Source organism: Rhamphochromis longiceps, linkage group LG11, assembly GCF_057381845.1.
Source record: "Rhamphochromis longiceps isolate RC_006_pf linkage group LG11, R_longiceps_female_GT1.1, whole genome shotgun sequence".
Classification (NCBI taxonomy): domain Eukaryota; kingdom Metazoa; phylum Chordata; class Actinopteri; order Cichliformes; family Cichlidae; genus Rhamphochromis; species Rhamphochromis longiceps.
This window is the reverse complement of record NC_140567.1, coordinates 21649204-21721292: the sequence shown is the minus strand read 5'-3', so window position 1 is coordinate 21721292 and position 72089 is coordinate 21649204. Positions and strand designations below refer to the sequence as shown.

The 72089-nt window shown below is 42.0% G+C and overlaps 1 protein-coding gene across 1 annotated transcript; it reads left to right on the top strand.

Moving 5' to 3' along the window:
* Positions 1-30992: 30992 nt before the first annotated feature.
* On the top strand, positions 30993-40047 carry LOC146659033 (transcriptional repressor scratch 1-like). The gene is made up of 2 exons (XM_085421818.1): positions 30993-31957; positions 35899-40047. The coding sequence occupies exons 1-2, from the start codon at positions 31843-31845 to the stop codon at positions 36624-36626; spliced, it is 843 nt and encodes a 280-aa protein (XP_085277944.1). The 5' UTR covers positions 30993-31842; the 3' UTR covers positions 36627-40047.
* Positions 40048-72089: the final 32042 nt, after the last annotated feature.

The window sequence follows — 72089 nt, the reverse complement described above, 5'->3', positions numbered from 1 at the left end:
CCAGGGAAGTAGATTTTCGGATTTATGAACTTGGCGATTAAGCTGCATTTTGCTATGGAGGCGTTGAGCTGCTGTTGAAGAGGTGGGCTTGATGCTAAACTCTTAAACGATTAAAGGAGAAACAAGCAGAGAAGAAGAGAGACACAGAAAGAGGCTGATTTGTGATTGGTTAATTTTTGGTATCAGATGTTCATGGATAGCATATGTTAATTACTGCTGTTAATGATGCCATAGATTATCACGCTAGATGACACAGGATGGCTTACAGCTGTGTGTGCGTGTCTCACGGTCACCTCCAAAGGTGCCTGGAATCACCAGGCTATTAAAAGTGCGCACAAGTATGTGTGTGTGTGTGTGTATGTGAGTGAATGAAAAATCCAGCGTAATTGCCCTGTCTATCCATATCCGCCCACAGCGCCATGTGGGACCCCGGCTAAAGTGGCTGCAACGGCTTCAGAAATAGCTGTCTAAATGGCTGGAGGGAGTTGTAAAATACCCCATTGTCTCAATGGTCACATAGCTTGGTCTTAAGGGACCCATTTACTCACTCACTCCAACAAATAGAGGGCACAGAATTCTTTATTTGTGCACATTTGCTGGATTTCAAGAGAAATGCATTGTAGAGAGTTGTAGTTTGAGTTTTTGGAGAGATGTGATTTGAGTTCCTGCTTTGCACAGTAGACCTTTTATATAATCCTCAAAAATCCCAAATGTCTGAAATGTACAATTTGGTTGCGTCTACCTTGTTAAAATGGATACTGTGACATTTTCAATCCATCAGTCACAGGGTGCACTGTGGAACTTGTTTCCACATTTACAGCTCACCAGATAACTTGATCTGATTATTAATTAAAAAAGAAAAGAAAGGAAAACTGATTGTTCATTCGAGTATGACACAAACGCCTTACTCAGCTGAAACTTTTAGAAACCTATAACCATGGTCAAACAAGTGAAAGCTGATAAAAGTAACATGTTGAAGTCTCTTTTCTTAAAGGAAATAATTCTCTGTGCTCTTTCACTCAGTCATTTATGAATTCATTTTTGGAAATCATAGCTACTAGATTCATTTTTTAAAGATGTGTTCAGTCTTTAGGAATTCTAGACCAGTTTATCCCAGATTTTCCACTTTTTACAATTTGAGGGGAAATCTGATTTGTGACCTCTTTGGACTACCGAAGGTTAAAACGAATCATTTGAGATGAGATGCAATCTCCCATCTCGTCCTGATAAAACGTGTTTGACTTTTAAAGAAAAATTACAATTTTGATTGCACCTGGACTTTAGCAATATCCAAGAAGTGAGATAGATTTATGAGAGGCTGTATTAAATGTATGTGTGCGTGGAGAGCTTATAGTTCGAGATGGTGGGCCTGACCAAATTTACTACAACTGTGTGCAATGCACTTGTAATCTTGTTGCCTTTGAAATGGTTGCCTCAAAGATGGGAGACCAGATTTGTGACTGCTTGTGGTCAGTTGCAAAGATCAAGATCAAGAAGTCGATTGTTACAGTCAAGGCAAAATACAGTGATTACACTGAGCAATTAAATAATTAGATTTAATAACTAAACCAAAAAGACTCAAATAAAGCACTATGTAGCTGAAAAGCTTTACAGCAGATAATCACAGTTAGTAATCAGTCAGTGATTCAGCAGCCTGATGGCCTGTGGATAAAAACTGCATTTTCATTCTGGTTGTCCAAAAATAACTTTTGATGTATAATAAAACAGCAATAAGCAGAATCACTCTTCTAGCAATCTGATGTTGAATGGAGTCAAGTTGGAAACTGCATGCAATCTGTGATAATACAGGAATAAATATAAATACTGATAAATCATCAGAAATGGTAAATCTGTTGCCATTTTCATAAACATTTCCTATTTACATTCAGGGTCCAACCAGAACATCATAGATTTGAAACAGAAATTCAGAAATTCCTTTACAAATAATGATGTAGGACAGAGAATATACAGGAATATAACTAGAACACAACCAGTTTGCAATCAGTTTAATCAGTTTCCCTATTTCAGACACACATTACAGACAAGTTAGACTCATCAGCGCAGACTAACAGACTGAATGAAACGAGATGGCATCTGTGTGCATTTAAAAAGAAGCAAGAGCCTGACTGATTTTAGTTCAGGAGGAGCTATAATCACGGTGCCAGTCTTGTTGGCGTTTAAACTTAGGTAATTGCTAGAGAGCCAATTTGTAACCTGAGTTTAAAAAATGGATTGACAGACTCCCCAGCTGATGAGACTTGAAACACATATACAGCTGAATGTCATCTGCATAGAAATGATAAGAATGGTCATTAATAGATAATAATGCCAGCTAATGGAAGCATGTAGAAAGAAAATAATAATGGACCCAAAACTGAACCTTGTGGAACCCCACAAGTTTAAAGGGGAATGTTAGAAGTGAACTTGTTTGTCAAAGAAGGGCCAATCAGATTAGTACGAAAACCAGTCTAACACAGAGTCAGCCAAAACCGGAAGTCTGTTAAGTAGGATTTTATGGCCAATGGTAGAGATCAAGTAAAATGATTACACAAGAATTCCCTGCATCAGAAGTCATTAATGGATCATTATAGACCATGAAAAGAGCAGTCTAAATGGAGCCCTGCTTTTGAAAGCCACACTGAAAAGGGTCAAAAATCTGTAGCCTGCATAGTAAAGAACTGATTTTCTAAAATTGTTTTCTAATTTTTCCAAGAAATGGCAATTAGTAAGCTTGTAATGACCAAGAGAGATATCTCGTTACCTCGCTAACTTTGGAAGAAACCCCGCTTGTTGGTTCCTGCTGCTTCCAGGTTTTATGATAATTGCTTGACTATTTTAATTCCTCACAATATTTCCCTATTTAACCCACAGATATGAGGGAAGGATCAAATCTCTCATGTAACCCTTGAGCATGTTTCAGATTTATTTTTGCCTAGTTGTTTAAAATGCTCTCTTAAGTTAGCCTTTCTTACCAAGAAATTCAGAGGTAAGACTTACCAGGTTTAGATTTACTATTCTATTTTTTTTCTGGAGAAATAATGAACTGGCATTATTGAGCACACACACACACACACACACACACACACACACACACACACACACACACACACACACACACACACACACACACACACACACACACACACACACACACACACACAGCACAGAAACACCGTTATTACACCTCTATGAGAAGGTTTGTGTGCTTAATATTTGCATAAGCACGCAACTATGTGGGTCTTTTCCTATACTGTGGATCATTATGCATTTTGCAGAACATCAGCACACACTCACCCTGTATCAGGAGTAATTAATAAAATCCTGTCACCAATCTGTAATCAGTTACATCTCTGCTACTTACTATATGTCTGTCTGGCAGTTTGAAGCTGTATAAAAAAGTGTGTCGGTGTGTGTGTGAGTCAATTGCACCATCTGGAGTGTATAAGTGTGTGCAGGAGCATGTTGCAACACAGAAGGGGCCCTTTGAAAACACAGAGACACTTTCTAACATCCGCCTCAAGCTGCAACTCACACATGCATGCGTGTGTGCTGGCACACACACATACACATAAACAGGTGTGTGTGTGTGTCTCTGTGTGTGTGTTCATTAATAATTGTAATCACAGCCTACATCTCACACTGGTGTTTTTATGTGCGTACATGCATTTGTGTCGCTCTGTCTGTATATTGTGCAGCTTAGGAATGAACCACAAATGTCATCAGAAATGCTCAAAACAATCCTCAACATTTGCTTTGTTTTATAACAGGTGAGGGACAGACAGGAAATGTGGGTAGTGAGTTATAGCTATGACCTAAGATCTGAAACTGTGAGTGATTACATCATGGGCGTACAGTCATCACAAGCAATGCCACCAGCGCTAAACCAGTGAAATAAAAATTAGACATCAATAAAAAATGTCTTAAAGTGAAATAGTGCTCTGTTCCTAAAGGATCTGATATCTCCTGCTGCATCAAAGCTGTAAATTATTGCAATCCTCAGGCCACAGTTGTCTTTGGATGCTAGCTTGACCACCAGCTGTTGACTCGCTCGTTTCTGTGTCCCACTAACAAGGGCCAGAGCTTTGGAAGTTGAGAAATGTGTTTTAGCTGGATAATCCTGTGCTCTTTGGCAAGCAGCTGACAGGAGACCAGTATCAAGATATCCCTAGCTTAGCTTTTTATCGCTCTGAGATCAGTTACGATCTCTGCATTAATGCAAAGAAGCACATACGTGTGTGAAAACAGAGCTTGAAGTAGCAAGTAAGCTGGCAAATTACACTGCCTATCATGTCAGCAGATAATTTGTCTTTGTGTAATCACCTTGGTCAAGCAGCTTGTATTAACTCCTTTGGCACTTTAGCAAGCAAAGAGCCTTCACAGAGACAGTTAAGATAATGAGGATGAGAAACTTCTGCTATACCTGGTTTGAAAAATCATACAAGTTCATAATGTGCAGGTTCCATTTTTAATCCAGATCTGATTTTGTTAATTATATTTCATTTTAATAAACTTTAATATACTTTAAGTTAATCAAGTTGCACACCTGATTTTCGAACCTCATAAAAAGTAGGACAGGCATGCCACAAATAAACAAACAAAAATAAACAATACTGATCCAGTTTTTCATGCACAAAGGAATGCAAAAAGATAAAGATGCCCAAGCTACAGCAGAAGCATATATTAATAGATGGACGTACAGTCCATCTTTTAATATATGGTTTAGGAAGCTAAAATGACATAAATAGTTAAGAAAAGATACGTTCCCGTGTTTACGGATCTAACATAATTCAGTCAGCATTAAAAAAGCATGCCACACCTTGGTCAGGTCGACTTTATCGTTGTGTCAAGAATTTACAACCACTCAACGCTGATCTGTGTTCGTGTAAAAAATTCACATTCGCAGGAGTTGCACAGACACACCCGTGCACACACAGATCTAAAGTCTTGAAAGTGATGCCAGCATGCCTTTAATTTACTGAAGTCCCAAGGCAACAGAGAGCTTAACATATAGAACGATGCAGTCTGAGGCAGCACACACACTCCAGGACAATAACCTTGATCACTCTTCAGAATTCATCACTGCTTGGAAGTGTGATTTATGTTTGAAAGAACATCTTTCAGAAGATACAGAGAAACACCAGGAGATGCTGCAGTCACAGCCTGGAGGCAGGGGTTCCCTTCCCTTTGAGAGCACACTCAGTAATTTCGATAATCCAGGGACTTCTTCAGGAGCAGTTTTCAAAGAATGAGTTGCAGGTGGGATGTATCAAACAGATGCCTGTACGCTATGTGTCTGAAGACGCTTCAAAATGATGACAAGTGAGAGGACTGATGGGAATGTGAGACACACAGAAGGACAGTCCAGTACAAATCCATGTTTTTAGTATATGAATACTCACAGTACTTGTGTTTGCTTATGAAGGGGGCTCTTTCATCACCTACATGAAAATTAGATGCACACACACTCACACACTCACAGAGCAGAGTGGTTTTGCGTTGTGTGCATTTGCATGTATATGCTAATGTGTCACTGTGTGTGCGATTTTCACACTATTGTTTACTTGTTAATCCATTCACCAACCCTTCTTATAGCTCCACATGGGGTAAGTGTGTGGGTGCGTGTCCACAATGTGCACATGTAGTCAAGAGCAGACGGTCTATGCATGTCTCACCATTGTGTCTGACCCCCTGTGGTCCCTCAGCTATATCAAAGGCTTTGCACAAGCAACATATTCATTTTAAAATAAATGAAAATCACACTAGACAAATAATAAACCACCCATTCATTTTATTATTCTACAAATCTTTGACTTGTACTTTTTGTTATTGTTGTATTTGTGTTTTTTAATAAATAAACATACCTATACATATAATAATGAGTAATTAAAGAAATTCAAAAGTCCTTTTGCAAATTAGAAAATTGAACCACTGACCTTCCAAAGGGCTTTTCTGTGCCTTAAGTATGTGCAGTGGTCATGCTTCCAAGTTTGAAGTCATGGCACTTCAAGGAAAATCTACTAGTTTTCTGACGTTTTCCTTCCACAATGAATGAGCAGCTCGGTAAAGTTTAAACAGCAACACCTCAGTCTTTGTTTTTCAGAAACTTAATCATTTACTAGATCCCAGATAATAATTAGACTCTCAGTTACTATAACAATGCGTTCCCTCTAGGGCTGCCATTTATTGTTCATGGCTTGTCATTGTTAGTGTTTTATTCTTTTTTCTTTTATTATTTAAATGTTCTAATAATTTGGAGAAGGTTTCAAAGAACGTGTTCTTTGCTTGAAAAAATGTCTGTAACGTAGTAAAATTAGCTGAAAAACATCCAAAACTCTAAAATGTTTGTCAAGTACTTGCTTTTTATTTATTGTCTACAATGTTTGATACAAAAATTAGTTTATGACCAAAGTGACAATGTAATGATGTTAGATTTAGTTTCAGTTTTACCTCCAAATTAAAAAAAGAGCCTTACACACACACACACACACACACACACACACACACACACACACACACACACACACACACACACACACACACACACACACACACAAATAGTTTAAACATAATTATTTACCCACTTTTTCTGGCAGTACGGTTCCACGTTTACACTTTGTACACTGTGTACTGACCTGTGTAGTCATGAATTTGACCATTTCTTATGGCCAGACCATTACACAAGGGTGATCCATCCTCGTCAGACCCCAAGCAGCCACATCACACGATTGGTAAAGTGTGACAATAATTTATTTACAATATGGTATTTGACAATATAAAAAGGAGCTGGTTATATCTTCAGGGTGGACCTAATGCCAAAACGACAAACAAAAGGAGCCTATCTTGAGGATTTACCAAACTTAGTTAATCAAAAGAATTCAACCAAATGACAACAACTTGCCTCCCTAACAATATAAAAACAGGAGAAAACTATAATCAAACAAAAAGGCAGTCCACCCCTACATGCTCACGTATAAGGCGAACAGCATTGGGCATGATGCAAAAGGTCTGCTGGTTGGGATGAGCCGGGGATGAATGAATAGCAGTCATCATATAGGTGTCATCTCCAGTTAGTTGCTGGTGGTGCCTCTTCTTTCGCTACATAACCGAGTTTACAACCAAAGAGGATGAGAGCAGAATTTTAGACTCCACCTTTTTACCTGCTACTCGCAGCACATGGCATACAGCTGTTAGCTGCTTGTCAGTGTAAAAGCACTTAGACACTTTAGGCCTGAGTCATTCTTACAGACCATTTGGAAATCACTAGTTATAGGAGAAAAATGTGTATTGGTTTCTGGCAGTCACTGTGAAATGATTGTTAAAGACCCAGTCACACAAACCTAGAGACTGGTACTCACCGGTTGCTAGAAAAAAAGAGTATTTTCTGCGACTGGAAAGATTGAAGATTGCTGGAGTTTGCTGGTAATCACTGGTGTGAAACTGGCCATAAAGAGAAATATGATACTGCACTGAAAGCTTCCTTGAGATTGCTTTGGCCGCTAGCTGGTTGCCGTGGCCGACAGTAGATTGCACAGAATTCAATTAAATTGAATTCAGTTGTATTTATTTAGCACAAAATTACAACAACAGTTGCCTCAAGGCACAGAAGACTCAATCTTATGTGAAAAGATGCCATCTCATCACCAAGAAGTAGGGAAACTGTCAAAAATGTGTATATACATTTGAGCCTGTATCAATCAGAGAAAACCTAAAAGAAATTAAAACTTGTGCACTAAACTTCACGTCAGCCCTTCGGTTCTGTCTTTTCCTCCCACGCATCTCTGACCACTTCAAAAATTTTCAGTCCAATTGGAAGACAATGGATCAACTCGAAGAGAGAAAACCCACCGCCAACTAGTGTTTTGGCAGCACACAACTATAAATGCCGCCAACTGCATCAGTCACTTACATAGGCTGCGTCGTAGGCTCTACCTAGAAAGAAAGCATAAGTATATAAGTACGTTTAAGAAGCACTTTTAGGATTAAACGGATGGGCTGGATTTATATAACACTTTTATAGCTTGACAAAAAACTCAAAGCGCTTTGCACTACAAACCACATTCACTCATTCATAGAAGGCTTTCTCTATCAGACACACAGATGTGATCCATTGGGGAAGTTTGGGGAGCTTGCCCAACCACTGACCTTCCAACTGTATATTGCTTTGATGAGTTACGGTGTTCATGTTTCTAGAGTTAAAGTAATGACACTTTAAATCAGTGTTGGATTTTTTTCAAAGAAAACCTACCAATTCTTTATACTAAGCTGACATTTGGCTCCCATAATGAGTGAGCATCTCAATAAAATACAAATGGGAACACCTCAATCTTTGTATTTCAAAGATCTACTAATTGGCAGCCTCGCATTTATTAATTACACTCTTAATTAGTGTTTTAATGAAGACAGGTGAAGTGGAAAGGTCAACCAATTACTGTATATTAGACAGGGCTAATATCAGCTAAAAGAGCCCAATTAGAGTGATAAAGATGTAGGCCAGTCAGGCAAGATTTTAACTTGAGATACTTCTAATGTCTTCTTTTAGTATTGTTTCCACTTGGAAAAACAAAAAACACACTCAAGTGACTTACACGCAGTGACACATGAAATTGTCCCTGTTAGTCTAGTCTGTGTGTAGAGTTAGCCCAATAAGAGAATAAAAATGCGTGTTTTTACATGTGAGATAAATTTCGTATTATGTTACTGTTCCATGATATCAAGCACACAGAGTATAAAAAAGCGATACAGATAAAAAAGAAGAATAGATTTCACAAGTGCTGAGACAGGAGAGGGGAGACAAAAATCAAAGAGCATTAGCATAGCTGCTCTTTGTCTCCAGTCTGTCCCTCTACCCCCTGTATCTAATGAGTAACCAATGGTCTGCCAGACAGAGATAAGGTGTGTGTGTGTGTGTGTGTGTGTGTGTGTGTGTGTGTGTGTATGTGTGTGTGTGTTTAGTCCTAATGTTGCTCCCTATGGAGTACAGTGTGACAGTTAGATGGATGTTCCCCTCAAACACCAGCTGATCACTACATATGGAGTCAGAACACACGATGACCGACTGGAGCAGAATGACCATTGTGACATGTGTCCAAACATGTGGTGCAGATTCATTGTTGTGTTTTCTCAAATGCAAAAAAAAGGAAGGAAAAAAAAAAAACACACACTACAGTTCACTACTGTATAGAATTGTCTGCTTTGCACCTGGTCTCCTCTGACATTTGTCAAGGTCTACAAATCATTACAATCTAGATGACAGAAGCATTTTTTAATAGGAGACAGTGGATGTGCAACTGGGGAAGCATATTTTGTGGACCATATCAGCACACTGTTCCCTTTTTCAGACGATGAGCTTAAAGGCTTTGAGAAATCCTGACTCAATCCAATAACTGAAGAGTTTGACCTTTTCTGGACTGTTTTAGCGAAAGCATGGACCTTTCTCATTTTAAAGCGTAGCTTAAAAGGCAGAAATGTCAAATGTGATAAAACAACAAAATCCTGAAACCAACAGACATAAAACTTATGGTCTAAATTACTAACTTTCATCAAAGTTCAAAAGTTTCAAAGCAGATATCTGTATATGAATGTGGAGTTACAGTGCTGTGCAAAACATTTTTAGTCATCACTAATTTCTTTATATTTTTCCAGGAAAATGTGATGTTGGCTGTCTTTTGCTCTGTTCACTGTCTCTGCTTCTATAATGTTGAGGTCCAGGCTCTGGGGAGGCCAAGCCATGACCAATAAGTGTTCCATGGCTTTGAAGGGTGGATCAAAATTAAAACATCACTGACTGAAATGCAGAGCCAAACCATGACAGAGTCTCCAACTTGTCTCCAAATGGCTGAAGGCACTCGCTGTTTTCTCTCTTGACCTCATCTGTGTTTTTAACAAACAGACAAACATAAATGAAAAATCAGCATATGTCCAAAACCCCCCCAAAACAAAAAAAAACCTTTCAGAAAGTCAGGAAAACTGCTGCTCAAGAGCAATTCCTAGAAATCTGGCTCCTTGGAAACCAAATCTGAAGAAATGGAGGGTGGCTCAAGACTTTTGGACAGTATACCTTACCAGCAAGAGATGCATTTTCTGGTTTCTGTCTGTAGTCAGCTCATAATTCCAGCTCTGTTTATGAGCAACATTGCAGCAGATTTTTTGTTGCATTTAGGTAAAATCTGTCTGATTTATTCTCTTTTAGTTTTTTAAAAAAATATCTGCATTCAGAAACAACAGCCATACCAAACTGAGGTCGTTAAACTCAGGTCTACTATCTGGAAGCCCCAGAAAGTTTTTCCCACCGACTTAGTCTGCAAACTAGGCAGTGGGTTCCCAGTAACAAAGTTACTGCACATTATAGGACACTTATCTTTTTATGCATCCACCCCACAAAAAGTGTGCAAATATTTCTTCTGGCTAAAGACATGAGTGATATCTTTGGACTCTGAAATTATTTGAGAGAACTATTTGTCGATTGATTGATGGGAACAGTTGGCCAATTAGCTGTAAAATTCTATGATTCAGTTTATGGTGTAAATTAAGCACTGTATCTCAAGCTGATAATGAATAAACGAACTGAATGAATCAACTGAATTCACATACAGAAAAACATGATGACTGTACAGCAGATTAGAATTACCAAAAGACCATCTCCACACACTCCTAAAGGACTTCCTCTACATATGGTGTCTCCATCTGGAGGAAGTGATATGGGAGACAGCGAGATATGCTGCTATCCAAATAACTCCATAGCTGCTAATTGCATCTGCAGCTAGTATATATTCTTTTTTTTTCTATTATGTGTGGCACTTCATTACATGTGTACCCTGATGTTGACCTGTTCATGTCAGTTTGCTTATTCACAATATAAATATTAGGTCATTCTGTTTGTGGTAGATCACGTCATTTTCTCTCATATTCATATCAACATTCTGTACTTTGTTCCCCCTCAGTTTGAATTTCAATTTACTTTTACTTGTAAAGCCTGTTTTTTCATAGTGTGACTCAGGAAGTGTACAATAAAGACTATGATCACAATCATAGACTGTATATAAAAGATGGACTTACCATCAAATTCTGAAAAGCCAATGTGGAAATGCTATAAACTGTTTCCCCCCTCTGTGTTTCAAGTCATACTGAATTCAGCATGATGCTGTATTTTCCCACATTAACCCTTTAAAACCGGTCGGAGCGGGCACGCTCCGTTTGGCGCAACTATTTTTAAATCCCGGTAGCACTGCACCACGTAAGCTAGTGCAATAATTTTTTTTGCATATGAAACCGGAGGAGTTGTACTTACATCTTATGCTATCCGCTTGTCTTCGGTCATGGTTTCCTTCCACATATAGCTTTGCAAAAACTGCATAAAAAGTGCTTGCAGCAACAAAAACATAATATTCCAGAAACACGCTTTGCCGATCCGATCAGTTGTTCATAACACGTCCTATGTTAGAATAGACGTCAGCGTGAACTATCACATGTCCTGGTTTCAAAATAGTAGCATGGCAATGATCAAAACACTCTGCTTAAACTTCACAACAAGACTTTACTTCTTTGCCACTGTGCCCATGTCCATCTGTTATGTACAGTGGGGCAAAAAAGTATTTAGTCAGCCACCGATTGTGCAAGTTCCCCCACCTAAAATGATGACAGAGGTCAGTAATTTGCACCAGAGGTACACTTCAACTGTGAGAGACAGAATGTGAAAAAAAAATCCATGAATCCACATGGTACACAGCAAAATCTCCAGTGTTAAATTAACACTAGAGAGTGTCTATATGGGTCCACACCTCTGAGTGTTAAATACAACACTGTTGACAAAGGAGCTTGCAAAGAAAAGTTCTGAAGTGAACTGAAGAAGCTTCTCGGATGAGAGGTGAAACGTCTTCAAGCAACTTAAAGAAGTCCAGACGCTTTTCTTTGCAAGCTCCTTTGACTACGATGACCTGGATGACTGAGAACCTTCACAGACATACAACACTGTTGAGTGTTAAATTAACACTTTTGACAGTGTTATATGTTTAAAAGTAACCTAGTGTCACGATCCTGGGTCTTAGGACCCAGTGTTTTGAGTTTTAGTTCATCTTAATGTGTATAGTATGTTAATCTCATTAGGCCTCCTATGTTCATTTGCTTATTAGTTCCCCCTTGTGTTTCCAACCCATGTTAAGTCTCCCCTGCTCTTCATGTGTTTCATGTCTGTGTCTTACGTTGTCAAGTTCCGGTTATCATGTCTGCGTCTCATTATGTTTCCTATTTTATTTGGAAGAGATCCTGTGCTTTTATATCATGGTTTATGTTTTGAGTCCTTTGATGTACTGTTTAATAATAATAATAATAATGGATACTTTATTGATCCCCATGGGGAAATTACTTGTTTTTCTCTGCATTTGACCCATTCACTCAGTGAAGCAGTGGGCAGCCCACTAAGCAGGCGCCCAGGGAGCAGTGTGTAGGGACGGTACCTTGCTCAGGGGTACCTCAGGGTAGCCGTTAAGTGGATTCGAACCGCCGACCTTCCGATCATGGGGCGACCACTTTACCTACTGAGCTATCCCTGCCCCATGTTTCTTGTTTCCCTGGATCTCAGTTATGGTTATCTTAGGTTTAGCTCTTTGGCTTTGTTATATGTTTTGTACCACGTTTCAGGTTCCTATGTTCTGTCTCCCCAGTTGCTGTTAAGTTTGCGTGTTTTAGAATTCAGTCAGTGTGTTTCCTGTTTTACTTTGAAGGTCCATGCCTCATGTGAGTGTTTCTAGCTTTGCTTGTCTCGTCAGTCCTGATTTCTCCCAGCTGTGCCCTCCTTCTGTGTCTCATTCCCTCGTTATCCCTCTGTGTATTTAAGCCCTGTGTTTCTCTTTGTCAGTGTCGTAGTCTCCATCATAGCTGTGTGATTTTTTCCCCTGTGGCTCCTTGTGCTTTAGTTTTCCCAGTTTAGTTTATTTTGTATTGTTTTTCGTGTCCCACTCCACGCCAGCAATAAAGCTGTGTTTTTTGAGTTTACCTTTTGTCTCTGTGAGTTTGCGTTTGGGTCCTCTCCTGCCTGCCACACAGCCGAAACATGACACCTAGTCAGTTTTGAAGATTAACAAAGACTAACACTGAGCAGTGCTGATTTTCTAACACTGGAAAATAACTCAAAATGTTAGAAATATTCCAGTGTTAGAAAATCAGCACTGCTCAGTGTTAGTCTTTGTTAATCTTCAAAACTGACTAGGTTACTTTTAAACATATAACACTGTCAAAAGTGTTAATTTAACACTCAACAGTGTTGTATTTAACACTCAGAGGTGTGGACCCATATAGACACTCTCTAGTGTTAATTTAACACTGGAGATTTTGCTGTGTAGGATTTGTAAAGAATTTATTCGTAAATCAGGGTGGAAAATAAGTATTTGGTCAATAACAAAAATACAACTCAATACTTTGTAACATAACCTTTGTTGGCAATAACAGAGGTCAAACGTTTACTATAGGTCTTTACCAGGTTTGCACACACAGTAGCTGGTATTTTGGCCCATTCCTCCATGCAGATCTTCTCGAGAGCAGTGATGTTTTGGGGCTGTCGCCGAGCAACACAGACTTTCAACTCCCGCCACAGATCTTCTATGGGGTTGAGGTCTGGAGACTGGCTAGGCCACTCCAGGACTTTCAAATGCTTCTTACGGAGCCACTCCTTTGTTGCCTGGGCGGTGTGTCTTTTGGATCATTGTCATGTTGGAAGACCCAGCCTCGTTTCATCTTCAAAGTTCTCACTGATGGAAGGAGGTTTTGGCTCAAAATCTCACGATACATGGCCCCATTCATTCTGTCCTTAACACGGATCAGTCGTCCTGTCCCATTGGCAGAAAAACAGCCCCATAGCATGATGTTTCCACCCCCATGCTTCACAGTAGGTATGGTGTTCTTGGGATGCAACTCAGTATTCTTCTTCCTCCAAACACGACGAGTTGAGTTTATACCAAAAAGTTCTACTTTGGTTTCATCTGACCACATGACATTCTCCCAATCCTCTGCTGTATCATCCATGTGCTCTCTGGCAAACTTCAGACGGGCCTGGACATGCACTGGCTTCAGCAGCGGAACACGTCTGGCACTGCGGGATTTGATTCCCTGCCGTTGTAGTGTGTTACTGATGGTGACCTTTGTTACTTTGGTCCCAGCTCTCTGCAGGTCATTCACCAGGTCCCCCCGTGTGGTTCTGGGATCTTTGCTCACCGTTCTCATGATCATTTTGACCCCACGGGATGAGATCTTGCGTGGAGCCCCAGATCGAGGGAGATTATCAGTGGTCTTGTATGGCTTCCATTTTCTGATGATTGCTCCCACAGTTGATTTTTTCACACCAAGCTGCTTGCCTATTGTAGATTCACTCTTCCCAGTCTGGTGCAGGTCTACAATACTTTTCCTGGTGTCCTTCGAAAGCTCTTTGGTCTTGGCCATGGCGGAGTTTGGAGTCTGACTGTTTGAGGCTGTGGACAGGTGTCTTTTATACAGATGATGAGTTCAAACAGGTGCCATTCATACAGGTAACGAGTGGGGGACAGAAAAGCTTCTTACAGAAGACATTACAGGTCTGTGAGAGCCAGAGATTTTCCTTGTTTGAGGTGACCAAATACTTATTTTCCACCCTAATTTACGAATAAATTCTTTACAAATCCTACCATGTGAATTCATGGATTTTTTTTTCACATTCTGTCTCTCACAGTTGAAGTGTACCTCTGGTGCAAATTACTGACCTCTGTCATCATTTTAAGTGGGGGAACTTGCACAATCGGTGGCTGACTAAATACTTTTTTGCCCCACTGTACTGTGCACACAGCAAATGTCACTAGATTTAAGCTGTAAACTTTCTAACATGTGAGTAACGGGGTCAGTTTTAACCCCAAACATGACTTTTCCTTGACTAACCAAATAGTTGTAAATATTTAACCCAAACAAGCAGTGACTGAAAAAAAAGTTAAAGTACCACTTAACAGGCAAAACCCCAGCCTCCTTTTCTTATATGATACCAAGTAGTGTTTTGGTGCCTAATGACTTATCAGTGTGTAGAAACAATGTTAAACAAACCTAAAAACGCACCACTACTGTCTAAGTGTTAAGATATTTTCACTCCTTAAAACATACTGTGTATCATACCATCAAAGCCACATATCTCTGACAAAAATTATTATTATTATGTTTGATGCCCTGCAGTGGGAAAGTTTTGGTTAACCAGTTAGCTGAATTGGACAAAATACAAAAAATACCTCCCTTCTGAGTAGAATTTGGCTTAATTTAACAAGACCCAATTCATTAAAACATTAAACATGACTGAAAGATGTTTATCTCTCTATCTTTCCTATCTTCTCTAGATAAAGGCTCTTTCTTTTTAGAGACACAGGCTGGAAGCCAGATGCTGCACAGATGACCTTTATAAGTTAATCTCCAATGCAACTCCAAGCTTTTGGCAGTACCGGTACTTAAAGTTTTGGACACAGAGTACAGTACCTTACTTTTTTATTTCTAAAAAAACAACATACATCATTAGTCTTGGTCTCAGCACCTGCGTTTGCTTTGGGTTTATGAGGAATGTTATCTGATATGTATTTCACAAAAATTGCAGAAATATTGCCCATTTCTTTTAAAAAATTTGACTTTTTAGATTAGTGTGAAGATAAAATTCAGGAAAATTCCACTGAAGTTCAGATTAATAGCCATGTGCAGCAGAGCAGGCGGCACAGCTTTGAGCCAGCGGCTCCTTCTACTCATGCGGACCGGGCCAGCAGCCAATTAATGCCCTTGTTCAGGTCTTGGGCCAATTAGAGCTATTGGTCAGACTACTGGACATGCACGGCATATCGGTCAGAGGACTTAATGCTACCTGTCTTGATGTTGATATCGACAGAATATCTTTAATGTTTTTTTTTCGCTTGATATGAACAATAATAACATTATTTAGTTAATTATTATAGCGTTTGTATTGTACTGTGGAATAAGACCATACATGGTGACTACCTGAACATGAAGACATGAGAAAAGCAAACAGGCTCCATCACAGGCCCCACATGATCCAGTTGCCCAGTATTTTGGACATGATGGTCATGTTGAGCTGCCCCGGTTGGCTCACCCTGCTCAGTCCTGTTGCGGACAGGCACAGGTCGAGGCTTTTAGCCAAAAGAAGAGAGGAGAACCATCAGTCAGCAGCTTGAGCCATCAAGACCCTCTGCTCTGCAGTCTGAGCCAGACAGCGAGGTCAAGCAAGGGTCAGGTGGTCAAGACTGGGGTCAAATGTCAGCAGACTCCCTCAGTGACCAGCACACACATACAAACACGCATACTGTAATGACCGCCAACCTTGTGACCAGTGACTGTGACTGATTCTTTCTGCTGTCCAGACCTTCATTTATCACATGACTTGCACTGATTTGAATTAGCAGCCATAAAAGCCAGTTGGAAAGAGCTCCAGATATCTTAATACTGCCCTCAGCAGTGTCCCTACTATATATAGTTCTGTATATGCAATTACTTATATGAACTAAGTACATGCTTAGAGAAATCTGAACAAGATAAAAAAAAAAAGATAAATAGTGATGTACCCCTACAGACAGCAGAGAGAGTCTTGTTTGATGCTAATCTCTTTCTCCCTCCTTCAGGTGGCCTTTCTCATATAACACATCACAGATTCCCGCTGCATAAAAGAGAAATCACAGAACAGTTTAACCTCTCCTGCTTCTGTGCTCACACTTTTCAGTGCGTGTGATGCCACAGTAGAATTGGCAGTAACTGCCAATTCACAAAGCTCCCACTCGATGAATTCCTCACAAATGATAACTTTCGGGCCCCCCTAGCGATAAAGTAATTTCTCCATCTCTCCTGTTGGGGGCTTGTGGGACGGCAGAGGGTTGTGATAATCTCATAAACAGTAGCTGTGTAGATATGGGCCATCTATTATGACTGGGAACAGCAGCGTAGATAGCAGCATTTATTATCTGAGACAGCAGACAATACATTCTCATTCTGTGATACTACTGCTGACAGACACAGAGTGATTCATCTTCACCGACTGAGTGGAGAGCGAGAGAGGGAGGGAAGAAAGAGGGAGTGACAAATGGGGACTGAAAGAGGTACCGAGAGAGTTAGAGGAGAATGACAGCGTGGAGACTGAGACAGTGAGGGACAAAGTCAGTGTGTATGGAAAGAGGCTGGAAGGGAGGATGAGAGTATGCAGAGCAGAAATATTATCGCTTTAGTCTCCATTACCTCCTCTTGTGTCCTCTTCACACAGGTGCTTTCAACTGGTTGACATCGCTGATGGGACACCACTTTGCTGTTGCCTGAACAAGCAGGTAGCTACAGTGGTTTTATCACCAGGTCTTTGTTTCGCTATTAGTACAAAGATTGTAGTATAAACAAATTGCCCACCCGACCAGACAGACTGCCATTAATTCCCCGTGTTTTGCTCGACTGCAGCAGCAGCAGCAGCTGCACTTCGTGGAGTGCTCATTAAGCGCTATAGAAAATATGCACATTATTAGCACTTCATTTCTGTGATTAGAATAATGTAATTAGAGTGTGCTAAAAGAAAAAGGAACATGCAAGGCTTTTAAAAAAATAAATTTTTAAGATGAAACAGAGTTGGTGGAACCTGTGGTACAACAGCGAATATTAAAGAAAGAAAAAAAAGAAAAAAGTTCACTCTCTGTCACATCTAAGGTTTTGCTAAGGTTTTGTATATCAGGAAAATAAAGTGATCAAATTTTTACCAGGTCTTAAAATGAGGTAAAGACAACCTGAGATGGAATGACGACATGTGACATGACACAGTTTTATTATTTATTTAACAGAAACTCAGCTAAAAGGCAGAAGCAGTATGCGAGAAACTAAGTACAGCCCATCATTCAGTAGCTTATAAAACCACTTTTAGCAGCAGTAACCTGAAGTATTTCTGTATGATGTCATCAGCTCTCACTGTTGTGGAGGAATGTTGGCCCGCTCTTCTTTCCAGTGTTGCTTTGGTTCACTGAGTTTATGCACAGCAGTTTCCAACGCAGCATGTCAGTCAGGTTGAGGTCTGGTCTCTGACTGGACCACTGCAACGCCTTCATTCTTTTCTTTTCAGCCATTCTTTTGTTCATTTGATGCTGTGCAGGAACATTTTCCTGTTGCGTGATTCAATTCCTATAGAACTTTAGCTGTCGGACAGATGGCCTCACATGTGACTTTTTGGTACACACAGGGGTCCAAGGTTGACTCAGTGAGTGCAAGGTGCCCAGGTCTTGTGGCTGCAAAACAAACCCCATTCTTCACCCCTCCACCACTGTGCTGGCAGCTGGTATGAGATGTTTGTGCTGATATACTATGTTTGCTGTGTATTGTAACCAATCAGCTCTAAAGGACATTGTTCCAAAAGCCTTGTGGCTTGTTCAGATGCAACTTTGCAAACCTAAGCTGTGCTGCCATGATACTTTTAGAGAGAAGAGACTGTCCTGGTAACCCTTTAGACATTTTCTAACTGCACTCTCATGAACTTTTAACATTTGTCATAAGGCCTTTATAATCTGAGATGTAATGCTTGGGTTTTCTGCAGTTTCTCTGAGCATTGCACTATCTGACCTTGCAGCGAATTTGCTGTGATGTCCACTCCTGAGATAACTTGGCATCTTCTTTGAGTGTTTTCCTTTCTTCATGAATAATGACAAACTTGAAGTTGTTTGGAAATGGATTTAAACCCCTTCCCAGATTGATGGATAAAAACAATTGCTTCTTTAATATTATTGTTGATGTTTTTTCTTCATGGCAGTCTATTAACACACACCAGAATGATCCAGAGCTGACATGTAAAAAATAGAATTTGGGCATTTTTGGGTGGTTTGTACACATCTGGCAAAAGATGCTGGGAAGTCACTGCTCCAAGCTGTTGTATGAAGAAATAGAGAGACTGATTTAAAATTAATTCACCAATGTTTTGCTCTGTACTTTTTTTTTTTTTGTAATATATCTCAAACAATTGAAATAGAAAGTGTTAATTAGTGAGATTTAAAAACTGGTGGGTGTATGGAAGACAGAGCCAGGATAGCTGATTCCCATTGGTCACAGTCCTAATGTAAGGCTAAGGTAATGCTTTCTATCATTGGCACTGATCTCCTCATCTTAGTCCCAGGAAGAATGTGAATAAGCCTCATAAAATGTCAAAGTCCTTTAAAACACTTCAAGAAAATTGGTTTGCATTGAGCTAGTCTTGACACAAATGACCACTGGCCACTTAATTTGTCTCTGCAGGTTCCTGGCATTTGTGCATGAAATGTTACGGAGGATAGGGATGTCTTGGCAGGAGACAGTGCATCTTCAAAGAGATGCAACAGAAAAAGAAAGAAATGTGTAAACACAAACCAAATATGACAAGAAGGTAATAAATAGAGAAGTTGGCAAACAGTTGTGTGAGACAAAGAGAAGATGATGGAACAAATCCAGGTGATATTTTTATTTGTGTCTCTGAGTCTTCGGTTAACGCAGATACGTGAGCAGAGGCACAAAAAGCTGACTGAAAAAGAACAGGTATAAACACAGAGAAAGCTGTAGCTGATTATCAGTGTGTAATGACAGATGAGAAGAGATGCAATTAGAATGAGCCATATGGAAGATCATATGGTCATTTTATAATTAGCAGTATTTTAAAATAGCGCAGTGACTTGCATACAACAAGACAAGAGAAAGTGCTGGTTGATTCACAAATAACTTTTTAAAATGAGTGTTTTGAATCACTTGATACATATAGCAGGAAGTGGATTTAAATAGGAAATCTCTTTCAGTCCACGATCTGGTTATAGTGATAATCATGGTTATTATTTAGTGAGTTCTTAAATAGATTCAGTGTCAAATACAGTAGTCCAACCCACCAGGAGACATCTGAGTTTTCATTTCTGTGTGCCTAACCTTGCAGGTTCAGCTCTGACATCTACTTAATCAACGTCAGTATATAAGTTTTTCCATGCTGGCCTTCTTAATTTATTGCACATATTCCATTGCCAGCTATAGCTGAGGGCATGTTTAAACTAAAAAAACATAAGAACCTAATCTAGAGAGCTCCAGTGTTAATTATGAGTGTCCTGGGCCAAATAAATGCAGCATTAATCCAACATGTTTTTTGATAGTAGCAGGAGCTCTTAGAGAAAACCCCATAGGCGCCCAGGACCCTCTTGCTGTGAAGCAACATTTAATTTACTAAGTACTTATTTTACTTACTTTCCTAGTTATTATAAGTCTCTAAAGTGCAAAGTGAGGAAAACACCAGTGAAAAGAAAAATAATCCATTATTTATCCTATCATTTCTATGATATTTAACTGTATATGACATATTTATGGTTATTATTAGGATCACAGTCAAAACAATGGCAGAGACAAAAAGGAAATAACATAATTAATTTTAATACTTTATGGCCGTAATATTTTCCTTTTAGTCATAAACGTGATTGATTAAATTAGCCTTAAAAAGAAGCTGTTAGTAGAGCAAAATTTAACAAATGAATCACCTTTGTTTATACTAATACGTTCATCTTTTCTTAAAGGTACAGTCAATAATTTTGAAAAATCTATTTAGTAGGAAAAAAGAATAATTTATACATACATATACATTGATTTGTGTGTAATTACATCTTCCAGCAATCTGATGCATTCTCACAAACTTAGAAGTAATCCATTAACAATACGTAGGAGCTGGTGCCGGTTTGTGGTTTGGGCCATGTTGCCCCTCTATCTTAAATACAGTGGCTGAATACAATGGATCTTTTTAATCATGTTTTACACATGTGGCACACATAGTTTGAGACGAGAACCTGAAGGCATTTGCATGCTGTGGAGGTAAATTTTAATTTGAGTCAGCAGCTTCAGATTATATATAAAGGAACACACCTGTGTTTTGTTATCTGAGGAGTCCCTTCACCAAAGAAGGGAAAATGCAAAGAAAAAAAAACAAGTAATGTAAATTACCTGTGTGGCAGGATGCACAAGAATCGTTGCGCTCAAGGATCGTCCAAGAATAAAAACAGCGGAAGTGAAAGGAACAGACTGATAACTTTATCGCGTGTATAAAATAGATATTGACAAATTTACCTGTGGGGGACATCAGAAACAGGTGATCAGTCACATTATATATTATTGCAAAACTCAGTATATTGAAAAATGTTTTAAATGTTTTGAGGTTGCAATAATATTGAATAATGATAATATGAAACTTGACTCATATTATCAAGTTCTTCCTTCCCACTGTCGCCAGTGCTTGCTCAAAGCAGATCGTGTGATTGTTGGAGTTTTCGGTCTATTATTGCAGAGTCTTAACCTTCCAATATAAAGCGCCTTGAGGTGACTGTTGTTATGATGCCATATAAATAACACTGAAAAGAAAAAAATGTAAATAATTCAAGTCACTGAGGCATGAAAGCTGCGATGGCATTGTGACTCCTTTCAGTGAACACTTCCCCCCCGGATAGTTTGTATTATTCAGTCCTTCTCCTTAAACCTAAACATAATCTACTTCCAACAGTCTGGCTTCTTTGTGTTGTGGAGCTCCTGCATACTTGTGATCCTTAAAAGGTCACCGCTACACAAAACGCACTACAGAGGCGACATTTTCACATGACACTCTGCAAACACTGGGAGAAACCCTGGAGACAGACCTCACCGCCTGTGTCCCAGAATTAGAAACAGTCAAGTCTTCACTCACCTGTATCGTTCACCTTCTCGTAGCTTTCCCCGCTATATTTATGTAAATGCAATTCCTTTCACATTTCTCGGCTGTCACGTCTGTTCACAACCTTCCCAACATTGCACCTACAGAGGTTTATTTGACTGTACATCATGCTTTTGTGTTGTGAAACGAGCATTAAATCCACAGTCACGTTACATGTGGTGACAGAGTTTGGTGGCACCTCAGAGGACTAGTCTGCTGTAACAGAAAATAGGCAGGGGCACTTTTGTAAAATAAATAGATAAATAAAACAACAACAACGTGAGTAAAAAAAAACATCATGTAATGGGTTCATTCAAAGTTCATTTGTTCATAATAGAAGTGCGTTTGTAAACCGTTTGGCCTTTGGGGGCAAATAAAGTTGATTTAGCGGTATTGACAAAACATTGCAAGATTCGAGTCGTAGTTTGCTGGAATAGTTATGTGCTGTCCTGCTGATGGAACATCAGGCGGCTACTGAAGCTCCAGCCTCAGGCGAACATTCACGCAGGGCATGTGCGAGTGTGTGCGTGAGCAGGGGTTTGTGCTGTGCACGTGCCCTTCAGGGTGGTTATGTGTATCTGTAATCAGGATAGCACATATGTGTGTGTGTGAGCGAGTGTTTGCTTCTGAGACAGATTGCTTGTGTGTGAGATGGGGTTGGAAAAAAAGCAGAAGCAATAGTGGTGTAGATGGAACAAAGGGATGAAACCCCTGATAATATTGGAAACACTCTGAGAGGTGGAGGAGGAGGAGACCAGAAGGGAGCAAGAGCAGTGAGCCTGTGTAGCCACTGAGGGGTTATCTGGCTCCTTTTGATGATTTTGAAATAAGAAACATATTCGCTCCATGTTACCGCCAGCACTGAGCGCTGTTCATACTGCACTCTTCAGAGCCATGATTAGAAGACTTTGTAAAGAGCGTTTTAACAAACAGAACAAAGTTTGTCAGTGGGGTGGTTAAACTTGAAGACCAAAATGTGGAACCATTTAGGTGTATTTGAAGTTTGAGAATCAAGTCTTGTACCAGCAGGATGGTTTATGTCACGAGAACAGAAAACGCTGACTCCAGTCAGTGTTTGTTCCTTGTTTGGTTATAAAAAGTTGTGAGGTCATGTGGACAATCATGCAAGCTGGGATGCTTCATTATGACAAATAAAATATAATTAAAAGAATAACCGTGCAGTTTTTTCCTATTTTTTGTGTTTTGAATCTGTCTGTGTGGTCCTATGAATTATTGGAAAAAAAACCCCTCTTCAATCTGCTGATGCACAATTTGTCAATCTTGTATCACTTTCCAGAGATTTTAGGGGGACTCTAGTACTCTCTGGTACTTTCTGAGCCACCATTGGGTGTGCAGCTCTTGCAGGCTGCAGAGCTTGCACCCAGTTACGTGCTGTCCCACATGCTCTGCTTTCTACAAGATTTAAAGTCCTTGGTGATGTGGTTGAGGCACCAGGTGGTGAAGCAGCCTGTCAGAAGGTTCTCTGTGGCGTTTCACTTGAGGTCCACTGGGATTTGAGGCCTTAGGCTGAAGGGCTCGAGGGTTCAGTGGTGCTGTCGGGCCTTTTAATCGACAGTATTTCCGTGACTGGTTTGTATCAGGTTCATGTGAATGTGGATTCCAGGGTATTTGGAATTGTCCTCACTTTCCAACAGTGTGCTGCTTGGGTTGTTTCCAAGCAGTTATTATTTATTGGACATTAGTCTGATTTGTGTTTTTGCTCACTTAGTCCAGTTAAACTCTTCTGTTCTCCTGGGGAAACACCAGTCTTTTTAGAGCTTTCTATTCATTTGAGAAGAATTGCCTGCTCTGGCTGAAAACAATGCTGGGCTTAAGGACAGTTAAACGCCCAGCAAAGGTCAAGTAATAATTCTCTGCAGCTTCATCGCCCTGAAATGTACACGTAGTGATCTAAATACTGATTATAGCGGCTTTAGAGATCAAAATGTATTTCTTTGAAACTCGTCTTTATTCCCAGTTACTCTTGGAGCTACGGACAGATCTGCCTCAGTGTGACACAAATTGTTGTCTGCATAGCTTTGTAGTCATGTGATCAAGTCCTGGAACAAACAAAAACCTAAAAACATCAACCTGATGCTGCAGCGACTGCCTTTGTACTGTACATGAATGCAAGCTAAATAAGTAATGCCAGTTTCAAAGCCAGAGCTTGCATTTGCACACACTGCTGAGACTGTGTGTGGGTCTACTGGTATCATTTCACTTCCAAATTTTTTGATTACTTCCTTGATTGGCTTGATCTTGCTTAAGAGGTGTACACAGTCAGGATGGACACAAACTAAAGGTAATGTGAAACAGGTCACACATCCTCTGATTTTTTGTTAAAGCTCCCACGTGAAGTCGTTTGCTGCAGAGGAAGGATGTAACACAAAACCCTGCTACTGACACTATTCCATTTCATTGTTGTATCTGGTTTCAGGCTCCTTGTTTCAAAAACATCGAAGAAATGGGGCAATCTGTAAAATAAATAAAAGTGTTACCTGGAACGTTGTCATAACTGTTTTACTTAAGATATCACTCTGTCTCTCATCCCTTCTCCCATTTTTCCTTTCCTTCCTGCCACCCCGTGTTTCCGAAATATGTATCTCTTTATCACAGGCGACATTGCAGAATAGGCCTGTCTGAAGGAGGTAATGATTTTTTTTTTTTTGTTCTTATTTCTGCGTTGAGAGGGATCAGAGTAGTGCTGGTTATCAGGCCATTTATTACCCTGCCAGCTCGCCACTCAGCTGTCTGGGTAAATGCAATCTCTCCTGATTCACACAATTACCCCAAGATAGAGAGAGGAAGAGAAATATCTCTCACAGTAGCATTGTGGGTCAGAAGGAGTTTAGGGAAATACACAGAAAGGCTACCCGAGTGCTTTTTCAACCGAGCAAGCAGTCTGTGTCTGAACACGAGTTGTTTGTTTGGAGAATACGTGTACTGTTTGTCTCCTACAACGGAAATAAATGTCAAAAGCATTCATCTCCACTCTGCTGAGTGTGAAATCTTCTGTTATCACTTCATTACATACACAATCCAACTGCATTAAACAGTTTTACGAGAGCTCATTGATCCTATATAGTTTTCCAGATTTATTTATGAAATGAAGCTTCTCGTTAGCTTTGGAGAGCTGGCGAGACCAAAAGACTGAAGAAGAATTGATTTATACATTTGGACGCAATCACAGTTTCTGTCATGAGAAGAACAAAAATATTAATTTGTATGAAAACTGATTGAATGTCGATGCCGATGCACTTTTGCTTTTTAAATCAATAAAGTGGTATGATGTTATATAGACTGAATATATAATGGCTTTCTACTTTATTGCTCCACTATTTCTCTAGTTTCCTCACATATGCACTCGTCAGATTGTTAGGTTTTCAATCAGCCAGTGACATGGCAGCAAGTCAGTGCATTTATGCACTGTAGGCATGGTCCAGATGACCTGCTGAAGGTCAAACTGAGCATCGGAATGGGGAAGAAAAGTGATTAAGGTTAATCTAAATGTGGCACATTTGTTGGTGACTGACAGGCTGATGCAACCCGTTACCGATAGCGTGTCCATTTCACGCTTTGCCTCTCCAAAACATGAACAGGACACGCATGCAGAAGCTGCAGTAACAGAGGGAGATATTTTATTTCAAAATTAGATTATTTTCATGTATGTTACAGTCTCCAGATCTCAACCAATATAGGACCTTTGGGTTGTGGTGGAACAGCAGATTCATATCAAGGATGCGCAGCTGACGAATAAGCATCAGCTTTGTGATGTTATCGTGTCAATATAGACCAAACCCTCTGAGGAATGTTTCCAGCACCTTGTTGAATCTGTGACATGAAGAATTAAAGCAGTTCAGAAAGCAACAGTGGTAGAAAGCTGTACCTAACAAAGTGGCCAGTAAATGTATATTAATCTACACAGTGGAAGTAACGTGTTTTGCTTAAGAACACCTCGACATATGATTTCACTACCAACCCTGAATATTAATGGACAAAGTCCTGAACCACAAAATAAAATGACTGATTTATTGTTGTTGTCTATGTGGTTTATATTTTTCAACCATAGCATTGATTCTCTTTCTCGTATATAATGTGATATTTTATGGAGATAACATGTACGCTCAAATTCTCGGCACGAGTTAGATAGCAAAATCAATACCCCTAATGTGTTCATACGTTCAGTATTAACTTAGAGCCAGCAGACAGCTAGAATTATTTAACACATAGACTTAAAGGGGAAACAACTCTGTTGAAATGTAATAAAATCTGCCTACCAGCACCTCTATAGATGATTAGTGAACATATTATATTTGGTTTCCTTCAGAAACCCAGAGTGTAATAGGTTGTGATTTTTCAGGGGCTATGTGAGGTAAATCTGGCAACCTAACAGTGACACAGGCAAGTGGAGCCTCTAAGGCGGTAATCCTGCATGCAACCTGTGCTACAGCTTGTAGCTTTTACACTATTATTTGGATTCAAATGACACAAACAGGACATAAATTGTTAATTACTGAGCTGCTGAAAGGCAGATGTCAGTACTTTGCAACGAGCAAGGATAACTGTTTTATCCTGTTTGAAGTCACTGACAGAGTCACTCTTGGCATGAAAAGTGTTTAATAAATATAGAATGATCCCTTTTTATTGGAATCAACTGATCATAGTTATGTATAGTGAATTAGAGTGATACTGTCTGATATTTAACCCACCCTGTACAACCCACAGATATGATCTCTTTATCTTTTCAAGCTGAGATGAATCATAAATCAAATGAAATCATCTCAACCATAATAAAAAATGTCTCTCCTCTCCTCTCCTCTCCTCTCCTCTCCTCCGTTTTGGGACACTCTATCCTGTGCTAATGTACACTGCATTCTGTTTCACCAGTACAGTGGGAGTCATCAAAAACTGCAAAGAAACAGGCCACATTTCTCCCCTAGCCCAGCACTTTTGCGTGTCTGCAAGTGTGCATGTGTGTATGTATGTGTGTGTGTATGTGTGTGCCTGATGAGAAGAACTGCTCAGCAATATTTAGCGTTACTGCGACAGAACAGCTTTAGGACGGAACAGAGACTCACCTTCAGGAAAGACGAAATAAGAGGCAAAAAGAGACAGAGAGTGGGAAAGAGGCAGAAATGTGATTTTTGACACTTGAAATATTTTGTTTTAAGTTTTAAGTGAGGAAAAAACCCCCCACCCAAACCACATGATAACAATAAAATTATAACACAAATAATAAGTTAAATGTAATGCTGATACACTAAGTGATACTGAAAGATGCTTAAATACTGCAGATGTGTAGTCACACAGGGGTGAGATATGATAATGAGAGATACATCTGAAAAATTTAGGTCTGTTTATACAATGATGAAAAACAAGTGGACCTGCACATGCTGCCTGCCTGTCGCATGGCTGCCTGTACACCCACCTACATCCACCTACACACATCCTCACTCAAAATGTACACAGAGCAGATGGGCAGCGTCTCTGTGTTTGGTGTACAACACAGGTGTCGTCCTTTGACGTGGCACCGCGGCAATTAAAATGCACCGGACATCTATCACGACTAACCTCAGGCCTGACACACACACACACACACACACACACACACACACACACACACACACACACACACACACACACACACACACACACGTTAAGCCAGTTTTTTTTTCTTTGCTCAAGATTCAAATTAAAGGATTTGCTTTAACAGGGTTTACAGTGTGCACACACACAGAAAAACAGGGGAAGATGGAAGAAAATGTTACCTTAATAGTGGATGGATCACTCTTTACGTAACGACAATACTGCCTCATTTTCTATTTTTAGTTTAAAACAAAAATATATAGAAGGTCTTTTTCTCTGGCACTATGAATCATTATCAGTCTTATAATGTAAAACAAACATCATGACATGATTACAACAGGAGTGAGTGCACCCCTGAGCAAGATTTTTTACATGTTACGTGATTCAAAGTCGTATCGGCTCCAAATACCTGTCTAATTTCAAAATTGAAGAGCACGGTTTTCCTTTAAAGTAAAAAATATTTCATTCTCTTTAAAAAATGCTTTAGGAAAACTATATTGTTAAACAAGTGGAAACCCAACGCAGTGAAACTAACTACACCTGTGATTAAAAAAACATCAGTGAAACAAAAAGGAGATGATGGTGTCTGTATCTCTGCACTGTGCTACTTCATCGAAGAGAATTAGCAGAGGAATTGAAAACTCCAACCGCAAGACTTCACAAAAATGGAAAAAGGATACAAGAAGATCAATGAGCCTCTAAAACCCCTCCCCAAAAATCAGTGGTGCTCAGCTCCAGCAACAATCAGGAGGTATACAAGTAGCTATAGCGCCAGTGGCTGTCCATGGACTACTGCACAGTCCGGCTCTTTGCACAACCGTTATCAGTGGAAGTCAGAGTCTCTGTGACAGCTCGGACAGTGTGAAGGACATTGCATAATGTCAGCCTCTGTGGATGCTGGTGGAGAAAAATACCTAAAACAAATGCTTTGGGTGCTCTTTGACAGAAACTACAAGGTTAAACTTTACTAAAACAGTAATGCAGTCACAGGAAGGAGGCAAGGGAACTCCCCTTAAATTATGAGGAGTGTAATCACTTCTATTTCTACTGCAATAATAAATAAGACACACGAAGGTACACGTTTTACACCATTCAAACATTTCAAACAGTAAGTACACACATATATATATTCCTCACAAATTAAAAACCTCCCTAAAAATAAAGTATGCCGCTGTTAGCGAAGTGTGAGGATGACAGCAGACAGAGAACACCCAGAGCTTTCCACTTTTGACTACAGTTCACACTCATGTACTTTGCAGGGAAATATCTTTAGAAATTACTCTCACGTCCTGGGTCTGATACAGACACAATGAGTGACGCCTAGCATGCTTTGGCATTTGAATTAAGAGTAAAACTAATTTTCAATATGCTGAATGTCAACTAATACTTAATCTAAACACATGAAGCACTTTAAACCTTTATGCATGAGTCTGAAGTGTGCCTGTGTGTACTAAGACCTGTTTCAGTGCATCGGATGTGTGTGTGTGTGTGTGTGTGTGTGTGTGTGTGTGTCTTATTAGGCCATATGTGTTTGTCAGCGTGTGTATGTGTGTGGACCCACATATCCACTAGTGATGATGAAACACATTGTTAATGTTGTGGGTTATTTTAGTCGACTGACAGTTGTTGTAGAGGGTGTTGTGTGTTGTGTGTTCATGTGTGAGGCCAGTTGTGTGTGTATGTGTGTATGTGTGTGAGTTTGTGTGTTTAATTGGACCTCCCTGAGCCAGTCTCCAGGTGACGGAACTCATCTGCTCTTTCCCTGATTAAGGACAACAGATGGACACACACACACACAAACACACACACACACACAATCCACAGAATGCTTTCACAGTCATGATTTATCATCAAAAAATACTGAACACACAGACTGCACTGGTCACATGGGCTGTAATCAATATAAAGTGCACATACATACAAGTCACACCAAACCACCTTGAACTTCTACACACTTATTTTTGCTCACATGACTCCTCCGGTCCTTAGATATCCATCCACTGAGCTCAAACAAGCTCTTATCATCACTGCAAACAAAGAAAATAAACCCCTCCTTCTCCAAATCTGCCTCTCTAACTTGACATCCGTGTGCTGTCCTTCTCCATCTGTCTGTCTGACAGAGATTATGAGTTAATTTACTTCAAAAGAAAGATTGAAGATTAAAAAAAGTCTTAGTCAAGGATGATCCTCATAGCTAAAAAATAAATAAATATCTGACAAAAATCCCTTTTGTTATGTTTCTGTCATTAGACATAAATAGTCTAAATCTTTAATATTTATCTGGCAAATAATTTTTCCTCACATGTTGATATTCCTCAAATAAAATAGTTTTGGAGCTGTACTGGAGAACAGTACTATTAATCTAATAATTACAATGCGATAATGCAATATTTTTCTCTGAATGAGAAAGAGATGATTGAACACACATTAAAGCATTTATTAAGAAAGTGATGTGTTTATTTAAATTTTAATTAATACCTTTGAAGCTAAATGTTTTTAGCCTCAAATTTCCCACAGATTTCCCACCAATAACCTCTAACACCAGTTATTAAAAGGACAAACTGATCTTTAAGTGTGTTCTCTCTGGATCTGACTTATCCAATGAGGTCCCGCTAACCTGTAACAGATGTTTATCAACTTTCCAGCTGTTCAAAAACGTAAAGCAACACTTTACCTTTAATCTTAGACATTTGCACTTGCATTTAGGCCCAAAGCAACACAGCATTGTGTAATCATTGCGTCTGCCCATGCAAAGCCACATTTTAGATCATGCATGACACTCAAATTTAAAACACTGGACTACCTAATTGAAATGATGACTTTCCCCTCTTCCACTTCACAGTGAAATAACCTGAATTAATCTCATACTCATGGAACATGAGTCTAAATACATGTGATTCATTCATCTTAAAAGATCGCTGTTGTTATTACATAATATCAACATCTTGCAGGAAAAGTTTTCAGTGAACTCGGTGTGACCCTGGAGCTGACAGTACTCTACCTTCAGCCACTGTAAAACACTCCATTTGGTCTGCAACCATTTGCCTTCGGGGCGACATTAATGATAATTAGTAGGCTCTCAGCATGCTAGTTAATATTCCGCCGTAAAATCCATGTGATGGGAAAGGAAAGAGAGAGAGAGAAAGAAAAGATACAATATGCTCAAATGTAGGGGGAGACCCAAAAAAACGAAAGTACATGGACTGCTAAGAATCGTGCACAATGGGACAATATTTAAAATTCGTGTTACACGCTGCGATAGCGCAATCAAATCGATGAGCTTAAAAAACCATAACAATAATTTTCAGTCTTATCTCCTCAAAACATGGCGTCTCTCTCTCTCTCTCTCTCTCTCTCTCTTTCAAACACACACACACACACACACACACACACACACACACACACACACACACACACACACACACACAAATGAAGAGAAGGGGAGAAAGGAGAATGAAAGACAGAGAAAGAAGGGGGGGGTGATAACAGCTTCAATAAATCATCCGGGCCAGTCGTCGCTCCCCGGGGATGTGGGATGGATTAAATTAAGCACTCCTTCTACTCGTGCGTCTATCCATCCCCCCATCTCTCTCTCTCTCTCTCTCTCTCTCTCTCTCTCTCTCTCTCTCTCTCTCTCTCTCTCTCTCACTGCGCCGTATAAATGCCAACAGCTGATCGCGAGACGGCACACTCACGGGAACACCTCGCGGAAGCTGCAAAGAGAGAGACGAGGGGAAGAGAGAGAGAGAGAGAGAGAGCGAGAGAGAGAGGGATACAGAGAGGAGAGAAAGAAGGGATGCTGTTGATGCATCCGTCCGCAGGGAGTCTTACTGTGATTTCTTTTTTTTTCTTACCGGCCTGAGTGGTCGTCATCAGGTGGAATAAAGGACTAATTTCTCTGGCAAAGAGGGGAGGACGAGGTGTCCGACCGTTTTTTTTCTCTTACTGAAAAGCTTCCAAAAATTATCCTTCAATTTTCCCTCTTGTTTTCTTCGCATCCCTCCCTCCCTCCTCCTCCTCCTCCTCCTCTCCCTGCTCCATCTCCTCTTCCTCTTCTTTAAAGAGGCCCGAGCGCGTTGCGGGGTGTCTTCTATCGCCTGTTTCGTTTATTTATTTATTTATCTCCCCTGACTGCTCGCGAGCCCTCTGTCCCCTGGTCTGCAGCCTTCCCGCGAGCTCAAAAGAGCACGAGGCAACCCCTTCGCCTCCCCCGTACCCCCTCCCCGCGCCTCGGAGGGAGCTGTCCGGTGCTGAAGTTGCATTTCTTTCCTCCTGTGCGCGAGGACTAAACGGGGCGGACAGACGACAGCGAGAGAGACCGGAGCAGAAGAGGAAGAACACACAAGCGCTTGTTGATCGTCAACTCTTTCACCGGATCAATTCAAGGCTCGCGCTTTCTCCCCAATCTGAAGACAATCTTCCCCCGGCCCGCCGGTCTGATTGGTGTGTCACGGGCGAATCACCACGCTGGCCTGCCTGTCGGCGATCGGCTGTGTTTGCGAGTGTGGGTCGTTGTGTTTGTGAGTGCGTGTGTGTGCGCAGCTTGTCGGTGTCTCACCACCATGCCAAGGTCTTTCCTGGTAAAAAAGGTGAAACTGGATGATTTCTCCACCGGGGCGGATCTGGAGAACGCCTACCGGCACAGGACAGACCTCAGCCTGCGGCTACATGACAAAGGTAGGTCATGCAGCCTACACAGCGCGCACTAACAGGTGTCTCGGAAGAAAATCGATTTCACAGAGGAGGAGGTTGGCGAAGGTGGGAACATGTTTCCGAAATAAGACTGAGACTTCAACAGGATTTACCTGTTGTGCCTTAAAGGGATTCCCTCCTGTGATTGGTCGTTAAAAATTGACCCTGGGGCTTGATACACCGGTGCACATTCCTGCCAACCAATAACTATAAAATGTAAGCGTGAACTCAGAGTGTATCAGCACCGCATTTCGTTTTTTCTTCACCTTTTATCTTGCGTATAGCATCATCTAACATCAATAACCTCTGAAACTTATTGCAGAGTGGCTGGCTACCTGTGGGGTGATGTGGGTGTAATCAAGGCAGATAATTACAAAACATCAGACAGCATAGAGTTACCACACGCTTGTTACTTTTCTCACGGGTAATAAAAGCTTCAAAGCCCTCCACTAATCAGCGCATTGAAAAATATCAAAGTGGAGCAAAGCGTTATCAATAGCACAGACTGTGAAAGAATTGCATGCTGCTTCACTTCTGCAAAAGAGCTCGGACAGTAAAACACAGAAGACCTGTCAATCTCATAAAACTATGCACTCTGATAACTGGATGTTACCACACCGCACAGTCTAAGACTTTATTTACCGGGGTACATAAGTTACATTATCCTCGGTCGAAGCGTTTGGGCTCAACTCTAGGAGTTGAGCTGCCGCCGAAGCGAAAAGGTCACTTGTGAAATCAACTAAATCAAGCGCGTCGCATGTTTCATCGATTCTGGCTTACACCCAGCGGGGTCTTTCTCTCCCTTCGCAGTGTAAGTAAGCTTAAAGGAGACAGAAACGGGACAGTGGTTATTCATATCGAGCTCACTTTCACTTGGTTTTAGTCGAAACCCTTTGCGGTTATGCTTCTGCAAGCTCGGGGTGATGTTTGAGATGCACAAGAGCTGCCTCCCATGTAGCTCTGAGTTTGCAGAAAACAATCTGATGAAACATCGTGGTTATCTCCTGATAAGTGTGTGTGTGTGTGTGTGTGTGTGTGTGTGTGTGTGTGTGTGTGTGTGTGTGTGTGTGTGTGTGTGTGTGTGTGTGTGTGTGTGTGTGTGTGTGTGTGTAAAAGCTGCATAATGGTCTTCTGACATAAGTCTTCACCTTCGCCTGCAGGTGAAGCATACACATAGTTTTAACGTTGTCTTGTAAAACACTCAGGTTTTTAGTGTTTCCCTGAAACATTGCTTTCTTCTTTGCATATAAAACGAGTCTCATCTCAGGCTCATCTTTCGACGTTGTGCGTGGCCCTTCCCCCTCGTGCTCTGTACAGGTGTGCCTGTCCCAGTTTTGCAGTGTTGGCAGATTTCTGCACCGTGGCTATGACGCTGTAACTGTTGAATGTGGATGCATTTCTTCTCTTATACCATTTTCAGACGTTTCTTTAGCCATATGAGGGTGACTTTTGTAATTATCCTGAAAAGACTCAAAATGATTGGCTGTTTTGTGCTCCTCCAAAGCTGAAAACTTCCGCACAACCTGCAACTATGTGCGTCACATTTTACAGGGGGAAGAAAAGAAAGAGAGCGATGCCTCTGCCCGTGTAGACCGCATGACTCCCGTCCCAGTGTCATCCACAGGCTAACATGTGCGTCCCATGCGCGGACCTGTCTGTGATTCTCAGCACGTAAAGCAAGAAAGCTGTCAGCGATGTATTTATGACGTCGAAGTTAACAAGCCCTGCTAGGTCTCACACGCCATCAGCCGCCTGTTCAGCCTGTCCCGGCCACCTTTTGTCTCCATCCCTAACATGCGATGTTAACAGCTTAATGCAGCTTCTACATGGCTCGGAGCAGAGTCAGCCCACAGCAGAACGCAGTGTTGGGAACAACCTTCTGCTTGAACGAACCGGCTTTGGAATAATTTATGTCCCGCCCTGCGTCCTGTGAGTGAATGATGTGACGGGACGTTGTAGTGGATGTTACATGGCTGTGATCATACGTGCGAGATAGAATATGTGCGTCACATGGAGCTTGTTGCTTGTTCATTACCGAGACTACATAAGTAATAAGCACAGGAATCTACGACGCAGGTGTCCCAAAACCTGTGGTCATTATTTCGTGCTTTCATCACAATAACAGCCTCTCAAAAACATTGATTAGTTGGATCTTATCTTATAGGTTGGTTATTGTTCCAGTTCATTTTTACACTCTATTATGTGATGAACCTAATGCGTTTCTATTGATAGTTTTTGTTGGAGCAGCTTGATATAAGCTCAGCTAATATTGCCACTATTAGCTTGTCTTCAGGGACAATTAAGGATGAATTGGAGCTATTAACTTATCCAACCTGTCGATCCATATTAAAAACATAAACAACAGTGTACAACAAGTGCATTTTGACAAAGGTATTGATTTACGCTTAAATCTAAGAATGTATGACCCATTTGTTTATATATAATGCTGGTTAGTACACATTAAAGAAGTACATATGTATTATTTTCCACATAAAATTTGAATGAGCGTTATTTTTCTCCAAAAATGCATCAATCATCAGGGAACAGGAGCATAAGCTGACTGTGCTGTGTGTCCCTGTACAGCTTTTCAATGGATTCCTGTAATTAAAGCCTGTCCTCCAAGTCATCAACTCCACAGATTTGTGAAACAAAGAAAAGAAACACCACACCACAAGCCGGTACTGCAGGCCTGCCGTCATCGTGCCCCTGACACGCACTGCACTGGATCTGTCCATGGTGCTGATGCTCATTTTCACACGCTAAATCAGCTCTCTCGAGTTCAGGGTCAGCTTGTGTGCATTTACCATTTACAGAAGAAGTGTCTTGACTGCAGCCTTTGATGGCTAAGGGAAATGTATTGCTGAATTATCCCTGAACAAACCCTAACCCTGCAGACCCTTTCAATACACCGCTAAGGTCCACAGTTATGCAGGCAAGTGACTAACGCTCAGTATTTTAAAATGTCTATTCACATTTTTTTACGTGCAGCTCCTGTTGCTGCTGATCTGCTGTTTGTGAGCTGATTACAGAGACTGTCATATCTGCAAGACAAATGCAGGGATCTGACTTGGACACAGATGTGGCAGTGTTACGGTGGTGTGCTCACTCACATTTGAAAAGCCTCTTAAAATCTATATCTCTACATTTAGAATGAGATGAGGAATAGATCTTACTGTTGCCTTATGTTTCACATACTTTGGTGCCATATGTGGTTTTATTTAAAAGGAAATTCAAATCGGTTTTTCATCAAATATAATACAGTAACACCTGTCATGTCACTGTTTTTTTGTCGTTGTTGCCCATAACACTTGGTGGAGGCTTTCTTGTGTTTCTACAGTAACATGTCAGCAACAAGTTACTGGTGGGATGAACCAGCTGTTTGAAATATTTATCCCTTCTCTATGTCTTTATTATAAACATAAATGCACTCGAGTGGGAAGAAGATTCAGGGGAAAACATCACACAGCTGTGTAAAGCCAGCTGTATATCCCAAATGGCATATTATAATAGTTTGCATCAGTGAGTAAGCGCTTATTTAATTCCACCAATTCAGATTGTGTAATTCTGGTCAGCGTACTGAATCTCTGTCATTACTGTATCTGTACTGAAAGATAAGCTTGTCTAGCAGGCTACAGCAGTTTAATGCTAATCTGGACTTATTCATGTGTTTCCTGCAGTTTTCTCCGCGTGCAGGAATTAATGCCCTTCACATTTCCTGTTGGTATGGATCTCTCTGTGATCAGAGAAAATGTTTTGCCACCTTAATCTTAACATAGCAGTTTCTTTACTACCTATCAAGTTATGTCAATAGGGGCACCAGTAACTAATGTTTTGGTCAAGTCCTGTACACCATTGAATTTCCATACCATGTTAAGATGAGCTCTCTTTTCAATATGCTAATACTGTTGTTTGTTTTCCATTAACAGCTGGTTACATCAGTGACTACATCAGCCCTGTTGTGTACGATGGTGAGAGTGACAGTGGCATCAAGGTCCCCTCTCCTGATCCTCTCTACGATGGTATCCACAGTGACTATGGGGCTCCCGACTCTGAGTCTCCTGACAGCCCTGGCTCAGAACTCACGGATGGTTATATCAATGGAGACGCTGCAGTGAGCGAGGGTTACACAGTCGATGCCTTCTTCATCACCGATGGCCGCTCGAAGAGGAAAGCTCTCAGCAGCCCCAGGACCATCCAGAGGCACACCTGTAACGAGTGCGGCAAAACCTACGCCACGTCTTCCAACTTGAGCCGGCACAAACAAACGCATCGCTCGCTGGACAGCAAGCTGGCAAAGAAATGCCCGACCTGCGGGAAGGTGTACGTGTCCATGCCCGCCATGGCCATGCACCTGCTCACTCATGACCTCAAGCACAAGTGCGACGTGTGCGGAAAGGCGTTCAGCCGACCTTGGCTTTTACAGGGCCACATGCGCTCGCACACAGGGGAGAAACCGTTTGGGTGCGCCCACTGTGGGAAGGCCTTCGCAGACCGCTCAAACCTGCGCGCTCACATGCAGACCCACTCGGCCTTCAAACACTTCAAGTGCAAACGCTGCAACAAGACCTTCGCGCTCAAGAGTTATCTGAACAAGCACTATGAGTCTGCCTGCTTCAAAGGCCCCTTCTCTCCTCTCGGCCCCCTAGATGCATGACCCCCCCATATAGATCAAACGAGACAAAACTGCAGACGTGAATTACAATTACCCTTACGGACTTAACTGCAGACACAAACAATATATTTTTGGGTCAGAATGTGACCTTGCTTTCCCTCCTCACCCCTCCTCACTGGCCCTCTGCCCCCTCCCCCACCTCGCCTCCCTTGGAGCCTATTCGTGATAATGAATATGATGAAGATAGCACAATTTTTTCTCCTTGAGATTTGCCCACTTAAGGATTTAACTGATCGACGCATGCACTTCCTCAAAAAACAAAACAAAACAAAACTCTTCACGTCCTCTTCCTCTGTCCATTGAGGATGGAGACATTAATACTGACTTCCTCCTGGCTTCTAGATACAGTATGACTCCGTATATTTTGGAAAAAGGGATGACGATGAGGATGACGACAAAGACAATAGTAAGCCTATAGCTACTAGTTTCCTCCCTGCACTCAAATGCAGTGAAAGTTTTTTCATTCTGATGTTGTTTCTTTTTTGGAAGAATTATAGTAATAATAATAGTAATAATAATGATAATAATGCTCTGCTGCACCAAGTGACCATATTCTCTCCACTACTGAGGTCAAAATACTATTTATTTATTTATTGATTTATTTGTTTTGACATTTTTTTTCTTTTTTATGTGTTTATACTTGATTTGATAACAATGAAAAGTGTTGCCATTTATTTGTTGCACTTTAATTTCTGTATATGTATGTAGGATATTTGCCAACCTCTTTTTACCACTACAGGCCAAAGCATATGTCACTTTTTTGAGTACTATTTTTTCCTATTATGTTGTTAATATCTTTTTTCTTATTAACGTTATTGCATGCAAAAAAAAAAAAAAGAAAACAGAAAAAAAATATGAAAACCTATGCCAACATCATAAAAAGCTTATGATTTTTGCCAAAATCCTATAGCTAGAACCCGAGGGCAATATTATTATTTTTTTCTCTTGGAGCCTCCATAGGACTCTTTAAAAGCAATAATCACTTAATGCATGGTATTTTATGATGAAGTTATGAAGTATTACCTACTACTGTATAGCAGTTTAAAAATCAGGTATGTTTTACTTCACCTATAGTCATAAACAGAAAAAATACTAATATTACAGACATCAGGGAACATGCCAATGTAGTGTTAGAGTATCAAAAAGAAAAGTCCTGTCTTTCCTCTCTTGTTATGCACTGCCTGCCTCTTAGTGAGTAGAACTAATGTAGGATGTAGACTAGAGAGGCTGGGATCAGCTGCCTGCTGGGTGAGAGGCCTATTGTAGGATAACTACTGTATGACCCTGACTGCCCTGCTCTGCAATAGCTCTAGTGATTTAATTGTTAACAAAAACAAACAAGGCCTTACTTTGGCTCAGGCCTTTTCTTAGATTGGATACTTAGATTGGATAATTGGCCATACATCAAAATTCAGTGGTTTACTGATGTTTATGAGATGGCAAAATGACACTTAAATGCGTTTAAACAGTATTTCCTGTCACAGTCGGCCAAGTTTAATAACACCAATTTTATCTTTATGTTAAGGTTAAAATAGCAATCAGATTGGATAAATATGCAATAAGATATCCATCACCCTTAATTGACAGCTAGCATATATGACATGCAGCTGCTATCTGTTAACAACAAAGTTTAGTTGAAGTTGAACCAAAGTCGACTTCAGCCGAAATGCAATTACTCATCTGCTCTTCCGGTTCGCTTCCAACCCATAAAGCGTGCTTTCTTAAACCACAGGAACAGCATGCACTTTAGCTTGATGGTCAGATTGCAGCTTAGCTACAACTGTTGTAGATACACCAGACTGAGTCCTGATTATTCTGCAGTAGTCCCCACTCACCCCTACTGGGCCAACTGAAGGGTAACTCTAAGATCGAGAAACCTACGGACAGGCTAACTTTAATCAACCCCGACCCCATGGAAGATTTAACCTTTAATCTAGGTGGTCAATACCAGTGTTGCTGAACCCAGTTCTCTGCAGCTCAGAAACCTTTTCTACAGATTCATGGAGCTTCCCAGGAGACAGACTGAGGACACACAGATTTGCACAGGAAAATGTTTGTGTGTTCATCATAAAATGCAGCACGTCGACATCGTAATCTCGCAAAGAAACATAAACACGGGTGCACAGATGCATGGGTGCACGTCCTCACATGTGAGCACGCGGTGCCTGCTGACGAGCCATTTGGGGTGACTAAACTTTTGTGTACAGTGAAGCTTGAGCAATTAAAAAAATAGAACAGGTTTAATATTCAGATGTGAATCTTTAACAAAGAAAGCTTTTTGTAATTGCAGTGCTTCCTCAGACACTCAGTGTAAGTCCGGACTGGCCCGTATTGAACACAGTTTATAAGGGCACACGGACAAAAGGACAGCACGGTTATGTGGATGCATTAGCTAAACAAATTTTTATCTCAGAGATGAATGATCAAAGGCAGCCATGGTTGACAATTTTATAAAGTCAAAAAGTCTACAGTTTGTGATAAATGCTTTGCCGCACAATAACACAGTACAATACAATTATTTTTCCAAAGAAACTTTTTTTAAAGGCAATATTAAAGGAAGCACTTCTGTTGTGACTGAGGGAATCAGTGTGTGAGTCAGCAAATTGTAGGTCTTATCTCCTTTCTTGATGTATGAACTAGATTTGAGCTGCAATTACTTGAATTGTATCAGATGATTAGTCATAGCGCTCCAGTCTGTTATGGCCGAGCACTTTTGCCTTTTTACGTATGATTTTGGCCAAAATACCCAACAACAGTTATAAATACAAAAAAGGCAAACAGCTGCAAAAACAGTGTTAAAAGCATGATTGCGATTCCCTTTACGCAAAGAGAACAAAAGCATCACCTTTATTTTTCTACACACGTTTCTCAGACACTGATAGTAGACGTAAGAATAGGACAAAAAAGGGTGAAAGTATCATCTCTGCAGTTTCTCTGTTTACTTATCCCAAATTGTATCATTGTAAACTCTGGTTGAAACTTTGCACTGTAGTCTAAATGTATTAGGGCTAAAGTGGACGTGTGGCTATTAAGTGGTTTTTAAAGGAGAAAGGATTCGTTTTGAGTCTGTTTGTCTGTGTGTCTGTCTCTGGCCAAGCTCCTGGTCTGGCCTCTTTAAGCACTTCCATTTTAGTCATCTCCACCCTAAAGAAAGTAGCACAATGAAACTAACTAGAATTCAGGTAGAGAAGAATTAAAAACCTTGTACTAGCTTGACCTCTCTTCTTTTTTGTATTTTCAAGTTAAAGAATGGTAATAAACCTAAATAATCATTTATTGCAAGAGGGTTTGTAAAGAATCCTTTGGATTGAGACATTTTTACTGCTGTATAGTGATATCTGACACACCTTACCTCAGGAGGGTTGGATCTCTGTTGCAGAGTGAGGACCTCCTGGGTTTTTTTGAGCCAGTATTCAGACAATGTAAGCACAATGAACACAAAGCATTTTGTGGCACTTCATAATAAAGAATAATCTTAACGAACCAAGGCAATTTGTTGTAGTCTGTGTCATGTCTTAAGAAATATGTATTTCCTACTATCCAAGATAATAGAAATCAGGAAGTAATTTGACCTGCAGGTAATGGACACTGTGTTAATTGATTTAGTTATTAAAATTCCTGTTAGCTTTTTCTTCTTCTTCAGTTCATGCTGTTGCAGTGAGTTTGCCTTTTAAGTCAAAAGAGTGCTCAGTTCATTTGCATAGAAAAACACTTGCTCTGATTAAACAGCCCATACTTTGCATTAGCTTTGTCAGTATTGTATATTTAGACAGGCACTGGGCTAACATTAAACTCACAGCTGACTTGATGGTTAAATATGTTCACTGTGATAACTCTGTATTAGGACATTAAACACTTGTTAAGTAGGGGAATGTTGGACTTTTTTTTTTCAGTAAGGCATTTGTTAATAACCTTATTGGATAAATCGAAGTCAAAGATAACAAAACCAACAAACCCTGATTGATGCTCAGAAGCATGTGATCCAAAATTATTTCCAAACCAGAGAGTAGACCCCCGAGGGAACAGAAAAAGCATGGATTTATAGACCTACAGTCCTAAATGTTTGAGACAGTAGTCTAGTCACTTTTCATCCCTAAAAAGTACTATGTGTGCTACTTTAACTCAAAGCTTTTGCAACGTAAACTGCAAATGTGACAACGCTGTTTTCATGTGCCGTGCTATGCCAGAATGAATCCCATCACTTCCTCCCCTCAGCTTGTTTCATTCACGCTGGAAAAAATGCAAAAAACCCCAGTCTGATTGTTTTATATTACATCTGTTTCTCTGATAATGGACAACACATTAAGCATGCACTACAGTACAGCTGCAGCTGTAAGTCTGCTCCACTGTATCAATCATGTGGTAGCTCATCCTTAAGTGAAGTAACAGTTCAGCCCCGATGTTTGCTCCTAGTAAGCACAGACACTCCAAATCTATTGTTGCTATGCCAACACCTGTGGTATCCAAGGCAATAAACTATCTACAGTATCTATAGTGGTAAACTACCTGAACTGCTTCAACAAAGACACAATGCAGAACCCTGCAGCTTTGTGGAGTATATTTGCCAACCCTAAACAGAAGATTGGTTTCTCAGCAGTTGTATGAAGACAGAAAAGTGACTGCCCACGCCTATGAATCACCTTCTCCTCTCCCAACCTTGCCTTTCAACTTCCCCTCTGATCCTCTTGGTTTTCTCTTCCACCTCTGTGCCTCCTCTTCCTCCTTCTTCACATCTGGGTTTCCTTTCCTCCCCCCTCTCATCTCCCTCCCCTTCGCCGGCATCACCTGTTTGCTTCTCTCACACATCTCTCTTCCTTCCCTTTTCACTTGTCCTCTACCATCCCTCTTCCTCCTGCCACCTCTCTTTTCTCTCTCCTGCCGAGTCAAACCAGGCCACCAGGCCTTTGAGGACCTGAAAGTCATTTAACTCCTGGTAGATAATAAGTCTTAGAATATAGCTCCTCTCAGATAATAAGCTTTATCACTTGATTGCTCTGCACGCTCCCTACTGTCTTTAGATTCATGTCCAGGGACCTACTCAAGCGAATCACACTATTTCCTCCCTGGCAAGTCAAATTAACACTGTGTGTGTTGGTGTGTGTGTGCATGTGTGTATCAACCACTACTTGTAACAGGAAGTGAAGGACTGCTGAGGGTGCAAAATAAAATCAAAATACCACAGGTTATATTCAGATAGTTCACATCTGATCTGTGAAAACTGTAGTTAAGTTTAAAGGTCCCCAGTAGTGACATTAACCTCTTCACTTAACCTCACGCTGACTTTAATTTCGATGGCATTTGATAACAGCGCAGAAACCTCTACACCTGCCCTCTTTTCCACACTCTTTTACTTTCTTTGATGTCATCGTTTCTGCTGTCCACCTCCACCCGTCTTTCTCCCACATCGTTTAACTCTGTGAACCTTTCAACACTCCTATCCTCACAAAATGCACTTTGTCATTAGTATTTGACTTGATCACCATGTTTTTGATGCAGGCTATGTTAATTCTAATGCAAAAAGTAACTAAAAATGATGACACTGTCAATTAACAATAGTATATCCAGTCAGAACGCGTGTACATTTTTTGACTTTCGTTTTGAAGAAACGTACTGGGTCTGTCACCTCTTGCACCCAACTTATAGTGAAATGGCAATAGAACCAAATCAGTCTGGTGTCAGTTTGCAATTGAGTGGAATCAAGTTGGAGACTGTATGCAATCTGTTTGTGATAAGTGAAAATTGCAAATATGTTGACATACACAGAGAAATTCACACTTAACAGAAATTTGTTGGAATCTGTTTGTGTTTATAAATTACATGTCAATACTTTGTGAACCTTCACCAATCTGTCTGAGAGTGATTGCAGTGATTGGAGACCGATTGCCTCCCACTACTCGACCTGTGGTCAGCCAGTGGTTGCAAACTCAGCTCAGTTGGTTAACTTGGAGTCGGTCGCTGAAAGTGAAAAGAATCTTTGTGATCTCCGGATAACCATCAATTTCTCTAAGTCCCACGGAGGTTGTCATCCTATTTTTCTTTCTAGTGTGTCCTGGCTGTAAAGGAAACTGTGCTTTGGAAGTTTTGCTGACTCATGCGATTAGTTCAGCAAGATCCAACTTGGATCAAAGGATTTTGCCAAATGTCCATCGTTAAAGAAAAACTCTCGGCCTGACCCGGACATTTAGAGTGAACCTAATTCCTCCGTGCTGTCTCCTGCAGAGCAGGTCACACCAGGTGTCAGGGAGCAGAGATATTTAATAATGTGAGAAGCAGTGATATCACGGGTTTTTCTGTCGTGTGATCAGCTGCGGGAAATGTTTTGCAAGTTGAAAAAGTACAAATTTAACGAGCACATTACTCATCATTTCATTTCACTTCCTCCCATCTCGTTATATGAGGTTGTGCAGTGATAAGTCCGGCTTCCTCTGGGTTCTGTGATGTCATCTGTTAAAACAGGCATCGTAATGTGCTTTATGGACTAAGTAGTGCCATGCTGTGCAGGGAAAACGCGTATTAATTTAGAAAATGCCTTAAATGATGAACAAGCTGAAATGTGATCAGACCGAAAAATTTAGCTTCAACAGTATTTTTCATTTTGCTTTAGTGTGTTACCCTGCACTTCTTAACTGAAGTCCAAATTAACTTTGTTGAATGTGATAAAGCAAATGTAAATATGCGCTATTCTTACAATGAAGGTATACTCATAACTGCTATGGGCAAAAAGATGAAGGCAGCATTGCTGTTCCTCATCTGATCTGATAAAGATTTGCAGTTTTTCTTTAACGCTGCCTTTGTAATTGAGTTTTAGGCTCGAAATTTTACAAGTGATCCTAATGAAACACACCCTCCCAGAGCTGCTACCATCATAAATAAGGCTATGTTGCACCACTTCGATATAATCCCATGCGGATATGGATAAATAAACAGTACGTGCATCTACTCCACAGATTAGATTTGCATCCTGCTTTATCAGCAGGCAAACAGTGAACAGTAAAATATCTGTATCCATGTAGCTACAGCTTCCCCACCCACTCGTGCACGTTGTCAAGAGCAAAGTGGTGTAGGACAGGGTTGTGAATGTTCTCACCACATCCGAGGCTATTTGTAGAAATGGCAGCTGTCATCAGAAACATCAACAGGCTGAGAAAAAGTGCTGTTCACAACTCTGGTAGGTGGAGGTGTAGAAGGAGCAGAGGGGAGATGTTGAGCTCAAATTTCTCAATTTATCACCAAGCAGTTAATGAAATGCAAAGCTGCAGAAAGGAGTTTCCTGTCATGACTTAGTGATTATGCCATTAGCAAAAATAAATATATACAACAGACAATACTGATGTAGTGAGATAGCTGGGGAATGATTCCTTTCCTTGTTTCTCTTTCTTCTGTTCTTTTGCAGTTTTTTCTCATGCATGCTGCTGCAAACAGATAACATTTTATTATTATTTTTATTTATTTCTTGACAGCTGACATACTGTGATAGCAGCTTTACACATTTATGCCATTATTATTAATGCTTCTTCGCACCAAACAACAATATTCAGGCAAGAAAAACATATTTAAAACATTTGCAGGAGGAAACAGGATGGATGCTGCTAGGAAACCTAATGGCTAAAGAACTTCTTTAATATGTAAGATGCATTCAGGAGACACAGTGTGCAACGTATCTTACCTGTAGCTTGCGTACGTTACACAGTAGGGATGTTAAAATGTGAGTTCAACAGCTTTACTCAGTCGGATGGTTGCAGCGATATTGCGAGCACGTCTATGTTTAAATTCTTTGTGCAGTCATGTGCATGTGTGTTCATCGTTGTTCGGCCAAAGGCGATGTGGTTCGCTTACAGTGGATGATTTATTGTTTTAGCAAGAAGACAAAACTGCTCCAAGGACAGCTGCGGGGCCAGAAAATAAGTGAGCTGAAAAGGCAAGCCCGTATTATTTCTACAGCAGTGTCAATCAAATGGTTTCACTACCAAGCACAATGTGTCGAGCTGGTGACAGTCATGAAGACAGAAGGGAAAACTAAGCTCAAGTCCAACTAAAAGTCCAGACATCATCATGACATATGTTATTTGTAACTCCTAATTCCCAACTTCTGTGGTGCACTGCAGGCAGCACATCTGATGTGTCAGCAGCAGCGGTGCTTGCACTTACAGCGACGGGAGACGCCGATATGTTTTATTTATTGTTTAGCGGCCTGCTCTGAAATGTCCTTCACTCATTTACCGAAATGTATGTTTTTGTATGCACGTGTACATGCGCGACAACAGCATTTATTGTTTATTCTCTGAAATTACATAAAGAATGTTAAGGTTGATTATTATTGCTCCATTTAATGCTACATTTAGAGACTCTGCAAGAACAAGGACACTTGCTGTTTCTCCTCGTTGTCATGAGGAAACACAGCACAGCAATAATGCTGCTGTTTCAAAAGCCGCAATTACTAAAGCCATCATCATCTTGGGTGTTGGCTTAGCTCACTGGATATGAATCCACCCCGAGGCCCACCTTGTCCTGGTCTTTCCACTGTCCAGTTTATTTGAAAAAACAAGAAAAACCAAACAAAAACATGTTTTTTTAAAAGTCATCATATTTGTTGCCACATAAATCAGCTTCAAACATGATAATCTCTGTTGCATTTAGCAGCAAGAGTGGCTGTGAAACTGTCTGTGACACTAGAATAAGCTCTGTTATTAGTTAAGTGATAGCAAAGCCCTTGATGAAGGAGCCACTTGTGGTGAAGCATGAATGGAGCAGCTGATGCCATGTAGGTGCTCTGCCTGAACACAATGCCTCATTAGCAAAGAAGTGCAAAAAAATCTGATGCTGAAAACCCCACATAAAAAAATACCAAATTATTCATCGTGTCACTCAAAAATTTATAAGAGTCTTTTATTTGACTTGGACACTGGAAGAGAGCATGGGCTTGCCTCTGAGCTGTGTAGTTAAGCAAATACTCCCTTAGAGAGAGCAAGAGGAGACAAGAGAAATGGGCAAAAGAGAAAGAGAGAAGGTGGGAGGAGAAAGAGGGAGAAGAGGAAATGAAACAGACACAGAGAGAAAGCACTTAGGGAGCTGAGCAGAAAGAGAGAGGGAGAGAGAGAAAGAGACCGAGTGAGTGGGCAAGAGAGAGATAGAGAGGGAAGGAGGCGGGGTGGAGGGGTAGAGGTAGCTCGGGGAGGAGAGGAGGGAGACTTGACCCAGATTGGGAACCTAACAGCAGCAACAGCAGCAGCTGAGTGAGCTGGTGAATGTTTAATAGCGCCAACCACTTGCACGCTGACACACATACACATGCACACATCCATCCACCCCCACACACAGAGAAACACACAGACACTGTTGACTAGGACTCTTGTTGCTGGAGTTAAGCTCGCGCCTGTTGAATCACTTTACAGTATGTGGAATGAAAAGAACAAAAACCCCTACCATGCACCGGATTTACTGGTGATACTGGTGGGTAAGGCTGTAAGCGGAGCCCACATCTGGTTCTGCAGGAGCACAGGAATCAGACTCAACGTGGAAATCTTCCACCCAACATTTGCAACATTATGATATTTACATATTTATTTTTTGTCATCAGCACTCTATTAGCTGCCCAGAAAAAGAACAGAACAGTAAGGATGCTATTTGTCATGGGGTACCTGTGCTGTAAGTGTTTTTTCTGCTATGACATTGAGTTACACACACACACACACATAGGGTGAGTCTATAGAGTCAAAGTGAAAGACGCCAACACGGCAACATAATGTCCTACATACCATCTGTGCATTAGTGTGCTTCTTGGACGGTTGCATTTCCAGAGATGGGAAGTTATCCTTCCAAATTTGGTGTGTTCACATGTTACATGTGGACCCAACACAGAGCTAAAACCGCAAGTCAACAGCTGTTTCTAGTATGTAATAAACAATTATTCCTTTACTTGACTTCCCATCATGGTTAAATGAAATCTTTTTTAATGCAATATAATAGGAAGCATGGAAATTTTAACAATTCATCAAAAGTTTCACAAGAATAGCCATGCGTTTTGCTTTTGCCATGTATCTTAACACATCATATTGATAACTCATCAAGTTGTAAGACTTTCTCTAGCTTTTCGAATTGTTGTTTATTACAAAACATTATTCAGTATTAAACAAGCATGTTACACAGCAGAACATTTTTATCTAAAGTCTTAGAAAAAGAACAAATAACAGTGACAAAGTACACTTTATGCCAAAGGTATTCACTCATCAGCCCTCACATGCATATGAACTTGAAACATCCTATTCTTGATCCAAAGGGTTTGATATGATGTAGATACAAACTTAGCAACTATAACAACTTTATCTCTTCAGTGAACCTCCATGAGGTTTAGAAGTGTGTTTATGGGAACTTTTGACCATTATTCCAGAAGCACATTTATGACGTCAGAGACTGATGTTGGACTAGAAGGCCTGGCTCACAGTCTCCACTCTAACTCATCTCAAAGTGTGCTATCAGATTGGGATCAGGACTCTGTGCAGGCCAGTCAAGTTCTTCCACACCAAACTCATTCATGTATTTACAGACCTTGTTTTGTAACTGGCTTGTAGTCTCTCCACCTCAGCATCCACTGACCCTGAGTTGCTGCCATTCCCAGTTGCTTCCACTTTGTTATTAAACCACTAACAGCTGACTGTGAAATGTTTAGTAGTGTGGAAATTTCATGCCTGGACTTGTTGCACAGGTGGCATCCTATCACGGTACCACGCTGGAATTCACTGAGCTCTTGAGAGCAACCCATTATTTCACAAATATTTGTAGAAGCAGTCTGCATGCCTAGGTGCTTGATTTTATACACCTGTGACCGTGGGAGAGATTGCAACACCTGAATTTAATAATTTGTATACGTGAGTGAATACTTTCGGTAAATACTTTATCTGTCCTATCTAAGTGTGGCAGTGAGCCAGTATGCACATTACCAGTACCCTGAAACTGAAGCACCTACATAAATGTCAGCCAGTTTTGATTATTGTCATTATTTACAGCTATTCCTACTTAAACATGTCAAAATGCCCAGCCTCTCCACACCTGTCTTAATATAATCTGAGACATTAAGGGGATGCTTACCTTTGTGCTGCACTGACCTTTAAAAGCTTTGAATTAGCCACTAAGAAGGCCAAACGGAGGCGTGAAGTCCAAACAGAGGACATAACTTCTTAACTGCTTTCTCTGCTTTCTTTCTAATCCTCATGACCTTGCAAAATGCCCTAAAAGATGTGACAGTATGAAGGGGAATATTAGACAAAAGGATGGTAGCAGTCCACAGAAAATAAGCCACCACTCCTCAACGAGCACCTCACTCAACACTAAACTGTTACCAGACAACCATTAACATTATGGTTACCACACACACCACCCATTATAGCTGCAAACAACATTACTGTAAGACAGCAGGTTTACAGTGTAATCTTTCAGATTCCTCAACCCGCCCTCTTACATGCTCAACACATTAACTTGGTTTTATTAACACCATCAACGTAGTCACTCTTTAACCAAGTGTGATTCATCTACAGCCTCAATGGACCCTGTGTGGGGTGGAACCTCCTACTCTGTCTTCTGCCACACTAACGACAGCGGTCATTAAAAAAAATGGATGTCAAGTGAAGGTGAAAGCTGAGAGCACTAACGCCGCATGATAAATACAAAAAGGGAGAAGGGTACACAGACAGGAGATGGGAGGTAAGTGACGGAAGTGACGGGAAAAGGTAAGAGACCCATGTTGTAGGTGATGTCAGACGCCGGAGATTTGGTGGAAAAAAAGCGAATGGTAGCTAGAATTTAACAAAGTTTCTTTAAGCTTCAGTATTGCCAAATAAACTAATCAATTGTCATATAACTAACAGCATCTGTCCTATCATCTCTAACACCCTGGAGGACAACGAGGAGAGTTTAGACGCTCTCCAAGATTACATCGACCGGTGCTTCCAAGATTTAGTAATGAAGAAGGCTCAGAGTGCATCTTCCCCGGCCAAAATTGAGACACCGTCATCGAAGAGATGTCGCCTGGCAGACTCCCCCGGTACAACATCGCCTGCCGGCAAAGACATTGCAGACATCCTGGAGTCAATCGACAAGCGATTGTCCAGTTTCGACGCGAGGCTGTCCCTGGTGGAGATTTTACACCGGGAATTTAAATCTCTGAGAGAATCCCTGGAATTCAGCCAGCAGCAGGTGGAAACGCTTGCCGCTGAAAATTCCACGCTACGGGAGTCGGTCAAATCTCTCACCGATAACGTGACCCAGTTAAGCATAGAAAATAAAAAAATAAAAGAATCCGTTATCATCTACAAGCCCGTAGCATGCGAGACAACCTTGTGTTTTCTGGTATTCCAGAATCTGCCGGAGAGGACGCAGAAGCAACAGTGAAAAGCTTCATTAAAACCCACCTGAAGCTGGCGGAGGACACCGTAAAGAACATCGCCTTCGAAAGAGTGCATCGCTTGGGGGCCGCGAGGTCGCCGACTGGGAGACCACGGCCTATTGTGGCCAAATTCGGCCAATTCAAACAGAAGGAACAGGTGAAGAGTCGCCGCAGGGAGCTGAAAGGAATGGACTTCAGCGTGAACGACCAGTTCCCCAAAGAGATCCTGGAACGACGCAAGGTCCTGTTCCCAGTTCAACGTAGCTTCATCCAGAGAGGCTCCCGCGCTGTCATCTACGTGGACGGACAGCTCTACCGCGACCCCGGCACCACTCCATGGTTATATTGACTGCACTCCAGATAAGAACCCGCTACACTCTTTTCTTATTCATTCACACTTTCTCCTTTAAAATGGGTTTAACCTTGTAATATCAGTATGATGTCATAGCAGATATAACACCGTCACCCTCCGTCACTGCTTTAATTGGAATGTTTCCATTTCTTTTCTTTTTTGTTGTTGTCGCTCACCGTTCTCGTGTTTTTTTTCTTCTCTTTTCTTTCACTGCTGTGATCACCTAATTCTCCACTTACCTACAAACAACACCCTCTATTTCTGCATATTCACACACCACGATCACGCAAACACATGCGCTCAATGGCAGCACGTTTACAACACCCTCACAGAACACACAGACTTATAGGACACACGCAAGCCACGCTTGTTCATATTAGTGAATATACACACACATAGTCAGACTTATGGAGCCTCTCACCACACATTTTTTTCTCTTTCTATTTACAAACAAGTGATGTTTCCACATTCTCTTCACCCGTCTAAACGAAACACCCAGCGTACATCATTAGACATACACACACAATTATGGGCACACTAAAGTTTGTCACATGGAATGTAAATGGAGCTGGCACCAGAGGAAAGAGGTTAAAGATATTTAACCAGCTTAAAAAACTACAGGCAGATGTTGTTTTATTACAAGAGACTCACAGGCCTGTCACAGGTTTAAACGAACTTAAAACACCCGAGTTTCCTAATGTGTTTGCAGCCTGTTATAATTCTAGACAAAGGGGAGTAGCAATTTTAATACATAAAAATGTTAATTTTACAGTACTCGATACAGTTATAGATCCAGAGGGTAGATTCCTTATTATTAAATTATCAGTATTTAACAAAAAGCTATGTATTGTAAGGATATATGGTCCAAATGTTGATGAACCCTCATTGTGGGAGCCAAGTTAAGATAGTTCATATGTTTAGTATTTATATTTCGCTGTTGTTAAGCTTGTTTGTGTAATTAATAATTTTAGGAAATAGATGCATGTTTATGGTGGAACTAGGTTATGTAGTACCATGTCTACATGTGCCTTAAAGACTCGTGTTTATGGTAAAATCCGGGCATCACGGATGTATGCAAATTAGTGCATGCGGTGCGGGAGGGGGGAGAGAGAGAAAAAGAGTTAACACGGCATAAGATATACGGGGCAGCAGGGTAGAACAGAGCCACACGGTTTTCCTACCGTAGTATGTTATTTTGTTGAGGACAAGTTAACCTGACCACTCCTGTAAGATGCAAAACCGTGGAATAAATTTTTTGTTACATCTTTTCACATCGGAGTCCCGTGGAGTTCTTTTTCCTCTTCAAACTGACGTACGCGAGTGAATCACGGGAAAACTGGTCTCACGGCTTACACATTTTGTAGGAAAACCCGCTCGTTGTGGAGTAATTGACGCGACTAAAGAAGGAAAAAACCCGAGCTGCTGCAGCGACAACAAACGTGAGTAAGTGGAGCTAATTCACGAGGAAAAAAGTGCTGAGTCATGGTGGATGCTGAGCTGTGTGGTAGCCAACCTGCATGATTTTTGGATGATAAAATAAGAATTTTGTTGTTGCTATTCGGGAAATTAATAGCATGAACAACGAAGAAGAAGACACAGTAGCAGAAATGGAAACTAGGGCGGTGAAAATCACACCTAAAGCTATGGAGGAAAGGCTGCAACGTGTTATCAATTTACGGAAGGCCAAGCTAGCCAAATTAACAGGCACAGTGAAGCAAGTGCGCCAGCTGATGGAAAATGAATGTGATACCAGCCTAGCAGAAGTAACACAGTTAATGAAGGATTTTAATGAGCGGTTTGGAGAGTTTTGTGGTTTGAACACAAATGTTAAAGAGGTGCTCCAGCAAATGCCGGAGGAGGATTTAACTAAAGACCAGGAAAATTGGTTTGAACCTAAGGCTGATTCCTTTAAGGCTTTTGCTGAGACAGCTTCGGCTTGGATTGACAAGATGGCCATGCGCGCTGTGGAGGCTGAAAAATGCAATGAAGAGGTGGATCCATCTGACAGCGTATCTAATGCATCTGTCTCAAAACGCAGTGATAAGGCATTTTCAGAACGCGGCTCCTGCGCTTCGTCATCGGTGTCGTCCACACGCATGAAGGCAGAGGTGGAGCGAGCTACCTTATTGATTAAGGCATCGTCTTTAAGACAGAAACGCTTGCTGGAGGAAAGGGAGGCTAAGCTCCAAGCTGAAAAGGAGGAGCTAGAAATACAAACAGCTCTTGCAGCGAATGAGGCAAAGATCAAGATCTTATCAGAATACGAAAGTCGTGCATCCAAGGCATCCAGTCGCGTATCCACTCGGGATGGAATGAACTCCTACGTGGCATCGCATAAGGTTGGAGATTTATTTACTTCACAGCAGTCAAATAGCCCATCCCCCACGCGAGAAAGACAAGCGCAGAAGAAGAACATTCTCCAAAATGCACAGCAAACACACACTGTTACCTACCAGCCATCGCAGACACCAAGTGCTCTACAGGATGTGGTCGAAGCGCTAACTAAGCAACAGAAGTTAGCTACGTTGCCCCCGCAGAACATTTCTGTGTTTAAAGGGGACCCATTAGAGTATCGGCTGTTCATGCGAGCTTTTGAACATGGTGTGGAGGACAGAACAGAGAGCGACAAGGATCGATTGTACTACATGGAACAATACACAAGTGGGCAACCACGAGAATTGATACGGAGTTGTCTTCATATGGAACCTACACATGGATATCAAACGGCTAAGAGACTGTTGGAAGAGCACTTTGGAAATGCCTACAAGATATCAGTGGCATACATTCACAAGGCTCTTAACTGGCCAACCATCAAGTCAGATGATGGAGAGGCTCTGCATGCTTTCGGCCTCTATCTTACTGGATGTCGTAATGCAATGATGGATGTGGAGTACATGGAGGAGTTGGATAACACGGCCAACATGCGTGCTATCGTTTCCAAGCTTCCGTACAAGCTGAGAGAAAGGTGGAGAACATATGCTTGTGGGGTCTTAGACAAGGCAAAACGCAGAGTCACATTTGCAGATCTGGTGGAGTTTGTCAATAAGCAGGCCAAAGAAGTTTTGCATCCATTGTTCGGTGATATAAAGGACAGCACATTAAAGGTCCAAGTTAGAGGGCAAGTGGATGAGAGGTTGCAAAGGAGAAGTGGAAACAGAAAAGGATTCACTGCAGCTGCAACTATCACCACTACACAGGACGTACCCTCTAAAGAAAGGAACAAGGTCAGCGGGAAGCAGGTGTGTGCATTTTCCAAACCCTGTCTTTTCTGTCGTGGTGAAGAGCACACCATGGAACAGTGCAAGAGGATGAAGAAGTCACTTCATAAGGAAAAGATTGACTTCATGCGAACTAAAGGACTATGCTTCAGCTGTCTTAAACAGGGACACATGAGTGGTTCGTGCCAAGAAAAGGCAAGTTGTCAGGTTTGTGCACAACCGCACCCCACAGTGTTACACATGAAGACTAAGCCCAGTGCTACAAGCAAAAGGGTAGCTTCTGAAGTGGAATCATTAGAAAGAGAAGACCAAACAGAGTCAATCGTGAATGGATTTGTTGAAATGGAAGCACCTGCTCACGCTGCAGAGAAAACAGAGCACATTTTGGCAATAGTTCCAGTACAAGTGAAACCTAAAAGAGGACAAAAGGTGACACACACTTATGCTTTTCTGGACCCTGGCAGTACTGCCTGCTTTTGTACTGAAGAGTTAATGCATGAGCTTAACTTGTCTGGCAGAAAGACAAAGATTTTGCTGAAAACAATGGGAGAGGAAAAGGTCGTCAGTAGCCACATTGTGTCTGGGTTGGAAATAAGCAGCTTAGACAGCAATGACTTCTTTGAGTTGCCAGAAATGTACAGTCACAGTGACATTCCTGCTTCTGCCGACAATGCTCCTTCTCAAGACTACGTGAACAGGTGGACCTACCTTCAGCAGGTGTCTATACCTAGGATTGAAGCAAAGATTGGACTGCTAATCGGGGCTAATGCACCTAAAGCTGTTGAACCTTGGCAAGTTATAGCCAGCGAGAATGGCGGTCCATATGCTGTGAAGACAAGGCTCGGTTGGACCATCAGCGAACCCCTCCAAGGAAGCAGTTCACAAAAGGCACCATGCGGACTGATTCAGGTTGCAGCAAACCGAATATCAGTTAGCAAACTGGATGAACTCTGGGACCAGCAGTTTAAAAGTGACTTCCCTGAGCGTGAAAGAAACGAGAAACAGGAAATGTCAAGAGAGGATTTGCAGTTTCTGGAGATAGCGACAGAGTCAGCTACTATTGTGGACGGACACTACAGCATCGCTCTGCCATTGCGGAACAAGCGCATTAAGATGCCCAACAACCGCAAAGTGGCTGAGCAACGTGCCTTACACCTAAAGCGGAAGTTGGAGAGGAATACTTCATTCCACGCAGAATACTCGGCTTTCATGAGTAACATCATAACCAACGGTTACGCAGTGAAAGTGCCAGAACAGGACCTTGATCGTGACGATGGAAGGGTTTGGTACCTACCGCACCACGGAGTTTACCATCCCAAGAAACACAAGCTTCGAGTGGTCTTTGACTGTGGAGCATCGTACAAAGGCACCACCTTAAATGATCAGCTGTTACAAGGACCAAATCTTACCAGTACCCTTCTGGGGGTAATTATCCGGTTCAGACAAGAAGAAGTGGTCATCATGGCAGATGTGGAAGCAATGTTCCACCAAGTAAAGGTGCCTGATGAGGATTCTGACCTTCTTCGGTTCCTGTGGTGGACATCTGGTGACATTACTCAGAATATGGTGGAGTACAAGATGGTGGTTCACATTTTTGGTGCAACTTTGTCACCAAGCTGCGCCAGCTTTGCTCTGCGTAAATGTGCTGAAGACAACCGAGATCCAGCCAACAGCCAAGCGGTTGACGCAGTCCTGCACAACTTCTATGTGGACGACTGTTTAAAGGCTGTGAACTCAGAAGAGGAAGCCATACAGTTATACCACACTCTTAGAGCTGTATGTCAGAGGGGTGGATTCAGGCTCACAAAATGGATAAGCAATAGCAGAGCAGTTCTGTCTGCTATTCCAGAGGAAGAAAAGGCATCGGAGGTTAAAGATCTCGATCTGGATCAGGACACACTTCCCATTGAGAGAGCGCTGGGAGTCCAATGGTGTATTCAATCTGACAGCTTCAGGTTCAAGATTGTAATGCCGGACAAGGCACCCACTCGGAGGAACCTTCTGTCCACTGTGAGTTCTGTCTACGACCCACTGGGTATCTTGTCACCAGTCACGCTTCAAGCAAAGAAGATTCTGCAAGAGCTTTGCAGGAGAAAGATTGGCTGGGATGTCATCATACCTGCAGACCTAGCTCACAAGTGGCTCAAGTGGAAGACCCAGCTCCGCCAGCTAGGGAACATAAGCGTTCCAAGATGTTTTAAACCTGTGGGCTTTGGAGAGTCAGTATACAATCAGCTGCAACACTTTGCTGATGCCAGTGAAGAGGGCTACGGTACAGTAAGCTACTTGCTACAGAGGAACAGCCGTAACGAAGTCCACTGCGCATTCATGTTGGGAAAGGCAAGAGTGGCCCCACTTAAGCCCATTACAGTTCCCCGCATGGAACTTACCGCAGCAACCATGGCAGCACGCATAGACAGGGTTCTGACATCTGAATTGCAGCTTCCGCTCCAACCATCTGTATTTTGGTCAGATAGTACCACGGTACTCAAGTATATCAGCAATCAAACAAGTAGATTCCGTACCTTTGTTGCTAACCGTGTGGATGCCATCTTGAAATGCTCCAGTCCAGAACAATGGAGGTATATCAACACCTCACTGAATCCTGCCGACTTTGCATCAAGGGGGCTCCAAGCAGAGAGATTCATGCAGTCCCACACATGGTTACAGGGGCCGGACTTTCTCACCAAACCCATGGAAGAGTGGCCAGAAGAGGTGCACCCAGTTGAAGGCCTGACTACAGATGACCCAGAGGTAAAGGGTAACCTGGTGTGTGCTAGTACAATCAAGGAATGTGAAGATGTAGTGCTGGAGTTCCTGCACTACTTCTCATTCTGGTTTAAACTTAAAAGGGCAGTGGCATGGATGCTTAAAGTCAAGAGCATTCTGCTGCAATTGTGTCGCAAAAGGAAGGAGTTGTGTGCTGTTAAAACACAACCTGAAGTCGAGAGGGATATGGAAGGTTTCAAGGACAGCCTGTTTCAAGGGGACACCAACAAGCTAACGGTAGAGAACCTTGCGAAGGCTGAAGAAGCAATCATTCGCTACTGTCAGAGAAAGACATTTCCTAAGGAGATCAGCGCACTTTCTAAAGGTCAGGGGGTGAAGAGGACTAGTAGTCTTTTCAAACTGAGTCCAGTACTTGAACAAGGCATCCTTAGGGTCGGAGGGCGACTCAGCAGAGCAGCACTACCCGAGGAGGCTAAGCGGCCAGCAATCCTGAGCAAGGATCTTCACGTCACGAAGCTTATCCTCAGAGAAATACATGAGAACTTGGCTCATAGTGGTCGCAATCATGTTATCTCCAAGTTGAGAACAAAGTTTTGGGTACCCGGTGCCAACTCTGCAGTACGAAAAATACTCGCTAGGTGTATTGCCTGTCGGCGTGAGCATGGAGTTGCAGGACAGCAGCAAATGGCCGACCTACCCCGAGACAGAGTTCTGCCAGATGACCCTCCATTTACTAACTGCGGAGTGGACTACTTTGGTCCGTTCGAGATCAAACGTGGTCGAAGTACGGTGAAGAGGTATGGAGTCATTTTCACCTGCCTAACCACTCGTGCAATACACTTGGAGATGGCAGCCTCGCTGGACACAGATTCCTTCATCCATGCTCTCCGTCGCTTCATAGCCAGACGAGGCCAGATAAAGACCCTTCATTCTGACAATGGAACTAACTTCATTGGTGCAGAGCGTGAACTTAAAAGAGCCATTGCTGAATGGAATGTGTCCAAAATTGAAGACCACCTAAAACAACAAGGCATTCAGTGGATGTTCAACCCTCCCTCAGGACCCCATCATGGAGGGGTCTGGGAGAGATTGATCAAGTCAGTGAAGAAAATCCTAAATGTTTATTTTCACCAATACTTCTTAGCCAACAGGCTTCAGTTCATCTCAGAATGGTTAAAACATACCTTCTTAGTTGAGCCCTGGCTAGATGTTGAACAGGCACTATGCAAGGATCTAGAGATTTCAGACCTACCATTTATTAGCTCAAACATCAAAAGACATGAATGCTTTAAAAGTATCAACATCAGCTTTTCTCTAACAGCATGGTGGGAGTTTCTAAAAATAACGGAGTCTTCATTAATCCCATGCAAACGTACACCTATCTGGAATAACCCTGACATATTACAAAACAATAATATGATTAATTTCCCAGAATGGAGTTGTAAAGGAATTAAATACTTAGAACATATATTAGAGGGAACAGAATTTATTCCATTTGACAGACTAGTTGAACAATATGGGATCAACAAGACAAGGTTTTTAGAATATCAACAAATTAAATCCATAGTAAAAAAGAAATTTAACCTCAGTCAAGTTGAATTACAAACACCACTAAGTGCGGCACATTTTCTTACTCTTAAATCCCCCAAATTATTATCCAAAATATACAGAACACTTTCTAAATTAGATGAATCAATATCCCTTCCTACTGCAAAGTGGGAAGCAGATTTATCAGTCAACCTAGACCAAAACTTCTGGTCTCAGATTTGCTTAAAAACTTTTAAATTAATTAAAAATCCCAGTCTGCAATTAATACAATACAAAATACTTCATAGAGTGCACTATACAGGTCATCGGATGTTCAAGATGGGCTTTACATCTTCCAACAACTGCTCACACTGTCAAGGCAATACACCAGACAATTACATCCACGCTCTTTGGTTCTGTCCACCAGTGCAAAAGTTTTGGCGCGAGATATGTGAAGACTTATCAAAATGTCTGAAATGTAACATTCCAACCTCCCCCTTAGTGTGTTTGTTGGGCAGCTTAGATAATGTCACTTCAGAAAAGAATATAGCCCATATGATCTTCACTGCCCTATGCATAGCCAAGAAAACAGTCCTCATGAACTGGAAAAATAAAAATAATCTTAATTCTAACCAATATAGAAATTATCTATTAGATTACATTAGTCTTGACACAGCCTCTGCCACCACATTAGATCAATTGCTCTGGGCCCCTTTTATCAGCTCCATCACCTAGTGGGGGTGGGGGGTCATAGTTTGGTCCCGCCTTCACTGTTGTGATTGGTGAGGGGGTAGGGACAGGCTTAGGGCGTCGGGGGGTTCCCCGGAGGCATCTTCCTTGGGGGGCTCAACCCGGGGTAGCGGTCACGTCCGGTTGAGGGCTCTGTTGGCTCTCAGGTGACTGTTTCCTCGCGGCTGCGTGCAGCGGGGCTAGGGGAGGGTCTGTGCTGACGGACGTGGGTTACTGACCTGGCAACCTGGCTGCCCCTGGGTGGGTCCGGGATGGGCGTGAGGTTTTGGGGGCGCTCCGTCTCTGGGCTGGGGCCCGGGCCGGGCCTCGGGGGCTCGGGTCCTGGTTGGTGTGTTGCCGGGGTTGTGGGCGGGTGGGTGCATGGGGGCCCGGCCCTGGAGCAGGGTGCCGCCGGTGCATCGAGCCGCCTGGGGGGCTCTTCAACTGGTGGGGGGGATGGTCACATCTTGCAGGAGCTTTCTTCTCTCAGGAACTCTCTGCAGGAGGGGGAGATACAGGAGAGGTGGAGGAAGATCTCAGCCTGGGCGTTTACCGTCTTATGTAGTCTGGAAGATGTGTGGTTGGTGGGGTGGGTGCAGTTTTCTCTGTGGTGGGGTTGGGTGGACTGTCCAGGGCTCTGTGGAGCCGGGGGGCGCTACTGCACTGGGCCCCGGTCTGATGGGCCTGGGCCCCCCTTCCCTGGCGGGTCGCGGAGGGTGGGAGTGCCTACTGGGGTCAGCGGGGGAGCTGGCCCCAGGGAGGGGTTACCTGCCCCTCCCTTCCTTCCCTCCCCATCTCCAGCTGCCTCCCTCTTCCCGCTCCTCCACAACCACCCACACATGCAGGGCCTTGGAGTGGGGGTATGTCACCAGGGTGCAGAGGAGGCTACCCCCCCCCCCCCCCCCCGTCCCCTTCTGGCTGCCTCTGCCTCAATTTTATCCCACAACTTAGACATTCACATTATTCACACTCTCATTACACATACATATAGGATCTTGGGGGTGGGCACAATCACGGAGTCCAAATCACCATCAGGGTGTATACCTCACCCCTGACGTCGTTGCCCACCTCTCAATTTTAAATACACTTAGTCATTGAGGGTTAGCAGGAGGGACTATGCGCTTACCTGCTGCTCCTTGGCAGGTAGCTCCATGCCCTCCTGGGTTTTAATTGCACCTTAGAACACATATGCATCAACACTACAATGAGCGGGTGGAGGGAGGTTTGGAGTCTTCTCCCACCCCCATTCTCTGCGGCCTGCTGGAGCGGGAGGGCTAGTAGGAGGAGTTGGCCGTCCGACTGCGGTCTGGGGTGTGGGGCCTCCCTGCTGCTGCGGAGTCGGGGTGGTCTGCCTCTCCCCACCGCAGGGAAAAGGGTAACACCACCTGGGTCTGGGTGCAATTCCCCCCTCCAGGGGCAAGGGTACCTAGACCCGGTTTGTAGAGTACGCTTGGGGAGTGTGATTGTGTGTACAGCGTCTCTTTATGTCTGTCTCCACGTTGGTTGAGTGTGGAGTGAGTGCATATGAGAGCATGAGGGTGGGAATGGATGTTTGTGTCTGTGTGTGCCTGTATGTCTGTGTCTATATGTCAGGTTGGGTATCAGACGCCACCTCTCTGGGGACACCTCAGGCCCTCCAAGGTTTGGAGGCCTATCTCCACCCACCACCACTTCCCCTGCCGGTGGCGGACTCCCTCAGGTGTCGGTGTGTTGGTGGTTCTTTGTGTCTGGGGGTGGGCGTCCGGGTGCACACCGGCTCACTCCTTGGCGGCCGCTTGTCGGGGCCTGGGGCCTGGGGCTCGCTCGGGCCCCTTTGGAGGTGGGGTGCCCCCGGCCTCTCGGCCTAGGGCTCGGTCACTCAGGCGCAGCTGGGGGCCGGCGGAGCTCACGGGCGCGTCACTGCAACTCCCCCTGACTTCTGCTCCGCGGCTGCTGGGCGAGCCCTCATCTGGGACTCTCCTCAGCTCTTACTGGGACAGTGGCGCGGCTGCCCCTCTGTTGGTCTTCCATGGTCTCTTGTGTTCTGGGGGCCTCTGGATGTCTGGAGTTTTGATCTCCTCCATACCCGCTTCACACCCTGGAGGACGGGGCTGTGGCCCCCCCCACACTCCCTAGCAGATCATTACATGGAGAAACCTTTGGAATGCAAGCATGCTGATCCACACAGGTATGCACACATGGGTATTCACAGACGCGGACTAAAGCTTTCTTGGCTGCTGCCTCAAAGCACACTGTGCGCTGTCTATCTTGCGTGCTGCACAATATCGTTTATTACTTAGTAAATACTGATATCTATGACTAGCTAGTTTATTGTGATGGTGCTTTGTTTTCTCTATTATTATGTTGCTCTTTGTTGTTTGCTGTCTCCTCTGTTTGTTTTTGTTTGTTTGTTTTTTTTTGTTTTTTTTCTCCATACAGGTGACCCAGGAGTTTTTTTTTTTTTTCTCTCTCTTCCCCCCCCTTCTCACCGTCTCTTCTCCCCTTTGGTTTTCTTTCTTTCTCTCCCCCTCTCTCTCTCATTCATTCCCCCTGTCCTATTTATTAAAAAAAAAAAAAAAAAAAATGACAAAGGATGAACTGAAGCTCTGCCATCACGTAATGTCGCATACTGCTGTTTCTGATGTCATTTAAGAAAAAAAAAAAAAAAAAAAAAAAAAAAGAAAATCCTAAATGTTACCTTGAGGCTCCAGACACTGGATGAAGAGAGCCTGCATACACTTCTGTGTGAGGCGGAGGCCATTATTAACAGTCGGCCAATAACCAAAGCGTCCAGTGATCCAAATGATCTGGAAGTACTCACTCCCAATCACCTGTTGCTGCTCAGGAACAAACCATCTCTTCCTCCCGGACTGTTCGACAGGCAAGATCTCTACGCAAGAAGAAGATGGAGGCAAGTGCAATACATGTCGGAAATATTCTGGAAACGATGGGCAAGGGAATATTTACCACAACTTCAAGAGAGGCAAAGGTGGACCCGTCCATCTCGCAACTTTTTGGTTGGAGACATTGTGCTTATTGTTGACGATACAGCCCCACGCAACTCTTGGATTACAGGGAAAGTAATCCATGCTATCTCAGACAAGGCAGGAATGGTGCGGCAGGTTAGGATCAAAACCAAGACGAGTGTACTGGACAGGCCCATTACGAAGATTTGCCTTCTGCAGGAATCGGACTGAAGTAATCAACTGCAGAGACTGAAGTTTGTGTACCTTGGCTCCACAAGTGTAATTTGGTAATTGTGTAATAGAGTCACAATTAGGGGCCGGTATGTGGGAGCCAAGTTAAGATAGTTCATATGTTTAGTATTTATATTTCGCTGTTGTTAAGCTTGTTTGTGTAATTAATAATTTTAGGAAATAGATGCATGTTTATGGTGGAACTAGGTTATGTAGTACCATGTATACATGTGCCTTAAAGACTCGTGTTTATGGTAAAATCCGGGCATCACGGATGTATGCAAATTAGTGCATGCGGTGCGGGAGGGGGGAGAGAGAGAAAAAGAGTTAACACGGCATAAGATATACGGGGCAGCAGGGTAGAACAGAGCCACACGGTTTTCCTACCGTAGTATGTTATTTTGTTGAGGACAAGTTAACCTGACCACTCCTGTAAGATGCAAAACCGTGGAATAAATTTTTTGTTACATCTTTTCACATCGGAGTCCCGTGGAGTTCTTTTTCCTCTTCAAACTGACGTACGCGAGTGAATCACGGGAAAACTGGTCTCACGGCTTACACACTCATTCTTCCACGGATTTGTTAGTGCACTCTCTGAACACCTTGATTGCACACTTATTCTTGGAGACGACCTCAACCTTGGACTAAATGAAGAAATGGACAGGCTCAACACAACAGGAACTCAGCGCAATTGGCAGTCCACAAATATAATCAAACAGTATATGAGTGACTTTGGTCTTTGCGATGCATGGCGCTCCCTTCACCCCAACAGTAAGGAATATTCTTTCTTCTCACATGTCCCTCACTCCTACTCCCTTCTGGATTATTTTCTAGTCAGTAGCTCACTGCTGAGCGATATTTCAGACAATGAGATTCACTCTATAGCTGTCACCGATCATGCTCCTGTATCTTTAACACTAATACATAAGAAGAATGCTACACCAAGTAAAAACTAGAGATTCAATACATCGCTGCTCAAAGATGAAGCCTTTATTAAACATTTTTAAAAAGAGTGGATTTCATATTTAGACTTTAATGACACTCCCGGAACATCAGCTTTTGTTCTATGGGAAGCAGGGAAAGCTGTGATGAGAGTTAAAATAATTTCTTTCTCATCACACAAAAAGAAAGAAGAAAACAAAAATATTCAGGAACTAGAAAAAACCATCAAATCCTACGCGTGCGACCAAGATAAAGAGATAATGAACAAAATATGCAAAACAAAACTAGAATTAAATGAAATTATTAATAAAAAAACCCACAATTCCTAGTACAAAGACTTCGCTTGCAGAATTTTGAACACAGTAACAAATCAGGTCGATTTCTAGCTAACCAGTTAAAAATAAATAAAGAAAAAACAACTATATGTGCTGTTAAAGATTTATCTGGAAACACAATATATGACCCTGGAAGAATAAACAACATTTTTAGGGATTTCTATGAAACTCTATATTCACCACAAATAAACCCGTCTAAAAATGAAATTGATCAGATTCTTGACAACGTAACTCTTCCAAAATTACTAGACAGTCAAGCAATGGCACTGGATTCGCCACTGACGCCAGGTGAACTCCAGGAAGCCCTGATAAGTATGCCCAGTAATAAGGCTCCAGGTCCAGACGGCTACCCTGCAGAATTCTACAAAGAATTCTGGACAATTTTTGCACCAGTATTCCACAGAATGTTGCAGGAAATCAAGGAAAATGGCAGACTACCACCAAATATGAATTCTGCCAACATTAGTCTCCTGCTAAAACCAGGCAAGCTATCATCCAATATCCCTTATAAATGCAGACCTCAAAATAATCTGCAAAGCCCTCCCAAAAAGATTAGAGAAGATAACCCCCTTTGTAATTCATCCTGACCAAACTGGTTTCATAAAAGGTAGGCACTCATCAACAAACGCACATAGATTACTTAATTTAATAGACTACTCATACAGTAAAAACATTGAAACCACAATATTATCTCTAGATGCAGAAAAAGCATTTGACAGAGTTAACTGGAAATTTTTATTTGCAACTTTACACAAATTTGGTTTTGGAAACTCTTTCATAAACTGGCTAAGAATATTATATAATTCCCCAACAGCTTGTGTCAGAACAAATGACCAGACATCCTCCAGCTTCTGTCTCCTGTGGGGCACCAGGCAGCGATGCCCACTCTCCCCTTCACTTTTTGCAATTTTTATCGAACCTCTAGCAGCAGCATTTAGACAGGCTACAACAATTAAGGACATAAAATGTAAGAACGTAAAACATAAAAAGTCTCTATGCGGATGATGTGTTGCTTTTTCTCCAAAACTCACAAACCAACCTTTCTGTGGTAATTACTCTAATAAACTGGTTTTCAAGAGTTTCAGATTATTCAATTAACTGGTCAAAATCTACAGTTCTTCCAATTAACTGCTCCTTCCATAATTCTTCTTCTGCCCCACTACAATCTGGAAATATTAAATATTTAGGTATTAATGTCTCTCCTAAGCTTTCAGACTTAACTAAATTCCCACACATCCCACTTCTAAAGAAAGAAGAAGGCGATCTGACTAGATGGAAATCTCTACCCATATCACTCATGGGAAGGGTCGCTATAAAAATGATGATCTTGCCAAAAATAAATTACTTACTTTTAATGATCCCGAACAAACCATCACAAGATTGGTTCAGATCTCTGGATTCGTATATTTCTAAATTCCTTTGGAAAGATAAACCCCTGCATATCAGCTTAAAAACGCTACAAAGAACCAAGGATAAAGGAGGATTAGATCTGCCTGATTTTCAACAATATTTCTTAGCCAACAGGCTTCAGTTCATCTCAGAATGGTTAAAACATACCTTCTTAGATGAGCCCTGGCTAGATGTTGAACAGGCACTATGCAAGGATCTAGAGATTTCAGACCTAGCATTTATCAGCTCAAACATCAAAAGACATGAATGCTTTAAAAGCATCAACATCAGCTCTTCTCTGACAGCATGGTGGGAGTTTCTAAAAATAACGGAGTCTTCATTAATCCCATGTAAACGTACACCTATCTGGAATAACCCTGACATATTACAAAACAATAATATGATTAATTTTCCAGAAAGGAGTTGTAAAGGAATTAAATACTTAGAACATATATTAGAAGGAACAGACTTTATTCCATTTGACAGACTAGTTATACAATATGGGATCAACAAGAAAAGATTTTTTAGAATATCAACAAATTAAATCTATAGTAAAAAAGAAATTTAACCTCAGTCAAGTTGAATTTCAAACACCACCAGTACATTTTCTTACTCTTAAATCCCCCAAATTATTGTCTAAAATATACAGAACACTTTCTAAAATAGATGAATCAATATCCCTTCCTATTGCAAAGTGGGAAGCAGATTTGTCAGTCGGCTTAGACCAAAACCTCTGGTCTCAGATATGCTTAAAAACCTTTAAATTGATTAGAAATCCCAGTCTGCAATTAATACAATACAAAATACTACATGGAGTGCACTATACAGGTCATCGGATGTTCAAGATGGGCCTTACATCTTCCAACAACTGCTCACACTGTCAAGGCAATACACCAGACAATTACATCCACGCTCTTTGGTTCTGTCCACCAGTGCAAAAGTTTTGGCGCGAGATATGTGAAGACTTATCAAAGTGTCTCAAATGTAAAATTCCAACCTCCCCTTTAGTGTGCTTGTTGGGCAAATTGGATGATGTCACTACAGAAACTAATACAGTCCACATGGTTTTTACTGCCCTATGCATTGCCAAGAAAATGGTTCTCATGAACTGGAAAAACAAAATAATCTTAATTCTAGCCAATATAGAAACCATCTAATAGATCACATTGGTCTCAAGACAGCCTCTGCCACCACATTAGATCAATCCCTCTGGGCTCCTCTGATTGGCTCCATCACCTAGCGGGGGTGGGGGGTCGTGGTTTGGTCCCGCCTTCGCCATTGTGGTTGATGTGGAGGTTGGGACGGGCTTAGGGCGTCTGGAGAATCCCTAGGGACGTTATCCCTGGAGGGCTTAACCTAGGGGTTGTGGTCATAACTTGGTTAGTGGCTCTGATTGCTCTTAGAGGGCCTTGGGGGCTTCGGTCCTTGTTGGTGTGTCGCCGAGGTCGTGGGCAGGTGGATGCACGGGGGCTCAGCCCTGGCGCCAGGGTCCTCTGGCGCATCTTCCTAACTAGGGGGCTCTTCAACTGACAGGGAGTTTGTTCCATCCTTGCAGGAGTCCACTCTGAAGGTGGGGGAGAGTCATAGGAGAGGTGGAGAATAAACTTAACCTGGGTGTCTACTGTCTTGTGCAGTCTGGGAGATGACTGAATGTTAGGGTGGGTACAGTTTCCTCTGCGGTTGGGTCGGGTGGGCTGCCCTGGGTCCTGCGGGGCTGGGCGGTCCTGCTGCCGTAGGCCCCGGTCTAGATGGGCCTGGGTTCCCTTGCCTTGGTGGGTGCCGAAGGACGGGGGTGCCTACTGGGGTCAGCGGGGGAGCTGGCCCCAGAGAGGGGCATCTTGCTCCTCCCTTCTTTTCTTCCCCATCCCCGGCTGCCTCCCTCTTCCCACTCCAACACACCCACCCACATAAGTAGGGCCTTGGGGTGTGGGTGTGTCACCAGGGTGCAGGGGAGGCATCCCACCCCCGTCCCCTTCTGGCCACCTGAGCCTCAATTTTATTCCACAACTTAGACATCCACATTACTCACACTCTCATAACACATACATATAGGGCCTTGAGAGTGGGCACGTTAACGGCATCCAGTGGACGGTCTGTGTATTCAACCCCACCTCTGGTGCCCACCTCTCAATTTTAAATCCATGTAGACATTGTCTCGGGAGGGGCCGTGCTAACACCTGCTGCTCTCTGGCAGCAGCACCATGCTCTCCCGTGTTTTAAATGCACCTTAGAACAACACACAGCAACACTACACATGAGTGAGAGGAGGGTGGTTTAGGGTCTTCACACACCCCTGTTCTCTCCTAGCCATCGGGACGGGGGGGCTGGAAGGAGGTGTTGGCCGTCCGATTGGGATCTGGGATGCGGGGCCTCCCTGCTGCTGTGGAGCCTGGGGCGGTCTGCTTGCCTCCACCCGGGGGAAAGGGTAACATCTCCTGGGTCTAGGTGCCGTTTCCCCCCTCCAGGGGCGAGGGTACCTGGAGTGCGATTGTGTGTACAGTGTCCATGTATGTCTATCCCTACGTTGAGTGAGTGCTGAGTATTTGTATATGTGTGCATGAGGATGGGAATGCATGTTTGTGTCTGTGTGTGTCTATATGTCAGGTCGGGTCTTACACTCCACCTCTCTGGGAACTCCCAGGCCCTCCAAAGGCCTATCTCCCCTCACCGCACTCCCTGCCAGTAACTGATGCCCTCAGGGGTTGGTGCGCTGGTGGTTCTTGGTGTCCGGGGCTGGGCGCTCAGGTATGTACCAGCTCACTCCCGGTGACTACTTGGCGGGGCCTGTTTCCTGTTGCTCGGTCAGGCCTTTTCCGGGGCAAAGGGGGCCCTCACAGAGCCGGCGGGCACGCCACTGCAGCCCCCTCTGGCTTCTGCTCCGTGGCTACTGGGTGACCCCTCATCTGGGGCTCTCTTCAGCTCTTCCCAGGAGGGTGGCACGGATGCCCCTCCGGTGGTCCTCCTTGGGCTCTCGCACTCTGGGGCCTCTGGATGTCTGGGGCCTGGATCTCCTCCATGCCTGCTTCATGCCCTGGGGGACAGGGCTATGGCTCTCTACATCCTCTAGCAGACCATTACATGGGGAAACCTTTGGAATACAAGCACGCTGATCCACACAGGTGGGCACACGGGTGTTCACTGTTCATACTGTACATAAACTACACCTCTATTGGCTGCTAGTTCCAAGCACATTGTGCGCTGTTGGCCCTGCTTGCTACACAACAACATTCAATATTTAGTATTTACTGCTGTTTACACTTAGCTAGATTAACATGATGGTGTTGTGTTTAGTATGTTGCTCTGTTTTTTTTGCTTGTTTTCTATTCTTTTTCTCTCAACAGGTGATCCAGGAGATTTTTTTGTTCTTCTTTCTCTTTTTAAGTGCCCTTTCTCACTGTCCCTCTTCCCTTCTGTTTTTCTTTTCCTTCATCTTTCTTTCTCCCAGTCATGTCTGTCCCGTCTGTAACAACCGAAAATAAAATAAAATAAATAATAACAAAAAAAAAAAAAAGAAAAGAAAAAAGGGAAAAGAATTAGCAGCACATTATGAGAAGTGCACAGCAAATACTCCCACCATTAAAAGCTTGGCTCTTTCTTTCTTCCTTTCTATGTTTGCCTTATTTCAGAAGTCAGCATTCTTGTTCATGTTTTCTGCTCAAGTGACTCACCCTTCTGTATCTGTATATGTGTGTGTGCGCATGTGTGTGTATGCATCAGGCTGCTATTTCAGCACTTTCCCATGCTATCGATTCAAACCAGCCTGCAGGAGAAAACCAGGCCCCTAACAAACACACAAGTGTGTATGGCTATGTTTGTGGGGATATTTACCGGCATAATGCAATCCCCAGCCAGTTATCCTAACCTTGACCTTCACAGCTGTGTCTAACCATAACCGGCTATTTTCATTCCTCACTTAAATCTAATTCACACACTGCTACAGTTATGCACAGCACATGATTGCAAAGCATGTGCAAATGCAGTACAAAGGTATAGTACTTTGATAAAGACTCCCGATAATACAAGAGTGCCAAAGAGCCACAGTACCTTCAGGAACAAGAAAATCTAATTATTTCTTAAAGCAGGCTCACTTTAATCCCAGTGCTAAAGGCTTTTGCACAGTCTGTATAATTACATAAAGAAAATATAAATTTGAACTCACACAACATGTTAAGAGCTGAATGAGGTACATGCGGCACATGTGACGTAGGCAGGCAGAGTGGAGAGCAAAGGTTCAGATCTCTAAAAGCAGAGCAAGGAGGATTTCAAAAACAATGTTATAAATAGGTTTTACTTATTATTTCAGTGACTTTAAGTGAAACTTTTACAAAACCAAAATTTAGTGGTGAGAACATGCACTCAGTATTTCCAGGTACTTGGAGAACCTGCCACAGTTATTCTGGTCTTCAAGCTGCTCTAATCCCAGATTGAAGTCATGATGTTGCAATCTGGACTCTGAAGAAGTTGGACCATCTGCTGCAGAACTTTTTGTTCTTCTTGTCACTGAAGCTGGTATTGGCTGCATGTTTAGGGTTGTTGTAGTGCATTTTTGAACCAATCAGATGCCTTCCAGGTGGTATCTGTGCGTCTTTTGCACAGTACTGTATGTGCACTGTGTAGGTGTGCACGTGTTCATGTAGGTTCATTAGTCTGCATGACCTTCACAGCACCAAAGACCCTGCAGTGAAGGGAAGAGGAAGACTAACAGCAGAGGGTTGATGACTCAATGCCACGCTAAAGCCTATACTGTGTGTGTGTGTGTGTGTGTGTGTCAGATGCAAATTGAGAGAGAGAGCGACAGAATATGTTTGTGTGTGTCAGCTTGCAAGGTTAAGTTATTTCTGTACTCTTTTAGCTATTTGTACATAATGATTTGGTAATAGGTGAGGTGTGTGTGCAAGCGTATGTTGGTGTGTCTTGGAAGTTTACCAAATCCTACGTATGAGAGAATTTCTGTGCGTTTGCATTAAAAAAAAAACTCCTCAAAAACTAAACACAAAGAACTATATATTTCTAGTGAGGCACGTCTGTGTGTCTGTGTGTGTGTGTGTGGTTGTGTCTCCTTCTGTTCTCAGTCAAGGTCGCCCACTCGAACCGTGGACACATTGTAACAGTTACTTGTTTGTATTTGGACACATGTGTTGCATGTATGCATGTCTGCTTACACACACTGACACACTCGCCCTCCAGGGTTTGAGTAAAGGATACGCGGCAGGTGAGGGTCAAACCGACAGAGCCACATCACACCTATCAGCATGATGTACTCCTCCGCTGCTGACCTCAGCTGCAAATAGAACCAGGAAGTAGTTATTTCAGGATCTCATTTCCACCCACACCAGGGGTAGACTACAATTAGCACAACAACTCTGTCTCTTCTGACTGCTTCCTACTGATCCGCCGCTACCTGCCTCGTTTTGACTATTCACTCTGGTTGTAATATGCAATTGAGTGAAAAACCAATACTGTTAATCACTGTAGCTTTTTTCCCTGTGCAAAAAAAACCCATTTCCTTTGAAAACATACATCCAAAATCGTAATTCAACAAAACTGCATATGTTAAAATGGACTGAAATCAGACAAATTTGTTACACTGTATTTCTGACCTGCATTATTACCACAAGATAAAGAGGGAATGTCACCTTTAAGGGTTTAAAAATAAACAACCTGTCCTCATTAATTGATTTTACTGTTACGCCTCATTTCTTATAACAGGTATTTGTTGAAAGCTTGGCATAACTTAGCATGGTGTGCAGTGTTTCCTCAATTTTTTGACAAACAGGAAAAGTGGAGGACAAAAAACGTGACACGCTTAAACAAAACTATCTACATTAGATGAACAGTATCTTGTCCTGTCAGGAAAAAAAAATCATCAAAGACTTGACACAGGACCTGAAGGCATTTCAGGTGATCTATCTATTGTTCACTGAAGCCTCATCAGAAATGGTCTCAGTGGAGGGGTGGCTGTCAAGAAGCAGTTCTTAAGGAAGGGAATCAGGGAGAAAAGGCTGAGGTGTGCTAAGTTACACAAGAACTGAACTGAAAATTAGTGGCAACAGGTTTGACGGTGGAGGCTTTGTCATGGTTTGGGGCTGGATTTCAGCCAGTGGTGTTAGAGAGCTTGTCAAAATTGATGGAAATGTGAACACAGAAATGTATCTTCAGATTTTGATCCATCTTGCTGTACCATCTGGAATATATTCATCTAAAGCAACTCCATCATTTTTCAAAGATCCCAAACAGACTGCCAATGCAGCAAAAAACTTACTTTGACATCTTGACAGATAAGGGAACAAAAAGGCAGCCAACATCCAAAAAAGAGATTTGAATGTCCTTCATGAATCCTGGAGAACTATTCCCGAAGACTACTTAAAGGAATTACCAGAAAGTTTGCCTATGAGAGTTCAGGCTGTGATGAAGACTAAAGATAGTTACACCAAATCTCGACTTTCAAGCTCAGTAGAATTATACAAACTCTTTATCATATATACTGTAATCCATGTATGTTTGCACATTTCAATAAACTCTAATTTTGTAACAAAATATACAGAAATTAAGCATATCTTAAGACTTTAAGGCTGTATATACCATGTTACGGATCCATGCAAGAAAACATACAATGTTTGAGCTCCACTCTAAAAAGTCCGTCAGGCTTTTTATCCACTCCTAACATATTGCCCTGAGAAACAACATGATCAATTTAGCCATGAACTGCACCTTTTCATTAGTATTTAAAATACATTGGAATTTAGGAGAAAACTAAATGTAGCCATATTACTAACAATATCTGGCATGTGTGTGTTTATTAGGAAAAATATAGCATCAAAGAAAAACAGTTTAAACAAACAGTATGCTATAAAAAGTTTGTCATGCTTTTGTCTAAACCACTGTGGGTCAATAGGTGGCATTATTAATTTAACAAGTGTTGGCTGCATAGCGTGTTGCTGTTTCACAGAAAGCAGATTGTAATATTAAGTATCATCATCAAATAGATTACCCATTTCTAACTTATTTATTTGGTCAATAAATCTGATAGCTATTTAAAAAGGATGTATTTATATAAATAAATAAATGAATGAATGAATAGCCTCAGATTGGAAGCATAAAACTGTTGTAAGAACTAAGTGTTCTTACAACACCTATCTTCTCTCTGTTGATGATGTCCTTTTATCTCTTTTATTTACTTCAAGTTTTACCTTCTAATTGTATAACTTTCTTATTCTTTCCACCTATTTAACATTTCTCTCTTCTCTCTCTACGTTGGAATTACCTTCCTCTTGCTGTCTGTGGTATGTGTGTGTGTGTGTGTGTGTGTGTGTGTGTGTGTGTGTGTGTGTGTGTGTGTGTGTGTGTGTGTGCGCGCGCGCATTTTTTTTAACCTCCACTTTCCTCCACTTGTGTTTTATCCAGCTCTTCTTGTCTTGTTTCATTATCTCCTCGCTACCTTTCTTTCACTATCTGTTTTCTCAGCGCCTGGCAGGGTTTCCGTCTATGTTTTTTGCAGTCTGCGTGTGTTTCTGTGTCTGGGTGAGTTTATGGTCTCTGTGTCTACACTCATCTGTGTGCTTATGTTTGAGTGCATTCATGCATATATGAATGTGTCATAGCTGTAAACATGCAATAAACAACGCCACTACATGCCGAAAAGGGGGATGTTTGCCCCACATTTCACAGCCACTGATAATATAAAATAGTACGTCAATATATAAAAAAAAAACATCCTGCAAGTATTTGCTTCCGAAAATGGTATAAATTAAACCATTTATTAAAGAATATACATTTTTATTGGAATAATAAAAGAAAAAACCCAGAATGCTGCACAGAATAGAAGTTAAGTGCTGGATTTTGAAAAGGATAACAAGGAACTCTGCAAAATGCGACGCAGCAAATCAACCTCATTACTTGAGGATTAATGAAAAAATCAGGATAATCTGGCATAATTATGAGGCGTGTAACTATATTAAATATATATATTTTTCAGAGATGTCAGTGATGTTTGGGTTACAATCTAGAAAGTGATGGCATGATTGAGGTCTGAGTATTTCAAGAACTGCTGATCTACTGGGATTTTCTCACACAAACATCTCTAGGGTTTACAGAGAATAGTCTGAAAAAGATAGTTTTATCTTTAATATTCAGTGAGCAGCAGTTCTCTGGGTGAAAATGCCTTGTTGCTGTCAGAGGTCAGAGGCGAATCACCAGGCTGCTTCAAGCTGATAGGAAGGCAAAAGTAACTCTGTCACTGTTACTCTGTAACGCTCCGGAACAACTGAGCGTCATGAAAATACCACAGCCTACGTGGATTTTGTTGCTGACCATGTCCATCCCACAGTGCACCGATCTTCTGACCATTGCTTCCAACAGGATAACGAGCCATGTCACAGAGTTCAAATCATCTCAAACTGGTTTCAAAAACAATGAGTTCACTGTACTCAGATGGCCTGCACAGTGACCAGATTTAAATCGAGTAGAGCATCACTGGGATGTGGCGGAACAGGAGATTCATGTCATGGATGTGCATCATGCGATGTTATCATGTCAATATGGACCCAAAATCTCTGAGGAATGTTTCCAGCACCTTGTTGAATCTGTGCCATGAAGATAGGTCTTAAAGTAAAAGAGTTCATCTAATAAAGAGGGCAGCGAGTGCATGCTATATAACTTTGTAAAATAC

Coding starts and splice junctions, on each gene's coding strand:
- LOC146659033 (XM_085421818.1), top strand. CDS start 31,843: ATGCCAAGGTCTTTCCTGGTAAAAAAGGTGAAACTGGATGATTTCTCC. Junction 31,958..35,898: donor CCTGCGGCTACATGACAAAG/GTAGGTCATGCA, acceptor TTCCATTAACAG/CTGGTTACATCAGTGACTAC.